Source organism: Cornus florida, unplaced genomic scaffold (genome assembly GCF_030987335.1).
Source record: "Cornus florida cultivar Cherokee Brave unplaced genomic scaffold, ASM3098733v1 CherokeeBrave_3.0.0_Hap2_Chr08, whole genome shotgun sequence".
In the NCBI taxonomy this organism is placed as follows: Eukaryota; Viridiplantae; Streptophyta; class Magnoliopsida; order Cornales; family Cornaceae; genus Cornus; species Cornus florida.
In genome coordinates this window covers 23398868-23462737 of record NW_026775578.1, presented here as the reverse complement: position 1 = coordinate 23462737, position 63870 = coordinate 23398868, and the positions used below count along the sequence as shown (strand labels likewise).

At 35.3% G+C, this 63870-nt stretch overlaps 2 protein-coding genes, 1 long non-coding RNA gene and 1 pseudogene across 3 annotated transcripts; 2 read left to right on the top strand and 2 right to left on the bottom strand.

Annotated features, from left to right (window-relative positions):
* Window positions 1-4865: 4865 nt before the first annotated feature.
* LOC132270824 (probable LRR receptor-like serine/threonine-protein kinase At3g47570) lies at window positions 4866-9552 on the bottom strand (annotated as a pseudogene).
* Window positions 9553-33959: 24407 nt separating this feature from the next.
* Window positions 33960-38101, top strand: LOC132270823 (uncharacterized). Its single transcript, XR_009469583.1, has 2 exons — window positions 33960-34585; window positions 35637-38101. It is a non-coding gene; the product is annotated as an uncharacterized LOC132270823 (long non-coding RNA).
* A 3401-nt stretch (window positions 38102-41502) lies between these two features.
* Window positions 41503-42372, bottom strand: LOC132269880 (F-box protein At5g07610-like). Its single transcript, XM_059771113.1, has one exon. It carries the CDS (start codon window positions 42370-42372, stop codon window positions 41503-41505), a length of 870 nt encoding a protein of 289 aa, XP_059627096.1.
* On the top strand, window positions 42371-57876 carry LOC132269879 (uncharacterized). The gene is made up of 2 exons (XM_059771112.1): window positions 42371-42407; window positions 57023-57876. Exons 1-2 carry the CDS (start codon window positions 42371-42373, stop codon window positions 57874-57876), a joined length of 891 nt encoding a protein of 296 aa, XP_059627095.1.
* Window positions 57877-63870: the final 5994 nt, after the last annotated feature.

The following is a 63870-nucleotide window of genomic DNA, read 5'->3' as shown; positions in this document are numbered from 1 at the left end:
GCGGGAGCACCGATTGTATGCCAAATATGAGAAATGTGAGTTTTGGCTACAAGAGGTGAAGTTTTTGGGGCATGTTGTTTCGGAAGGTGGAGTATCGGTTGATCCATCAAAGATAGAAGCAGTTTTGACTTGGGAGCAACCCAAGAATGTTTTTGAGATTCAGAGTTTCCTTGGCCTAGCGGGTTACTATCAGAGATTTGTGAAGGATTTCTCCCGTTTGGCAGCGCCTAGACCCATTTGACTCGGAAAGGGATTAAGTTTGTGTGGAATGAAGCCTGTGAGTCATCTTTTCAGGAGTTGAAGACAAGGTTGACTACAGCTTCAGTGTTGGTGATACCTGAGCGTGGCTTGGGTTATGTGATTTATTGTGACGTTTCACGTGATGGTTTGGGATGTGTGTTGATGCAGGATGGTAGAGTAGTGGCTTATGGGTCTTGACAGTTGAAGACTCACGAGTTTAACTACCCTACTCATGATTTGGAGTTAGCGGCAGTTGTATTTGCTTTGAAGTGTTGGAGACATTACTTGTATGGTGAGAGATTCGAGGTGTACTCGGATCATAAAAGTCTTAAGTACCTTTTCTCCCAAAAGGATTTGAACAATAGACAGAGAAAATGGGTTGAGTTCTTAGAGGACTACAATTTTGACTTGCAATATCATCCGGGCAAGGCAAATGTGGTAGCAGATGCCTTAAGCCAGAAATCTCGTGGGACTCTGGCCTGTTTGGCTATTCGGAAGTGGAAGATGCTTAAGGGTTTGGCAGAGATGGGATTGTATTATTTTGATGACGATGTTGACAGTGAGCCAAGCATTCTTGTTTAGTCTTGTGGCTCAGCCTACTTTTGTTGTAGGAGTGATTGAGTCACAGAAACAGGACCCGGATTTAGATGCCATTCACGCTTTGATCTCCAATGGTGAAACAGTGAAAGATTGGGCCTTGCATGCAGATGGGGGTCTACGGTTCAGGGGTTTATTGGTGGTTCCCACGGTTTGTCATAAGGACGTTTTACGGGAGTTTCACACTTCCCGCTTTGCAGTTCATCCAGGTGGTACCAAGATGTATCACAATTTGAGATGTCAGTATTGGTGGAACGGGATGAAGAAAGATGTTGCACAGTTTGTGCCTAAGTGCCTTACCTGTCAACAGGTGAAGGCCGAGCATCAGAGACCAGCTGGTTTGTTGCAACCATTGCCTGTAGCGCAGTAGAAATGGGAACATATTGCTATGGATTTTGTGACAAGTCTTCCAAGGTCACGGAGGGGCAATAATGGTCATCATTGACAGATTGACCAAGACGGCTCACTTTTTGCCTATTAAAGCAACAGATGATGTAGAAAAGCTTAGTGTACTTTATGTGAAGGAGATTGTAAGGTTGCATGGAGTTCCAGTAACTATTGTTTCAGATAGGGATGCCAAGTTCACTTCGAAGTTCTGAGAAGGACTTCAAGCAGCGTTTGGTTCAGCGTTGCATCTTAGTACGGCATTCCATCCACAGAAAAACGGCCAGTCGGAGCGATAATACTATCCAGATCTTGGAGGATATGTTTCGGTCATGTGTGCTTGACTTGGCTGGTAGTTGGGAAGATCATCTACCACTTATTAAGTTTGCCTACAACAACAATCATCAAGCGAGTATCCAGATGGCTCCATTTGAGGTGTTGTATGGTAAACCTTGTAGGTCTCATGTTTGTTGGATTGAGGTGGGTGAGACCGCCGCCTTAGGACCCGACATAGTACTAGAGACTACTGAGAAGATTAAGCTGATCAGACAGAGGTTACTTACAGCTCAGAGCCGACAGAAGAGTTATGCGGATAAGCGGAGACGGCCGTTATCCTTTGAGGTGGGAGACCACGTTTTTCTTCGGGTTTCTCCACGAAAAGGATTGATAAGATTTGGGAAAAGTGGCAAGTTGTCGCCACGATTCATAAGACCTTTTGAGATTTTGGACCGTGTAGGAGAGATTGCTTACAGACTTGCTTTGCCACCACAGATGGATAGAGTCCACAATGTCTTCCATGTATCGATGCTACGGAAGTATGAGCCGGATCCATCTCACATTTTGAGTTGGGTTGATGTGGACATTAATGAGGATGTTTCCTATGAAGAGGGACCAGTTGAGATCCTTGACACACAGCAGCAGGTGTTTAGGAACAAGACAATACCAATGGTGAAAGTTCTTTGGAGACACCACGGAGTTGAGGAGGCTACTTGGGAGCTCGAATAGAAGGTTCGCTCCAAGTATCCAGCGTTGTTTTCTTCCTTAAGTATGGGACGAAATTTTTTTAAGTTGGGGAGAATGAAATGTTTATTAATTTTGTAAAAGTATAAAAGTGAAATCTGTTTTTGAGTGGGCCCCACAAAGCAATACACATATTTTATATCAGCATACATTATTTTTTTTGTGGCCATTTCTCTCTTCAGACTCGGACAGAGCTCTCTCTCTCTCTCTCTTCTTTTCTTATTTTCTACCATTTCAATCTTTAATTCCTCTCTCAATTCTTAGTGTTTTGAAGTGTCATTTACGGCAAAATGGAGAGCACAGCGAGCTCTACACGTGTGTACCAGCAATTTCAGATTTGAGCAACCTAGGGAGTCCGAAAATCTTGACCCATTTTGAGGGTTTGAGGTAGAAATTGGGGGTTTTGGCTTAAATTGAGGTAGGGATGTTTAATCCACAATCTCTTAGATTTTGGTGAATTATTTTTCATAATTTGTGTTTAATTTGTATTCTAATTTGTGTTATTTTCATAATTGTTATATGTTGTATATGAGATGTGTATATATACATGTTAGTTGTTATGTGATAAATGACCATTTTAAATTGATGTTAAATTTCATGCCAATATGCTGAATTTTATGATTTTGAAGCATGATGTAAATTCCTAGAATATTCCTATGAGGCATGTATATTGTAAATATTTGACTTGTAAGAAATAAAAATTTCTTTATTGGTATGTCATTGAAATACACAAGACATATATGCATTCATTGGGAAAGAATGGGAAAATTTGATTTGAAAGAAAGGAAATGAATTTTGGGAAAAAAATTTGAAAATGATTTTTGTGAAAAACCCGGCCGCCTAGGAGTTGCCTAGGGACCGCGGCGTTAGTGAGGCCTAGAGGGGACTAGGGGACCGCCCTAGTGTGGTTGAGTTACCTGGGCCCCAAATGACGCCATGGAGTTGCCATGGGTCAGGGACAGTGGCCAATCCTCCTCTCGTGCCGCCATGAAGTTGCCATGGGACGGGTTCACTAACGGTTTAAAATGATAATGGAAATGGTTTTGGAAAAATGGGGAGTGACATTGCATGGCACGGCATCTCAGTGCATGGCATATTTATTTGTGGTATTGGATTAATGATATGGTATCGTAGTTATACTTTTACTCCCGGTATGGTATGATCCCAATTTCCTTATTCCTATTCATTGTGTGGATTCACTGGGTTTCAAGAGGTGTGCCTTAGGCACTACCTGAGCAATTTTGCTCACCCCTATTATTTAACATTTTTCAGGACTCGGAAAAGAAGTGGCAGATGACAATCCCCCGCAAGCTTGAAGAAGATTAAGAGTTGTATTTTTTTTGTCTTTTGTACCTTAGCCCATTTTTTTTGTATTGTCTCAAACTATGTAAAAGAGTATTTATTTTTGCAAATCATGGCCCTAAAACATAACTAAGATACTTGATTTATTTTTGTTGTAAACTGAGACCATGTAAATGCGTAAGTTGAAGGGGATGACGATGGTGGGCTAATTGGGGACGGTTCTTGATGTTGTGGTATTGGAAAATACATTATATTTCTTTTGTATTGTGTGTTGGGGCAGGTTGGATAGGTTTTGAAAGGCCATTGTTTTTTTTCATTTGAACAAGTTGTTGTAGGACCATTTTTAGTGGAGGTCATGCCGAAATTTTTAAATTTTTTTTATTATTTTCGGTATTCAGTTTAGGGTCGTTACAACATAGTTGTTGGCAACTTGTCCTTCCCGAACAACTCTTTCTTTAGACCTTGCTGAGTCAGCAGGGCCTGCATCTTAATGCGCCAAAGACTGAAGCTAACCTTGCCATCAAATTTCTCAATCTCGTATCTGGTTGACATCTCAAAAAACTCCCTAAAAAATTACTTGGTGAATAATACCGTATTTGTGAACAGTACCCGAATAGTATCTATGAACAGTACCATATGTGTAAACAGTATCTATATACAATACACGAACCCAAGCTCTGATACCAGTTTGTTATGAAAAAATGATCAAATAGGAGTTTATAAGAACAAGAGAAAAATAAATGACAAGAAAATAAAAAGGCACACACACAAACGAGACAAGAATTTACGTGGTTCGGCTATGCCTACATCTACGGGGAGAAGACAGAACAATATTTCACTATGAAATAAAGCGATACATGGCAAAGTGGCTCACACCCAAAACCCAATTACACCCACACTCTGTCACCCACTAACTGATATTTCAAACTCACTCAATTGATTTGGGATGCTTCAACACCATGGTGGGCAATGCTATTTATAGCCAAAATGGGACACCAAAATGAGGCTACTTGGTGACCACTCAAAAGACTTGCTAGGCACACATTCTTGGAGGCCAAGAATAAAGCTTGATGAACAAATATACTTGGAGGCCAAGAAGATGATGTCATGGGTGATGCAAGTCTCAAATTGAGCCACATGTTCAACAGAAACAATTTTCGGAGGATTAATTGGTAAGTTGTTTTGGTTAAGTTTAGAAAAATTATTTCACTTTGTAAAAGATTTTTTATTTTGGGACTACCAAACACCGGTAAACATAAAAAATATTTTTTTAAAAATATTTTACGCACAAACAAATGGAGGTGTAATTTTGGTACAGCCAATTTAACTCTTCAATGCAGTCAGTCTATCATGAAGATGGTATCTAAGTATGAGTCAGCAACATCAACTCCAACTTGGGACACCAACAAAAAGATGAGACATTGAACTTTCCTAGTCTCTGCATTCCAGAAGTTATCTATACATTGAACATGTGTTGGCTATTATTTTTATTAATTCAGATACACTAACAAACTTGTAATGGTGTATCAATTCTCGTAGTAGTAGAATGGAAATGAAACAAGGAAGGTTGCACATTGGGGCTTAAAACATATACATGAAACAAAGAAAATGGAAATGATCTTCTTATGTGGTCAGAAGAATTATTTAACTTGCGAATCGAACGCCCTCCCCAGGAAGAATCATCATCGATCTCCTACGTGTATGATAAGTAGAGGATAATTAGCTCCCTGCACTATTAAGTGTCAGTTGGAACAACTGCTCAGTGAGCATACATATATGTACTACGTACATGCATCCATATGGACAACAGAAATATACACAGCGGGTCAGGTTTTAGTTTGATTAATATGAATTTGATTAAAAAATAACATTATAAATTCACTGCTCATGTCTGAATAAACTCAGATCAAGAGGCCAATGTAGCTTAATAAGCATGAAGTACATTAATTTAGCAATTGATAGCATTGAGGTCATATATTGAGATCCAAATATCACTGGATTTTAAACAATTATTTAAATGAAGATGCAAATATGACCAACAGATTCAAACCAAATTCTATGCAGAACATAAAATCTAAATCAATCTCTATGTGACATGCATATGGTCTTCAGCTACCGATCATTTTTTGTTTCATGTCAGCAAAACACACACACACACACACATATACGAGGAAGCTTATGAACCACATGACTTATTATTTATCTAGAAGAGGCTTACCTGGTATGAAGTTCTGGATAGAGAACTGAATCCATTAATTTTTTTTAAATCAATTATAAGACAATGATATTAATACCTGTTGCTTGGGGTGCAGTCATAGTTTTTCGTGCTCTATGTATTCCTGTCCCACGAAAAATATCCCTGACTGAATGTAAGTCAACTGCTACATCAGTAATGTTCATTCTTTCACTGGCCAATTCTGTAGAACAAGCTACCCCGATTTCAAATATTGAAACCAAGCAACCTCGAAATTTTTGGCTTCTTGTGCTTCTTTGATTATTGGTACCGGCTGGGCTTGCAAGCTCATCATTTGCATTTTCCTGGAGGAGTACGGGATCTGCAATCTCTTCGACTTTCTCAGGCAAAGCGGCCTTGACAAAGTCATGAAGGTTTAAACCGTCTCTAAACATGTCATCGGTGGGTCTCTTCCCGGTGAACATTTCCAGGAGGAGGATGCCGAAGCTATATACATCACCCCTTGTTGACACCTCACTTCCCAAACCATATTCTGTAATGCACATGACTATAATTATAAAGGATTTTAATACAAAACAATATAGAAGAAAGAACTCTTTAGTATACATTCTCTTAGTATGGAAAAATTGGGCAAATTAATTGTCAAGGAGATATTGCTTTTGAATTCCATAGAAAGGATTTATCTCATTCAAATGAAAACATGGAATTATGATTCTTACACGTACTAACAAACAACTAATCAAACACAAAACAAATTTCAGTTTAGCAGCCATCATAGGCCAAATGCAAATCCATTAATTCTTAACGAAATCCACAAAAGGACATTTTGAGAAGAATTATTTTAGGGTTTTATCCCCCAACAAGAACCATTATCAGTTTGCTCCATTTGTATTGGCATTTGAAACTACAGCTGAGGGTTTTATTGTTGTTCTTGATAGAGCTATGTTTTCTCTGCTTCATGTATTTAATTTGCAATTAAATCCATTACATATGAAATGCTCCAAAATAAATAAACAACATGGAAATAGAAAGAATAAGTAAAACAATTAAGAATTGTCGAAAAGTATGCGTACCTGGAGCAGTATAACCGACAGATCCCCTTACTCCAATCGAGCTTGTATGATTAGCAGCATCATAGGTGGTTGCAGCAAGGAATTTCGCCAACCCAAAGTCACCAACATGTGCAGTCATTTCATCATCTAAAAGAACATTGCTTGGCTTGAGATCACAATGTACTATTGGTGTTTGGCCTTGATGGTGAAGATAATCCACAGCACAAGCCATATCAATAGCAATATTCAATCTCTGAAGAAAGTTTAAATTCTTGAGCTCATAAATCCTCATGTGCGAAATCTTCACTTGGATTTGGGTGCAACCACTCCTCTAGACTACCTTTTCCCATGAACTCATAAACTAAGGCCTTGAAGTCATTACCTTGATGATCAATACTCGAACATGTGGTTATCACCTTCAGAAGATTCCGATGCCTAATGTTTCTCAGTGCCTCACACTCGGCTAAGAAACTCTTGGAAGCCCCATGGTGCGCAAGGTTAAGTACCTTAACGGCAATAATTGATTCATCGTGATCAAGGATTCCCTTATAAACGGACCCAAAACTACCCATACCAATCAAATTGGCAGCTGAGAACCCATCAGTAGCTTTAAGGAGACTTTGATAGGACACTCGTAAGAGTGAATTTGTTGATGAACCTGAAGAAGGCGTCTTTTTTGTCCTTCTAAAGCAGAAAAAATATAGAACAAAAAACAACGAAAATAGTCCAACAAGCCCGCAAGATATAGTGATTACTAATTTTAAGGAAACATTTGATCTCTTTTTTCTAGACCCTTTGGAGTGGCATATAGGTAGGTTTAGTTCAGGTATACCACCGCAGAGCTTTCTATTTCCTGTCACTGAAATTGCACTTGCATTTTTAAAGATGCCTTTTCTTGGTACCATGCCCTCCAAATCATTGAAAGATAGATCCAAATACTGCAAAACCACAAACCCCTCCAAATATTCCGGAATTTCCCCAGAGAAATTGTTATGAGATAGATCTAAACTGTAAATACCTCGCAAAAATCTCAAAGACGAAGGAATGGTCCCGTTGAAATTGTTTCCATGCAAAAATAAGATTTCCAATGCTACACAACTACCAAGAGAGATAGGAACCTCGCCGGATAACTCATTTCGGGAAACATCCAAGTAACCGAGATTTTTCAAATTTCCAACTTCCGCGGGAACAGAGCCAACCAAGTGGTTTCCGGAAAGGTCTAGACCTATTGATAATAATGAGAGACCAAAAATTTGTGGAGGTATTGTACCACTGAGGTTGTTTTGACCAAGATGCAATTCTATCAATTGTTGGCATTTCCCAAGACCAGCAGGGATGTTGCCACTGAGATTGTTTTCATTTGACCAAACATTGGTTAAAAAAGTTAAATTCTCGAAAGAGAGTGGGATATTTCCGGACAACTTGTTTTTTCCAAAAGCTAGTTGTTGTAGCTTTTGAAGTTTACCAATGTCATGGGGAATGTTGCCTGTAAATTGACTGGCTTCCATATGTAAGACCTCCAGGTTAACAAAATTCAATATACCTGTTGGAATGTCGCCAATTATATGATTGGTATCAAAAGACAATCTAATAAGCTTAGTTGAGAGATTGCCAATGGACTCGGGCAACTTCCCTCCAAAATTGTTGCCGCCCAGAATCAATACCTCCAAGCTGGTGGCATTGGTTAAAGAGGATAGAAAGCTCCAGTCATCGGCTTCCCCACTTCCAAGCTTATTGGAGTAAACTATAAACAGCTGAAGTTTGCGCAGCTTTTTGAGAGTAGGAACTTTTCCTGTGAGCTTGTTTTCACCAGCCACAAGGAATTCTAGATTTGTTGCATTTGAAATTGAAACTGGAATGGAACCGAAGAATTGGTTCATGGCGAAACCAAGGAATTGAAGGTTTGGGAGTGTGATGCCAAAGCTCGACGGAAGGCTCCCTTGAATTTGGTTGTTTGTGACATCAATAGTCAAGAGAGAAGAGTGATTAAAAAGTGAAGGAGGGATCTCACCAGAGAACCGATTCCCACCCATTCCCAAATCAGTAAGGTTTGACAATCTGCATAGAGCATCCGGAATGCTCCCTACTAAATTATTTATGGTTACATAAAATTCCCGAAGGGATGATAAATTCCCTAAAGTAGGAGGGATACCTCCCACTAGATTGTTAATATGAGCATAAATTACTTCAAGTTTAGACATGGAGCCAAGCTCCGCAGGAATTTTACCTACCAGACTGTTGCGAAATACAGAAAACAAAATAAGGGCAGAGCAACCAGAAATATTGGCTGGAATTTCACCTTCAATAGAATTATTGTTCAGCCCCAAGTGCTGTAGTCTTTTCAATCGACCAACTTCTGGAGGGATGACATGATTGAAGCTATTGATCTGGAGATATAGTTTCCTAAGAAAGCTCAAATTTCCTATGTATGGAGAAATAGATCCCACTAGGTTATGGGACTTCAAGTCCAACATGGTTACTCTCTGATGTCGGCGACCGCATGTAACACCATGCCACTTACAGAAGTGAACTGACTTGTTCCATGAGCTGAGCGCCTGGAGGGGATCCTTCGTTATTTTGGCCTTGAATGCGAGTAATGCAAGTGTGTCTGTTTCATTCCCTCCGAGTCTAGAAATAGCCATGGTGACAGGAAAGCCTGAATGCAGCAAGATTATGCAACATAAAATTATAACATAGATGGAAACATTGAGAACTGACCTTGACATGATTAACCCGAAGATCAGAAGCTCCATTTTAGTTAAGAAGTTGTGATTTCTGATATCATTTTACGCAAACCACACATTTATATATGGAGCTTCTGAACTTGGGCTTAATAATGTCAAGGTCAGTTCTCAATATGAATTGTGGTCAATGAAGTCAACTCTGATGGTAGAATTTTTCAAAATACAATGTAGCCAGATACCCAATGACAGATTACAATAATTCATTTTCTTCACTAGCATTGACACAACTACAACCACTATCAATTTTCAAAAATAAAACACTTAATGGCTCCTTCGGTCAAGAAAGCACTCTCTTGAAGTCTATGGTGATGACAAAAGGATGTCTAGATTCAGCTTAACCATTTACAAAATCAGCAAATGTAGAATCACTTGCGACAAATTGACTAATGGAACCATGGAAATTTTGAAGAGGAAAAACTGAAGTTCCCTGCAACAAATGAGAGCAATTGAAATACAGAAAAGGGCTAAACGAGTAATTGAAAAAACAGAAAGGGGTTTAAAAAAAATAAAAATCTACATTTTCCATATTTAATATTCTAGCACTTATTAGTCGGTTCTAACCTAACCCACTAATGCAATGACCAAGGCAGCAGTGGAAGAACTTTGTTGTCTTAACTTTTTTAATGATTTTGTTTCTTTCGGGCAAATGATGGAAAAATTGAGAACTGACCTTGACATGATTAAGCCCAAGTTCAGAAGCTCCATTTTAGTTAAGAAGTTGTGATTTCTGATATCATTTTAAGCAAACCACACATTTATATATATGAAGTGTGGTCAATGAAGTCAACTCTGATGGTATATTTTTTCAAAAGTATACAATGTAGCCAGACACCCAATCACAATTCCAAAGCCTGCTCAAGTTGTTGTATGTCTGGTTATGAGATGGTTTTACAGGAGTGCTGCTAAAAGTCTTCCTTAGGACTCGACTTACATGGCAATATTTGGAACAAAAATTTCTGTTAATTTTTAAAGCCTTGCGAGCATTTAACTCATATAACCCTGTAGATTCTAAAAATTCCTTAATGCTTAATGTAGAAGTAAATAAGGACCTCATGTTAATTGACCATAAATGAAGTGATAAAAATACTAAAATACCCTTCTTACAAATATAAAAAAAAAAAATCAATTAATGTAAAATTACTATTATATCCTTTATTTTTGAGATTTATATACAAACGAGAATGGCATTTTGGGAATAAAAAAAAAATAATTTTGATATTTATTAAATTTAATCAGTCATGTGTTAGACACATGTTATTTTAACGGTAACAACCTAAAAGTCCTTTACAATATTTTTAAATTCTTGAGGATACCCAAAGTAAAAGAGTGCTTATATTTGAAAACTGAACTTGATCTAGTCATGCCAAAGTTCAGAAGCCCCATTTTACTTGAGTTCTTGTGATTTTTTTTTTTTTTTTTTTAATACCAGTTGGCAGTTTAGATAAGACTGCTTTTTTGGTGCATGGTTCAATCAGGCAATGCATACACATTTTATACCAAGTGCGGCCCATGAAGTCAACCAAGACTTGGTAATGTAGGAAAGATTTCTCGGGTACTTGCACGTGGTAATCCACAGACGAACAATCATGAAAACTCCTATTTTTTTTTATAATAGAAAAATAAAAAATTTGTTAGAAAAATTATGACTCTCCATTGATCGGAGTACCATGAAGTATCCTATACTTTCTCGACAGGGGCTTGGAGTAATTGATGGGCTAGAAAGGGGGTTGGCGTAATTGACGGGCTAAGATGGCGATTAAGCAAGAATGGCGATTAAGATGCCAACTGCCAAGAAGAAATGCACGGACATGGAGTAACCCATGAGCTATAAGACGATAAGTCTTGACGAGGTAGGACACAGAGAAATCATTAGGCTTAAATATTGTCCAAGTCTCTCTTAAATTAAGAATCTTGATTATATGTCATGGAAAACGCTAGCTTTCTCATATCATCGTAGATGAAGTCGAATCATCTCCGATACACATTTGGATCTAGTATTTTATTTTATTTTATTTATTTATGATAAAATTAAATCAAGATGCAATATCATACAATGCCATTACATTGAGGATGAATACATAAAATTAAGAATACAACATGGATGAAAAATTATAATTATCGAAAAAAAAAAAAAACAAGAATGAAAAATGTTACATTCTCAATTTAATGAAGTTGCAATATTGAAACTTCATGTAATATGTAACATGTTACATCTTCAAAGTAAATATTACATGGATGTCCCATGTATTTTGTTGCATCATTAATTTTTAATGGCGTTGTACCATCCATCCAATGCAACCGGAGAGAAATTTTATTGTAGATTTCATAATTATTTATTTGTTTTAGTTTGAGCACTCGTATACTTAACTTCTATTTCAAAAAAAAAAAATGAAAAAGAAAATACCACTTGGTCTAAGCTTCTCAGTATATATATATATTTTTTCGTGATATACATCATAAATAAAAATAAAAAATAAAACAAAATAAAAAAATTAATTAATGACTATTTTATATCATCTTACTCTAGGTTGGACTTGGATTCCCTCCTGTTGAGGAAGTCTTGTGGTCTTGTCATGTGCCTCAATACTATAACTCTTGAGGCACAACAACTCATCCTTTTTATAATTTTTTTTAAAAGAAAAAACTTACTATTATTATATTTATTCTCTTTCTCCTCTATCTCTCTTCATATCTCTCTTACTCTATTTTCTTCACCTCCCTCCACCCTCTAACAACGGCCATCGCATCTCTCCTCTCAACCCCCCTCTCCACTAACCACCATATTTATAAATATGTATACCTTGGTAAAATCTAAATTGAATAAGAACTAATATATCCATACAAATATACTCGTGAATCAATATATATATATATAATCACACATTGTTATTTTTTGTTAAAAATCTTTTAATTGTTTTCAATTAGTTTTTATTACGTTGCTTTATTTTGAGAGTTAATTAATATTTCAAAAATAAAATAGATTATTTTAAAAAATAGATAAATATTGCCTCAATTAATTTTAAGTGACGACCAACTAGGCAACCATGCCTCCAAAATTTTAAGGTACAGAATAGCCGTGAATAGCAACGAGGAATCACAAAATAGTTGAAGAATCTAAGAGTATTTTCTAGATATCATCGTCTTTGACTATTATAATAATCACTTATTGACTCACACTTCAAAAAGTGGAGTATAATTTCACTCTTTCTTTTTAATAGTTGTTGCCCATACACACATTTAAATTATGAACCTCTCTTTCAGAAAAGGATGATACTATGGATTGTTTCGTATGCATTTGGTTTTTTTGTGTTTTTATTTTTGTAGTTAGTGTAATAGTGAACAATTAAATTTTTTTTTTTTTGATAAGGTATGTTTTGTTTTATACGGTGTCAAAGCGTTTCGTAAATAATGGTTAAAAATCAAAACATTAATTTGGTATTTTTACATGTTTCATCAGTGGGTCTCTTCCCAGTGAACATTTCCAGGAAGAGGATGCCAAAGCTGTATACATCACCACTTGTTGACACCTCACTTTTCATACCATACTCTGTAATGCACATTACAATAATTGTACAATACAAAAATTATATGGAGGAAAAAAGCTTTTCTTTATACATTCTATTGGTAAAGAAAAATTTGACAAATTGATTTGTCAAAGGAAAATTGGACAAATTAATTGGTCAAGGACATATGCTTTTAACTTCCATAGAAAGGACCAACATGGAATTAGGATGCTTACAAGTACTAGCAAAATCAAACACAAAATAAATTTCATTTGACATAATAATGACTGCAGTTAGCTGCCATCATAGGCCAAAAGCAAATCCATGCTTGATTCTTAGGGTTCCTGGTTAGTATCTGCCAAATCAAGTCTGAATAAAAATTGGATTTAACAGCCAACACATCAGTTCGCTCCAATTTATATTGGCATTTGAAACTACACTTGAGGTTTTTATGGTATTCCTGAAAGATTTTCACCAATATCTCTAATTTTTTTTGTAAACACAAGATAAGAAGCTAAAAAATTCAAAGAAAATATACAAGATAAAGTGTCATTTTTGGGGTAGGAGATATTTATTGACTCATAAAAGGAGATGATTCTTGGCATGGAATTTGCATGCTTGCGCGGCTACAAAGACATTAAAAAAACAAAGTGGAGTAAATACAAGTGACTTCAAAATTTGTGTGTAGCTGGGAAGAGTTCTAATTTATTTATTACATGTATTTTGCATCAAAGTCCGTTTCATATGAAAGTCCTAATAAATTAATAAATAAATAAACAAAAATGGAAATTGAAAGAAAAAGTAAAATAATTAAGAATTGTCCAAAAGCATGTCTACCTGGAGTAGTATAACCAAAAGATCCCCTTAGTTCGGTAGAACTTGTATGATTAGTAGTATAAGGGGTTGCTGCACAGAGGAATTTTGCTAACCTAAAGTCACCAACATGTGCAGTCATTTCATTGTCTAAAAGAACATTACTTGGCTAGAGATCACAGTGTACTGTTGGGGTGTGGCACTGATGATGAAGATAATCTACAGCACAAGCCATATCAATAGCAATATTCACCAACGGGCCAGTGGTCTAGATGTATCAGGCCCCCTACTTTTCAAAGGGAGGTAAGAGGTTCGAATCTTGGTGAAGGTATGTGTGTGTGAGTACCAACTAGGAAAAAAAAATAGCAATATTCAATCTCTGAAGAAAGTTTATGTGAGCACTTGCATTTTTATCATTTTTCTGGTCATTTTGATATTCATGCATTTTTATTTTATTGCCGGAAATTATGATTTAAGTTGCAAATATGTTTAATTTAGTTAAATGTCATTTGTTTATTTCATAAAGAGCATTATGGACTTTTTGTTTTGCAAATGGTATATATGGTATTTGATTTAGGGCAAAGTAGACTTTTAGTAGGCACATGGCATAATTGGCATTTAGAAATAATGGAAGGACTTTTTGGTCATTTTGCTTGGTCTTGCATTTGACTAATTGTGAGTTTGACACATGGGGGTTCACATGGCCACATATTGTGTGTATGTGTGATGACATATAGCATTACAATTGAATGTGATAGACACAAAACACAATTTGCATAATGCCATTTTTCGCCCCTTTTGTTCTTCTTCACAGTAGTCTTCTTTACGTGACAGTTTGAAGCTTTTGTGATGGGAGTTTGAGAAGGGTTTGTGAATGAAAAGTGTAGTTGATGTATTGGGCTTCATTTTGGTAGCAAAGTTGCAATCATTTCTTCACTGCTGGGATTTTAAAATCTGATTTGAAAAGGGAAGGGTTGGTTAAATTTCAAGAGGTGTTCTTCATCTTTTTGCAAAATTGGTAGCTTACTTTGGATTGCTTTAAATTGTTGGTAGCTGGGTTTTCAAGTTGCTAAGAGGTAGGATTGTCTAACCCTCAATTCCTTTGCCTTTAGTGAGTTAATTTCTTTCAAATTTTGAGTTGCAAAGTGTGTACAAATAAAACTGAAATTATGTGCTGCTGAAACTTAATTACATGCTATTGTTTTGCTCAAATTCATGTAAATTCGTAATTTATCTTTTAGAGATGATTTGATATTATGATAATATAGTTAATTAGCTTTCATTGAGAATTGGTTTCATTTAAATTGATTGAGAAATGAATTTATTACGAATTTTTGAAGTTATAGTGTTTTTACTGGGAATTCTGGGTTGGGGACAGATTTTGTCCAAGTTTTTCTCATCAAACCTGATTTAAATGGTAAGGGAATTTGGTGAAGTAAGATTTTAACTTGAAATTATAGTCTTTGAACTTTCAATGGGCTTTGGATTCACTCAATTTGGATGAGAATTGAATTTTTTATGATTTTTCAAAGTTGTAAGCAACAGGCTAGAAATCAGTTTTTTGGGCAGAATTTATTTCGAAATTTTGGGTCAAAACTGTTCCAATTGGGAAGGGATTTTGTTAAACTAAACTGACGCTTTCAAAGTACATTGTTTAAGCTTTCATTAGGCTTTAGAATCACTCAATTTGACATAGAATTGAAATTATTATGAATTTTCAAAGATGGAGGTAACAAGCTGCGTATGAATTGTTAACAACTAGTAGGGGTTGTTTTAACCCTCACACCCTTTGTTTCCTTGTGAATTAAATATTTTAAATTGAACCATTATATGACTTGAATTAGGCTTTCTTTACAAGCATGTTGTGTAATTAAAATCTGAAATTTTGTAACTTAGATAGAAATGATACGTTAGGTGTTTTAAATATGGAATTTGAGCTCTTAAAATGTTGTTGATATTTATGCGCCTAAAAACTGAAATTCTAGTAATCACAATGGTTGTATTGTTATTGTTTAACAAGCTAGAAATTATATATTTAGTTCACTTCAATTATGGGTTATTTTGTTATAAGTTTGGTGTTGTAATAGTGTTCAAAGAACTGAATGATACATTATCCTTGAAACATGCTTCCATGATAAATTTGCTGCCAAAGTGTGTCCATAGAATTTCTATATGTTTTCTATATGTTTTCTATGTCTAATAACTTCTATGTTGTATAGATTAGATGATAACATGCTTGAGTTGATTTTTTGAAGGTTGTGATAGTATGTCATTGTGAAGCTTGCTACCATGATATATTGGTTGCCAAAGTATGTTTATAGAATTGGATTTTGATGTGAGTAATGATGTGGTATTATAATATTGTGAAGCATGTGCATTCATCCATAGCATTGAGCATGAAAGAAAAGGGGAAAGTGTTTTAAAATGAAAGTGAAAGGGATTTTTGGGAGAAGAAATTTTGATAAAATGGTTTTTATGAAAACCCGGACGCCGCGGGGATATCAACGGTCCGTGGAGTTAATGTAACTTAGAGAGAACTAGGGAGATCGCCCTAACATGGTTGAGCTATCTGGACCCCAAATGATATCGCGGGGGTACCAAGGGTCAGAGACAGTAGCCAATCCTTCTCTTGGCGCTGAGGGGTTACCGAAGGGGGTTACGTTAACAGTTTGAAAAGTGACGGTTGGTTTTGGAAAAATGGGGAGCGACATATCCATTGTATGACATATCCATTCATGACTTGGTTTATAAATGTGATATTATGGTTATTTCTCTCCCGGCATGAATGTGGTAATTATGGAGTAATAGAGATGGATATTCTCAGTTTGTGTTTATGATTAGACATGGGTAGTTATCCTTTTGTCTAGGTGCAGTAAATCTTTAATGCTAAATGGTTCCTTAGGTATTAATAGAAGGATAGTCTTTTCACGGTACAGGGGTTTACCTTTAGACTGATGGTTGTGCTAATTAGAAAGGTGATACTTTGTATAGAAGATTGTATTAAGGGGAATGATTTTGACTCTGCTTATATGGCACTTTATATTATTCTGTGTTGATTGTTTTTGTGTGATAGCATGATTATGTGATGATTATTTTCCCCCTGACTAGCATGACTCCCTTTCTGATTCCTATTCTTTGTTTGGATTCACTGGGGTATTAAGGATTGGTGGTTAGGCATTTCCTACTGAGCTGTGGTTGCTCATTCCTATTATATATACATTTTTTTCAGGTTATAGATAAGAGGTCGTGGAGGGATTTCCTCCACAGCCATGGATGGATGTTGGGTTCTAATTGTTTATATATCTTTGTATAAATGGGAAATGTATATTTTGAGACCAACATGTATATTTGTAAATATTTTTCCAAAACAAATAGTGTTAAAATATTGTAATTAAAGGGTTATAGGATTTTAATTATGAAACCTACTTTAATATTTTCAGATAATGTGTGGACAGGGAAATGGATTTTGCGTGTGCGTGTTGGGACAGGGTACTTTATTTAACATGACTTTTGAAATAAGAGATTTTCTTATTATCAGCCTTGAGTATTAAAGTTTTATTTATTTATTTTTATTTTTATTTTTTTGGCATTGTTCCAGGGCTCGGTCAGACATTTCTAAATACAAGCATTTCTTTGCTCTGTTTTATATTCACAACCTGGATTACGGTCTAGGGTCGTGACAGTTTAAGTTCTTGGGCACATCATGTGTGAACTCTTCAGTTCGATTTGGGTGCAACCACTCCTCTAGACTACCTTTTCCCATGAATTCGTAAACTAAGGACTTGAAATCATTACCCTGGTGATCAATACTTGAACATGCAGTTATCACCTTCAAAAGATTCCGATGTCTGATGTTTCTCAATGCCTCACACTCAGCTAAGAAACCCTTGGAAGCCCCATGGTGTGCAAGGTTAAGTACCTTTACAGCAATAATGGATCCATCCTGATCAAGGATTCCCTTATAAACAGACCCAAAACTACCCAAACTAATTAAATTGGCAGCAGAGAACCCATCAGTAGCTTTAAGGAGGCTCTCGACAAAAAAAGGCTAAGGAGACTGTTCTAAAATTCAATTTTGACTTATCTTGATCAATTTTGACTTATTTGTCAAGTTTGTTAACTTTGATTAAAATTTGACTCTGCACACTAACTATTGGAAGCGGATTTAGATTGTCAGACACGCGTCTTGTATTGTGGCGACTATATGGCATTGTCCGACGGGGCTTATCCAACCGTGGAAAATTCAACTATTAAATTTTCGTTATCAGACAAATTATCTAAAAGCATTTGGGTATTTTGAATACCATCCAATCGGACGGTTATATTTTTTAAAAGGGATTATTACCAATACATGGACTTAAGGCCCAAATACTATAATATAATGAGGTCAAAGTCTTGAAACAACAATAAAATGGGAGGACCATACAAACTATTATACAAACATGGAAGGACCACACAACTTATTTCTATAAAATGAACTTATTTTGTATTTAGGACCACACAACAAACTATATTACTATAATGACCCAAAACAATTTACTATTATAACATAAAAACCTTAAAATATGTAATAAATATACGAAAGATCCTTAAACAAAATATTTAATATTTTTCTAAATATTTAATTTTTTAAAACTTCACAGTAAATTAATATGGACTTATAGATTTCTTTATACAAAAGATCTTATATATAAATTAAATTTAACAAAACAGTATAGCTCTGATACCAAAATTAAATCGAAAGCTACCAAGATAAAAGCATGCAATAACATAGAGATAAATTCAACAATTAAATCACAGAAATGACTGTCGAACTTGATAATGCCCGAACACTGATAAGAACGGGCCAACAAGCCAACAGTTCGAGTCAATTCACAGAGGAAATTCCTAAGTTAAAACTACGGCTGCTTGTACTAGTTGGATTCAAGAAAATTCTAGGATCTACACTGTCTGACTAAATAAAATCTATATATTTGATTTTTTTGTCGACCGAAGTTTTTTGCTTGAAAGAACTGAAAATACTAAATAAAGAAAAAAAAAATTGAATAAGAGCAAATTGGATGAATTATTTCATGGGAAATATATACGTGGATACACACTGTTTATACGTGGATACACAATATTTTACAAAAGGAAACACACTGAAAGAAATCACAAAAGAAAACACACTAGGAAGCTATGGCTGAAGGCTAGAATGCTTGATGGAAGCTAAAACTTAATGGATCTAAACTTGATATTGCTAAAACTCAATGATATTCTCTTGAGCTGAAGACTTCCTTTTATAGACTGATCTGAGAGATGGATCAACGCTTGAGATTGCAGATGCTACATAGATGGCTGAGATGTAAGATGCTTTAGAGATAAGGTTCTTTGAAATATTGCGGAACACCCTTATCTTTAAACTGTTGTCCTTTAGAAATTTGTGGCTTCAGAATCTGCTTTCAGTGGATTCTTATCTTCAAAATCTACTTTTTTGATGGAATCTTATCTACAACTGGTCCCTGAAAGTGAAATCTACTGTTGACTTTTTGACTCTGGAGTGCTCACTAGTATCTTTTGGCTAAATCATTATACTTCTAGCATATTAAACAGATTCCTTTCTTCAGTGCTGTCTGGTGAGCTGTTGTTTCCATCTGACAAATTATCTAACTGAGCATGTAGTCCTCTAATGCATTCTTCTTCCTTATCTATTATAGCAGCAACTTCTGGTGAGATTTCAATTTCTGGGGGAGATTTGACAACATATGGGATTCTGGTTTTGATAAAAATCTCCATATTAATATTATGATTTAGAAATCCGAAACCATGGTTATAACTTGGGTTAAGCTATCAGTATGCTTTATAGTACATTAAATGATCAAATGTTGCTTGTAATACCCCTAGTTTTCAAAAGGATATGATTGGAATTTAATTTTTATTTCTTGTGCATTTTTAATGGAATATGTGGCTATGTGCTTATGTGGCTATGAGTTTATTTGAGTCTATTTGCTTAATTGCTTATTTGAAATACGTGATTTAATTGTGTGTTTTATTTTGATTGATAGTGTAAAGTTGCTTGATTAATTATGTGAAATTTCTTGTAAATTATTTGTTGGTTTAAATGATTCATTGTTTTATTTTAATTTTAATTTTTAATTTAAAAAGGAGTTAGATTTGGATAGTAGTAGTGGATCAAATAAATGGGTCACATGGACTACTTGGATGGACCTACATGGGTATGAATTATGACCCATGGGTATTGGAGGTTGTTATTATTATTATTCTAATTAATAATGATACGGAGGATTCAGTTATATATATATATATATTTATTTATTTATTTATTTATTTATTTATAAATGATTACGTATTTATGTAAATACATAATAGTACAGGATAGTATTAGTATTACTATATATAGTATTTTTTTTTTTTTTCTTTATAAGCCAACTTGTTTTACGTATAGGATTAGGGTTAAATATTTTTGCCTATATAATTATATTTAAGTCTGTAAAATAGGAAGCTAGGTTTATATGTGAGTGGTATTATACCTAGAGAAGGAGAAGTAACAGAGAAGAGAGAAGAGAAACCGAAAGACAAAAGAGTGGGTTTTGGCCAAAAAATTGGGCCGGACCAAGGAGGGAGGTTGAGGGCTGTTTGAGGGTTAGAACCAGAACAAAGGAGTCTTTGACGGCAATCACGATCGCCGGAAAAACTAGAAAGAAAAAGTTAAGGTTTCAATTCGAAACGTAGAGGCAAGTTCTATATCTTACTCATTCCCATGGACCTGTGTTCTGTGCATGCCTAGATAATCTCCAGGATTAAATCAGACTTTAAAAGTGAACTTGTATGTGTATTAACTCAAAGTTTTCACTGTATTATATGATGTTAATTGAAATTGACGTATCTCATAAATTGTTTCATTCTATGTACTCTAAATTGTTGTTTATGATACATACTGTGTTTTTAAGTGTTTTTGGAATAAATTCGGGCATAAATTGAACTCCTAAGAACCCTAACAAAAAGTTACAGAGGTGTTTAAACGTTGCCGGAGACAGGGACGAAGGAGTAAAACAATGGAATTCGGTTTAGGGCTCTTAGAGAGGGAGAGAACTGACTCCATGGAAGTAGGAGCCGGCTCCCTTAAGCAAAGAGTCGGCTCCCTCATGAGTAGAGCCGGCTCCATGTGATGGGGAGCCGGCTCCCTTTGTGGTGGAGCTTGCTCTACATTTTTTAAAGCAGGCTATCTTGTTATGATGCGTACAGAGTGTGTTTTTGGCACTGTTTGGGTGTTTTGGAGTTCCAGACTGGATTTGGGTTGATTGTAGGGATTCTAAATAATTCTTCATGACATCTTAAAGTCCCATAATGCATAATTTATATCTGTATGCTAATAATTAGAACAATATGAAATTTTAAATAAGTTTACATGTTGTTATCAGATGAGGAGAATTTAATTGCTTAAATATTATTTTAGCAATTTAATGACTGTGATTATGATCTGATTTTAATTTTGTATTGGATGCATAATATGTTAATGATTAGAACAATATGAAATTTTAAATAAGTTTTCATGTTGTTAACGGATGTGGAGGATTTAATTGCTTAAATGATAATTTAGCAACTTAAATGAATAAAGTCTTATTTTAATCTTGTATTGGATGCATAATATGATCATGTGTATCTCTGATGCTTGTTTATGGAATTAACTGATGTGTTATGTTAATTATTTCATCAATTATTGGACTGGATGGATGTAATGCACCGGTATGGGACGGTGGTATTATAGGGACGGATTAACCAAAGAAGTTAAATCCTACCTATTTTGGAATAAGGGAATGGATCAACTATAAAAGTTAAGTCCTACTTATACTTGTGTCAGGTCAAATAAACGGTTGAATGACATACCTTAGTCTTGGATGGATTTATATATATATATGATTATGGTACTATGATATTAGCTTGAGTTTTAGGATCATGGTTAGGGTGCGTATATTGCCTAGGATGAATAATTGGACACAGTAGACACTTGGTCCCATGGTAGGTCTAGGTATACATGCCCACTTTATGTGTAATTTGCATGTTACCTTCTATTCAGGTTGAGACAGACCTATGGACTTGCGAGCGTCTTATAGTATGTATTTGTATATAATTATGGACTATATAGTTATTGTTAAGTTATCTAGGATGTATCTGCGTATCGGGTCTCTATTTGGACTGTAGTAGAATAGAACTTGTTTGTGGGCCTGACCTACCATCATTGTTCGTGCTGAGTAGGGATTGTCTACTTCATTCTTCCGGATTGTCTATAAAGGAGTTCCCTTTGTGATTTCTGTATCTGGTTGTAAACCGTTGATTGTTCATTTTTGGTTTTCTAGGGGTCTACATATTATGGATTTCCGAGTTGTATTTTAAATTAGAGGATTATTTGTATCAGAGGAATTTATTAATGGAAGTTTATTCTGAGGAATTATTAGACTATTATTTTAGTTTCTTTTCAACAGTTTATTTATTCTTATTAATCATATTTCTATTCTGCGTTTGATTATTTCTGATTTTTTTGATATCCTTGGGCGTTCGGGCGTGGGCCTGGACAACCCGCATCCGAAAATCCGGATGAATCACATTGTTGGTTCTATATGGTTACGAAAATCATAAGAGGTGTGTTATAACTGGTTTTGAACTTGAACTGGTTCTGAATTAATATAGATCCTATGCTGTCCAAGAATTACAGCTTCATCTTTTACCCATTCTAGGGAAGTACTATGGATTTGAAGGAGAATTGGATTTTCTGGCATGTAGTTTTAGATATCAACCCATTCTTTGAATCCATCAGACTTTGCTTCTTTAAGGATTAGTTCTTTTATGTCTTCACGAAAGAGCTCGACTTGTTGTCTAAGGATTTCTCTGTAAGTCAGGGAGAAAATGGGTAATAGGTTGGCAACTTTGTTTGTACCTGCAGAAATTGAACTTTCTGAAGATTTTCATCTTCATTAGTCCTTTGTTCAAAAAAGGTTAGTTCAGCTGTGGGGTTTGTTGTAGCATTTTATTAAATGAGATATAAGAATCCGATGTTCTTGCTGGAGATTATGATATATTTGGTTAGATGTTATTAAATATTCACTTAAAGTATTTAAATTTCTGACGATGGATTTATCGGGTGCATTTCTTTTAAACTAAAGATTATCTAAAATAAGTTTTGGTCTGGAAAAAGATTATATCTAGCGCGGAACTATTAAGCAGGGTTTTGGATAATCAAAAGAGGGTTAGAAGTACTTGGTATAAGGCTATAGATGTTGTTGTTACTCTTCTCCATACCTGCAAAATTTAACAATTAATTAGTAAACGAGATAAAATATCTGCTAAATAATTGTCCTTTCCTTTGACATGTTCAAATATGGGTTTAAAATTTCTTCCAGTAGTACAATCAATAAAGGAAATCCATCTTTTTGTTGACATCCGTTGTTGTTTTCCTTTGTTTGCAAATTTAACTATATTATCACAATCTGTTCTTATAAGAAATTCTTTGTTAAGGAAAATCTGAATTTTTTCAATAGAGTTAATTACTCCTAAAATTTCTAGATCTGTTGATGGTAAAGTAAATTGTACTTTATTAAAGGTTCTGCTTGCATGACAATAAATTTGTTCTTCCTTTCGAGAAGATTCTTTTGTAGGTTTATGAAGAAGTAAACATGCCCATCCTTATGTTGATGCATCTGTCTAAATTATTTTGTAACTATTTTCAAGTGGGAGTTGTAAGGGTTCTAACTGAGTGACTACAGATTTAATTTTCTTAACGAGTTCTATGTCTTGAGTATTAAAATATTTTTGACCATTTTTTCCTAGTTTAGAGTATAATGGTCCAACTAATTGTCCTAATTTTGGGATAAAATTGCGACCATAATTTAATAATCCTAAAAATGCTTGTAATAACTTGGTTTCTTCTAATTTATTAAGAAAATTTAAAATCTTTTGAACAATATGTGATTGTAATTCTACTTTTTCTCCTTTTATGAATAAGCCTAAAAAATCGATTTCTTATTTTTCTAATATCATCTTTTTATTACTTATAATGAGACATTGCGTTATAAAGTCATTTAGTATAGTTTCAAGATATTTTCTATGTTCCTCTTTAGTTTGACTAAAGGCTAGAATATCATCTATGTAAACACAACAGAATTTTGAATGTTTATTGAATATGATATCCATTTTTCGTTGGAACTCTTGTGGCGCATTTTTTAATCCAAAAGGCATAACAAACCATTCATAATATCTTTCAGGACATGTAAATGTAGTCCATTCAATGGATTCGTCAGCCATATGAATTTGCCAAAATCCCGATTTTGCAGTCAAATATAGAAAATCATTTTCTATCTTGTATTCGATTTATTAAAACATCTTTATTAGAGATTTTATAGCTGTCATTATAAGTATTATCGTTTAATCTTTTATAGTTTATAACCATACGAGCTTTTTCTCTTTTTATTTCGACATGATTTCTAACCATAAAAGCTGGACCCCTATGTCTACTATTGATGCGTAAATCCTCACGATTCGGAACGACGACGTTTATCTGCAAAACAAAGGAATGTCACCTCGAATGGCACTGGTGGGGTGCCGGCCGAGGACCCTCCAACGATCAAGTTAGTACTTGTAATCGTTTCACATAATAATTATGTATATTCTATGTATATTCTGTTTAGGGGTTTTTTCTCGTACCTTCTTTAACGACTTGGTGCCCTATTTATGGCTGTCGATTGGAATCCAATTGGTTCCGCCGATGTCGATGGTTGATGTTATCTTCCGCTTGTGCGAGATCATAGGAGATTTGTTGCCAGATTTGTCCGGGATATGAATAATCCTTTTGACTTCCTCCAATTATGATAGGATTATTCTTGCCCTGTCCACGTCAGATTTCATTATCCTTGATAATGAAATCTAATCAATCTTATCAAGGGTAGGGTAGGTTTATATTTTTCCCTATCAGTTGCCCCCCATTCCCAAGCTTGCACGTCTAGCTTTGGGAATGTAATTTTTTTTTTTTTTTTTCAACCCCTGTGAACAGTACCCACGGGGGTATTATTCATGTGAATAGTAAATCAGGATTTTTTTTTATTTTTATTTTTTCTAACCTCTGTGAACAGTACCCGCGGGGTATTATTGCCGCGGGTACTATTCATGTGAATAGTAACTTGTTCCCTTGGATACTATTTTTGGTACCCTTGGGTACTATTTTTAGTACCCTTAGATATTCTGCCCCTGGATACTATTTTTAGTACCCTTGGGTATTCTTCCCTTGGGTACTCTGCCCCTGGGTACTATTTCTAGTATCCTTCGGTACTATTTTTGGTACCCTTGGGTATTCTGCTCCTGGATATTATTTTTAGTACCCTTGGGTATTCTTCCCTTGGTATTATTTCTAGAACCCTTGGGTACTCTGCCCCTGGGTATTATTTCTAGTACCCTTGGGTACTTTACCCCTGGGTACTATTTTTAGTACCCTCGGGTATTCTGCCCCTAGGTACTCTTCCCCTTGGTAAAGGAATAAATTGTACGAGTTTCACTCAGGTCGTTACTCCTTTAATAAAGAAATTAAATTTTACGAGCTTCACCCAGCTCGTCCCCTTTAATAAGGAATTTTTATTGACTATCCCTTTATAGTACAGGGATATTAATTACAGGATTTATTCAGCCTGGGTCCTTGTAGTACAGGATATTTATTTACTATCCCTTATAGTACAGGGATATTTGATTACGGGATTCATTCAGCCCGGGTCCTTGTAGTACATGACACTTATTTACTATCCCTTATAGTACAGGGATATTTGATTACGGGATTCATTCAGCCCCGGTCCTTATGGTACATGATACTTATATACTATCCCTTATAGTAAGGGGATATTGATTACGGGATTCATTCAGCTCGGGTCCTTATAGTACAGGACACTTATTTACTATCTCTTATAGTATGGGGATATTTGATTACGGGAATCATTCAACCCGTCCCTTTAGCAAGGGAATAAACTTTACGAACTTTACTCAGCTTGTCCCTTTAGTAAGAGAATTAATTACCACATAAGTATAACATGTGAGGGGGAGGATCGTTTTTTGACCTGACCTTTGTAGGTTAAGTTCTAATCTCTAATGACTATACTTTTGTCAGTTAGGCCCTAGTCTTGGTCTCTGATGACCAAACTTGGGGTAACCGGGCACTGATCTTGGATGACTGAGCCTTTTTAGACTTTAGGCAATTAATTCTTAGTCTTGGTTGACTAGGCCTTGGTTTTGGATAACCAAGCCTTGATTTATAATAACCAAGGGTTGTACCCTTCCCGTCGTGTAGAGACTAGAAACCCAACTAGCTCGATGTACCAAGGTATGATCAATCTTCTAAACCTTGTCATCATATGTAGATCGGCGATTGATATCGTATGATCCACTATTCTGCCCCCGATGTTCGGATCTTGGGTGATGACCCATTCTATAGACATTTATGCAACGGACGGGGTGTCTGGTGCTGTAACAATTTACAGTTGTCTAAAAATATTGGATTGGGTTAGAAGTAATTACTAAAAATTAACCTGCAATGGATTATCAATCCAAAATTCTGCATAATCTGAAGTCGATAGGCCATTCCTGCAAGGGAAGAGAGGTGACGACTATCGTCTGGTAGGTGGAGGCTTAGTGTCCAGTGACTGGCTTGATGCCTGGTGGATAGAGGTGCGGTACCCAACGGTTGACAGATGACGGTCTGGTGGTCAGTACCTCGTTAGGTCCAATGATCGCCCTTAACTTAGGAACCTGCTTGGGAATACAGACCTCATTGGACATGGGATCTTGAGGGACATTGGACCTCCTTGGACCTGAAGGTCTCGATACATTCTTGGGTGTAGAAGGCTACCCTGATTGTATGAACAGACGGAGTAATGAAACTCCGTTGCTAGAGATATCCTCAATAGTAGAAGCTTTACTAGTAGATAGAGACACCCTTGTTGGTGGTGATCTTCTTGATGGGTGGAGACTTACCCATTTATGTAGGTACAGAAGGGCCAGACCTTAGTTTTCAACGATCTGGCCTTGGTAATTGGCTGCTACCCGATATGAGATGGAGTCTGGTCTTAGACGACCAAACCTCAGTAGTGAAGGGAACAAGCATTGCTAGATGGAAAACACCATATTGGACTGCCTGGGTCGACGTGCCAAATTTTGAAGGGTGGCATCACGTAACCCACTGTTTTGCCCCCAATATGATAGACGAGTAATCAAGATGTAGATTCCCGTCCTTACATAAGAACATGGAAACCCGTTGTCAACTGATGACTTTAGGAAGGTTTCCATGATCAGAAACTTTCGTCTTGCCATCCAAGCCAAGTCGCGTCGGGATTATTATTTCTTCAAAGAACTAATCGTTCCCACAGACGGCACCAGCTGTTGATGCGTAAATCCTCACGATTTGGAACGACGGCGTTTATCTGTAAAACAAAGGGATGTCACCTGGAATGGCACCGATGGGGTGCCGGCCGAGGACCCTCCGACGATCAAGTTAGTACTTGTAATCGTATCACATAATAATTATGTATATTCTATGTATATTCTGTTTAGGGGTTTTTTCTCGTACCTTCTTTAACGGCTTGGTGCCCTATTTATGGCTGTCGATCGGAATCCAATTGGTTCCACCGATGTCGATGGTTGATGTTATCTTCCGCTTGTGCGAGATCATAGGAGATTTGTTGCCAGATTTGTCGGGGATATGAATAATCCTTTTGACCTCCTCCAATTATGATAGGATTATTCTTACCCTGTCCACGTTAGATTTCATTATCCTTGATAATGAAATCTAATCAATCTTATCGAGGATAGGGTAGGTTTATATTTTTCCCTATCATCTACTATTACTTTTTCGTATTACCTTTAGCAATAGTTGTTCTTTTATTTGTTTTTAGAACTCTTCCTAATTATCTAGGGTAGGAGGATTATCTTGAGTTTTTATAGTTATGAAAGGATTTATTATATTCAATTTTGCTTCGATTTTATTTTTATACCAGTGCTTCTGGGGATCATTTCCTAAACTTTCAGTGGTTTCAGCTAATCTTAAAAGATTATCTATGTTTAGTTTAGGATTTTTAAATATAGCTTTGTTATTAAGGAAAATATTTGGTTCATCTAGATGACTGAGAAACATTAATACTTCAGAAATATTTTCTAAAAATTCGGTTACATCAAATAAGTTTTCCATAGTTTCCTGTATTATAGGTAAAGTATTGACATACGTAATAACTCATTTTTCTTTCTGAGGAATATAAGGAGGGTTGGATGGAATAAAAGGTTCCTTTTTTAAAGAACTGTAAACCCGTAGAGGTATACATGAATCTTCTACTGAGTGAATTTATAAAATTTAATCCTAAAATAAAATCATAAGTACTAGGAATATTATTAACTACATGGGTTTGTTGTAAAATAAATTTTTCATTATTAATTAATATAAGAATATTTTGAACACAATGAGTTAGTGGGAGTTTTTTATTATTATACTGACTCATATTAACATTATAGTTTAATTTTATTAATGATTCCTCTGGTACTAAATGTTTTTGAATTATGCTTTTAAATGCTCCAGTATCTAACATAGCTGAGGTTTGAACTAATTTTTCTTTAAATTCTAACGTTACCGAGAATTGGATTAGACTAGATGGTTTATATATTGAATTTATAGATTCTACTAGAGTATCTTCTTACTTATCTTTATATTTATATAACAGTCATGACATAATAAAGTTTTACAGTGATCTCTACGGTAATGACCTTCTTTAATAGATGTATTACATTATTTACAATTGTAAGATGAAAGATGAAAATTAACTAAAGTATATTGAGATGATGGATTGCTTATAGTGTAAACAAAATCTTCCATTGAATGAAATCCTTGCTCAAAGTCTTCATCATTATTGAAGTCGCTATCTATGCTTTCGATACTATATATACTTTCATTATCATCTTCAGAATCATAAATACTTTCTAGTTCATATAATTCTTCTATATGTTCCTTAATATCTTCAAGTATATTGATCTTTTCCTGTCTCATTTTGATAGGATTATGTTTGTATCTATAAGGGCAATTTGGTCTTATATGACCTGGATTTCTACAAATAAAACATCTGTAATTTCTTTCTTTTGTGAGTAATATATTTACTTTATTATCTTTTTTATTATTATCTTTATTTATTTTTTGTTTTTTATACCAAGGGCGCTTTCTGAATTGTCTGGGGTTATTTTTGAAATAAGGTTTTTTATTACGATAACTCTTGTAAGTTTTGCTTTTGCATAAATTATAATTCTTTAGTTTATTACACTTATAATTATAATTTTTCTGAGGTATACAACCATACTGTGGTGAAAAGTTTATTTGTCTACACGTATAATAAAATTATTTTTTAATTTGTTTAGATTCTTTACGTTGTCTACATTCTGCTTTTAGCATATTATAGACATGATTTACTTTATCTCTTATGGTTAACCTATCTCTTCTAGGATTTTCTAACCATTTTTCCCATTTCTTAGTTCCTATACTTCCTGGTAATTTCTGAAGATACCTATCGATAAATGTTTTTTCACCTGTTTTACCTGTGGCTGCGAAATACTCAAAAGACTTATTAGTATAATCCCTTATGTACCTAAAATCACAAATCTGTAGTAATTCTAGATTACGTAAAGCTTCATTTTGCTTTATTTGGATTTCGTCTAATAATCTATCTTCTCCAATTAACACCTTTTTTTATTAAACTGGTAAAACCTTGAATTGTAAAATTATCATGTAGGAGGGCATAATCATTAGGATAGGTCACTTTGTAGGATTGCCACCAATCATAGATTGTTCTCCTTAATAAAGTTTCACAATAAGTTAGGGCTTGTATTTTATTATCAAAATTGGTTAGAATAGATTGCCTAACACAGTCCTGTTCCCAATTTTTGATTACTTTTGCTCAATCTTGGGGATCGTGTTATGATATATCTACTATTGTTCCTGCTTATTGTGCTGGTATATTATCATAACGTCTACGATTTTGTGTCCATATGTACATGTCTGGTATATTTCTATTTTATACATAGGTTTCTTATGTGGGATTTAACCGTTGTCCAGTGGTAAAGTCATCGTTTATGCTATTAGTACTACCTATGGCATTATGCATTCCTTGGTCGACTAACCCTGTGGGTTGGCTTTGAGAAGTTGATGTGTCTATTATTTCTTTTCCGTCTCTATGTTCTACTACGTTTAATTCTTCTTTTATGGTATTTAATTCATTCCTTGTATAAAAGGATTCAAATCCTATAGTTACTATATTTCTTTTAATGTCTTCATTATTTCCCTGTCCTAAGTAAATGCTTTTTAGCAGTTGATACTTAGGTTCTGGATATTTTTCGTTCAGATCATCTATTTCTAAATTATCGAAATCATACATGATTTTACCTAGAATTTCATCTTCTAATCTATCATAGAGAACATTAATTTTTTCGGGAGATTCTATCTCTATTAGAGTAGTTTTAAAATCTTCTTTGTTATTATTATCTATTAAATTATCTTGTCGTTTATAATTACTGAAACGTATACTGGCTTCTCCAGTATGTTTTACATATATTTTATTATTTTCGGGAATCTTTTGGATTGTTTTATTAAGATTTGGTAATTCTCATTCTGTTTCTTCGTAGGTTTCACTACTTACTTTTCTAGGTTCAATCATTTGAACATATTTACTACTAAATGGCTTAACTATTTCATCAAATTATGCCTTTAAACTTTAAGTTATATTGATTAACTGTTTTCCCATAAATAAAGTATTAATTAATAGGTTTTCATATTGACCTGCCATTTTATATACTTTTGTAGATATTACCATCTTAATATGTTTACTAAATTCTGTAGTAGTCATTGTGTAATTAGGAATACATCCTACAATAGCTAAGTTAACTGCTAAATTTACTTCTGCGCTGGCTATTTGTGCTTGTTGATAGTTAGTCCATCTATCATCATAAATATAACAAGTGTTTTGGTTCCTACCTCTGATCTATTTAATCATGTTATGCCTATCATTATAACACCTAAATGCATAAGATCTAATTTAGTTTTTTCTAATTCATGATAAGCTTTTGGTGTTATGAGATCTAATACTACTTGATTATTAATTACACTTATTCTTATTTGGCTAAGATGATTATATATTTTACTCTGGAAATCTAACAGATTATTGAAATAAAGATTAACTTTATTGGTTACTTTCTTCATTCGTTTTTTTATATAATTTTGAGCATCTTGTTCATTATCATGTAAATCTTCTACACGCATTATTTCTTTGGCTTTTCTAAGAATAATGGCCATTCTTTATATGGTTGTGATAGATTCTTTCGCTTGGTGTTTTTAGTGGAGAAAGGATTAGTTGATAATTTTATCTGATAGCTTAACTATTTCTTTAGAATATTCTCTAGGAATACTTTCTTGTAATACCTTTAATTTTTCTTCAAGTTTATTAACCTTTTCAGATAATTGGAGTAATAACTGGATTAAAAGGTTGTTTTGTCTAGTATATATATTGTTTGATTTTACGTTTATCGTAAAACTTGTAAATCCTGTAGGTTCTTTATCTATTTTATAGAGCTTAGCTAGTGCTTGTAGGTAATCAGGATTACTAGTGCTCATAAATTATTGTAATAACTTTTGGATATCTTCTTTTAATGATTTTAAATAGTCTATAATTATTTTTTGATTTTCAGTAATATCTTTTATATCACTATTCATATCTTTAATGGTGAAAATTATTATTTTATTATCTAAATTTCCAGACTAGACTTTTGTTCAACTGTTGTTTTAATATAATCAAGGTTTTCTCCGAATCGTTTTATCGAGGTGTCTAGGTTATTAAAATCTAGTTTGTTCATAAATCTAACTAAAATCTTTGCCATCTAACTTCTAGAATATTTTGTACAAGAATAATTCTAGATCTAAGTTCTTCTATTCTTCGTTGAAGGCTATGTATGGTATTTCCGAGTTCTAGTGAAGTGTATCAGTTTTTAAGTGCTATTTGAAAATATTCTAGAATTCCTAAAAGTTCTTATTTGGTTAAATTGTGCATAAAATAAACTTTAGGGGTGAAAATATAATTTTAGCTTATAAAAGGGTTCAAATTGAAGGTCTTTACTTTTGGTTCATGATATAATAAATATGCAAACTACGTCAATGATCTAGTAATATACTTTTGCTACTACCACTTATATGTAAAAGTCCCTTTTTAAAATGACCATTTTACAGCTATAGTAGAAACTGTGGGTCCTAAACTCAAACTAGACCTGTGGATAGGTATAATGGGTGGCCGCTTACCCATTTACCCAAAAGCTCAAGCTGTTGGGTAGTTCTACATACCCACCCATTTATACCCAATCACTTTCCCATCGGATCCGGGACAAATGACCCTTATTACAATAGGTCATATCTAAGGGTGGGAATTTTGAGAAGAATGGAGTCAAATTCCTTATTTGACAACCCGATTTTTCTATATATTTGCAAAATTACCATTTTGCCATTATGCTCGGTTTTGCTCCCAGTGCGGATTATTCGATGCCTACAGTAAATTTCTAGTTTAATTTAGATAGATTATGGAAATCATTAATTGATCTGTGTATAAAAAATGCAATGAAAATTTGAGTTTATAAAATAAAAAAAAAAATTAATGAAAACGAGAATAAGTTGGATAATACAATTACAAAAAGGGTAAATTACTCCCCTCTAATTAGCTAAAAGTTCAAATAACTCCCCTCAATTTTTAGATATATCATTTACCTCCCCTAAAATGGATGTATGTTAATGTCAATTAATATACCGTTATCCTTTCTCTCTTTTCACCTCTCTTTTACAGCTTGATGTCACGCTCCACTATTCTGATTGAGGAGGGTATCATTGGCACCGTCAGCCGATTGATACTTCGTGTACATGGGTTTTCAATTTTGGCACCATTTTGGGGGATTTCTTTATGAGATGCAGTGTATACTATCAATTTACTGGTGTGCGTACTATAGATTTAGGGCTTGGGTTCAAACTGTCGATTCAACGCTTATTCTTGTTCATTGTAATAATACTGTGAATAAAGCAATTTGGTACAAGAGTGTTCGTGGGTTCCTTATAAATTAAAACATGACATAGATGAATTGGGAGCCTTGTTTGTTAATCTCCATGGTATACAACAATGAGTAAATCAAGTGTTTTGGTTTTTAATTTAATTTTTTAAAAAGGTTAAATAGGTCTTTTTGACAAAGTCAAAGGCAACTTGGACATTTTGGGTTCTCAGCGTGCTGACAGTAATAGCATTAACTAACTTTGACTTGGACAGACATTATTTTAGAGTAGATAAATGATATTCTTAAAATCGAGGGGAGAAAGGAGGTGAGCATAATTTACCCTTACAAAAAATAAAAACCAAAATTTTAGTTAGTTATAAAATTATGTATATAAAAAAGAAAGAGAACCAAAATTTTGAAATTTGAATTTTGGTTCCCTCTCTTGAGCAAAAGTGCCATCGAGAGTTAAAATGATGGTGACAACAATGTTATCAGGGAAATTGGTTCAATATAATTAATTGCATTGAATGATATCTGTATGCTTGTATACCTTTGCTCGACTTGTACTAGTTATTATTATAGTGCCATGGATGGGCCCCAGAAAAAAAAAAAAATTATAGCAGATCATTTCAGCCTCCCCAATAGCCTCCGTCTCTATCTCGTTCTCATCTCTGAACTTAACCCCTCTCTTTCCCTCTCTAAAACTGCAAACTACAAAATCTACAAGAATCAAAAGTTCAAAACCCATATATTTCAGTCTATGTATCTGTCTGCAAGAATCAAAAGTTCAAAACCTATCACCTATATCAAAACCCATATCGGCCTATTAGATTGTTTAAAAAATCAAAACCCATGTCTTTCAGTTTCCATCGCCCGCTGTTCGGGTTCGCCGTTCGTTAGCTTCAGCCGCTGACTCTCAACTCTCAAGCTTGCCCCTCTCTCTCTCTCCAACTGTTAACTGGTATGTATGGGTGTTTTAAAATTTTTTTTCTAAATCAACTAATCAAGGTCTGTAATTCTTGTTTTGCAAACTAAATTCTATTTGGTGAAAATTTTTATGATATTTTTTATATAATATATATTTTTTTACAATATGAAGTAACAAAATTTGCATTGCATTTTGAGGTAATCACCGTAACCTATATTTTATTTCAGCAAAACAAATATATAATTTTTATTTCTATAACTTCTGTTTGTTTTTTTTCTTTTTTTCTTCAGCAAAACAAATTTATAATTCTTATTTCTATAACTTCTATATCTGTTTTTTTTTTTTTTTTTGGTCAATTATGTCTACAAAAAAATTTGAATCTGGGCATGAAAAAAGAAAAAAAAAAATCTGAATTGGATTAGAAATAGAGATTGAATCTGAACCCATCTGTGTACTGTAATTATATTAATTCTATTTATTTATTTATTCATTATTTGTTTTTAAAAATTCAGCCCTACATGAGCGTATCTAAGTTTCTAACCCTAGGTTTCCTAACATAGGGTCTGTGCTGTCTCTCGGCTCTCTCTTCCTCAGTTCCTCCAGACGAACCCATCTGAAATCTTGCATATCTCCATGATACCATCACTCATCATCAGTCCATAGTCCATCGTTCCCTACAATAAATCGAAAAAACGACGACCTCTTCGTCGGGATCGACCTCTTTTCCGGTGCGTTTACAATATTTTTCCATGGATCTTTCTTATTCTTCTCTTCTTTTCTCTGGATCTTTCTTATTCTTCTCTTGTTAGATTGATTTAGACCTAGTAATGTGTAGATTGATATTTGAAATCTTGATGTTGATGCTTTTTTTTTTGGTGCTTGATTATCTATAGAAATATGTTAGTGGTCTAACATTCGTTTCCTGGTTGACAAATGCTTTAAGAGTCAGTTTCCTTTCTCACTTTCACGTGATATCTTGTTCTCTTAATGGCATAGCTATAGCGTACCTTTAATGAACTGAAGCTGAGGCAAATTCTCTTAGCAAAACCAGGATAAGGGCGTATCCTCTGTTTTGTCCAACAGAATCCCACACCATACTGGTTTGTGCTAGTTCCTTAGGGTCATTAAAACTCTGTGCATTATTCGTCATATGTATCAATCAGTACATAAAAAAACAATTCTCTAAATACTTTGTCTCCTAGTCAATGAGTTATAGTATTGTCTTGATGTCAGTTAATATATCATTTTGTTTGACTGTCTCAGGGCTAGATCAATCAATACGCATTTGATTATTGTAACCAAAATAATGCATATGTACTAGTAGAAAATTTGAAAATGATCAATTAAGGTATAAGCTCTTTGACCTAACACATTACTCTTGCTGTTCTTCTATACTTGAAATGTTTGTTTACCATTCTTTTTCTCCTGTATCTGAAATAAACAAAACATTTAAGTAGATTAATGATATTCTAATAGTCCAAATTAGTTTTTTTTTTTTTTTTTTTTTGGTATTTTATTTTATTTAGTGGGTTTTGGATTTCTTAAATCCGATCACTTATAGTTGTGTCGAATTTTGTCACCTTTGCTGAATTGTATAGTCTCGTTCTTAGGGATAACAATTTGTTTCGCTTTACCTTTTCTTTCTTCTTCTCTAGTTTTTAATCACGGAGGCTACCTTGTATCTGATTATCACTAGAATTTTGTAGATCTACATTTTAATATTCATTTTCACACCTTTTTGAAATTAATGCTTGCTCTATATTTTTTCATCTCTACTAGGATTTGGGCGTAATTTTTTTGGATGGAGGGAAGAGACTGCACCGAAGAAGGAGGGAAGTCTGAATCTGCATTTTATCTTGATGAGCGTGTCATCCCTAGTTTTCTTTCAAGGCTTCCAACCCGAGCACGGCTGATTTGCCGTCAAGTTTGCAAAGGAGTCTTACCTATATTCTTCCAGTTACCCATTTCAAAGGTGTAGAGCTCCGCTATTGAGTTCTTAGATGTACTTAGTTGCGCAATCTTTTTTTATCCTAGAATCTTGAATGAAAGCTGATCAGGGCTATAACCGAAACCATATGCGGATTTCGGAACTCTGGGACCGCAAAAAATTCGCCTACAAGAGGGTTCAACACCCAACTCCGGGATGTTGTAAGGTATTCAAAACATACTAGAGTTGATGAACCAATTAAATTGAGTTTTGAATACAATTTACCGAAGAGATGCATGCTTTTCGTGGGTTCGGCAAATGGATTAATATGTTTTTAGACTATAAAATTGATAAACTTTACATATGTAACCCTCTCGAAAGCTAATTTTTTGCGGTCCCAGTTCATTTCACAATCGAAATCCGCATATGGTTTCGGTTATAGACGTGATCAGCTTTCATTCAACATTTTAAGGATAAAAAAAGATTGCGCAACTAAGTCTAGTCCATCTACGAACGGAGCTCTACACTTTTGGAATGGTTACTGTAAGAATATAGATAAGGTTCTCTTTCCACCAGACAGAACAGTAACTGTGGTGCTAGTGTGCATGGCAATCTACACTGGATAATTGAAGATGCTAGAATCAGTGATGTTATATGACCCTTCCATAAAGAATATGGAGTGAACAGCTCATGGACTCAAGATTACAAAATCCATTGACCCATCCTTTCCCGTAAGCTGCGGCCTTTAGATCTTCAACCAATCACAATGTGGAGGGATGAAATTTTGTTTTCTCATATCTTCCAATTCGACAACTAATGTTTTTGTTGAGGTCAACACAACCGGTATGCATTCAGGTTTTCAAAGATTTCCAATTCGACAACTAATGTTTTTGTTGAGGTCAACACAACCAGTATGCATTCAGGTTTTCAAAGATTTGAATACGTTTTGTCATTTCTCTCACTCAAGGAGCTCCTAGGAGATGAATCTCAAAAAGTTGGGATCTTTTCTGTGAGGAAGAAGGTGATTCAAGTTTTATTAATCGAGTGCATATATGCCACTTTCATGATTCCATCGGTAGTGGGAACCTAAACTTCTTTTCTTGCAGAAAAGAAGACTTCAAGATCTTTTTTATGATTGGAAAGGAAAGAGATTGAAATACAGTAGCAGGAATTGAAAGGATAATTAAAACGCGTAGTTTGTGTGTTGAACAAAGTTTACAATGCACATAAGTTACAAGTATGCCCTATTTATAAAACTATTGGATGACAATTCTAGCAGTAGGTATCATCAACCGCTGTGAGCTTCCATGTGGAACGGTTGGAATTCTCGCCAAGTGTCTTATGTCTTCCTTGATCTTCTCATTGTGTTTAAGACCATGTTTCCCTCTGTTAAGGGGGTGGAGCTACTGAAGGACTAATCTGGGATGTAGCCCAAAGTCTCAAAAAAAAAAAAAAAAAAAAAATTATTACTACTGTACGTATGCAATATTGCTCTTCCTTTTAGTCCAGTCAATATGTAATACTATTCTTCCTCTTAACCTAGTTCACTTTGCAATTCTGTATCTGTTTTGCAACTTTTACAAAGTGGTGTTAAGAGCTTGAATCATGCAACATGTTCTTTGCCCTTCCCTGATATGCAGCTAGAAGTTCCCATGTTTTTAATGGGCATCTCTCTTTCTTAGGCAATCCTTCATCATTTGTTGGTTTTAGGCAAGCCTTCCATTAATCTCCTAAAGGATAATATGTTGATCCTGATTTATTTTATCTCTGGACAACATTATTCTTTTTTATTTTTGATTGACTAGTCAAAATTATGACATATTTGCAATGAGAATGGTGTTGGGCCTCACATGAACAATTAAAGGTCGTAGAAAACAAATTCGTTCACATGTCATGAACAATTAAAAGCTGTAAAAAGTAGATTCCTTCACGTCATAAACAACTAAAAGTTATTTTATTTTCTGTATAAATTCTGATGATCTGTAAACAATAGGACATTTGAAGTTTCTTTGTTTTCTCTCTCTCTTTGTATTCTTCTCTCTTTAGCTTTCATTATTATTTGCATGAGAGTTGAAAAGTACTCTCAAAAGTGGAGAAGACAATGGACAACCTTGTTTAACCCCTCCCAGTTTAGAATAAACAAGCAGGAACTCCATTGACAAATTGTGCATCAATTTCAATAGAAAATTCAAGGAGACGGAATCACAGGCCGCCTTCAAATATGCTTTCAAAGGGCTTTCAAATAGCGGTACAAGGCTCTACTTCTCAAAAGAAAGTCAGTTCGAACCTTAATGGAGGCAGTGTGTGTGACTCCCAACTAGGAAAAAAAAAATGAAATTCTTAAAAAATTGTCTAAATGCTTTGAAGCCAATAATGGACACGGACACAGACACACACATATCTTTTTAGGTAGCCAGTCTTTCCCTCTTATAAAATTTCACCTTGCTGCCAACATATTATACAAGTGACTGAGACCCCCATCTTTGATTGATTTGTAGTCGAAATGAACCTTTAGTTTACCAAATGATATTTTCTCTCCATTAGAAGGGCAGTAGGAAAATGCTTGGTTGAAGTATGCACAAATTTGTTAGATGCTGTCAATGCACATCCTAGAATTTGTCATATGATTTTACATGAAATGGCTTTTGAATCACATGTTAGGAATAGGTTTTGTATACTATACTTGTTAAGTTGAGATCTCTCATACAGGTATGCCATCACGTTAGGATGATAGACAGCAAAATGGCCACTATAAAAACATGTGTTATCAAAGTCACAACCAAGAAGGACCAAAAACGACATTTAGTAATACAACAAACTCCATAAATCAATCAATTTCATGAATACTAACGTGGGAAATAAAACAAAAATCATTTAAAACAGTTACAACCCAAGTGATCAATGAGTACCATTAAACAAGATAGTACTAAATGAACCGATGACAAAACAACCATAAAATGAAATTTGTGGACATAAACTGTTCCGTTTGGTGAGGAACCACCAGAATTCTATGCTACAACAAATAAGAAGCCAAGCATGCCCTCATTTGATCTTTAAACATGCACTTGTTCTCTCTCGCTAGGTACTGGTTCTGAAACATAGTGAATAGTGACCTTTAAAATGCAACAGGACGTTCTCTACCCGCAACTGTGTGAAATTAATTAAAGTTCAATAAAATTACAATTATTGTTATGCAAACCATTTCAAAAACTAAGAAAAGGGCAAGACACAATAAACTGGGAAGTAGATTTCAAGATTGAGGTTAAAAGTTATAAAACACTCAAAACACAACCTATCAGTCAAACAGGAAAGAGTGTCTCAATGTATGGATAGAGACTCACAACCACTCTTATTAAAAAAAAAAGCCTTTTAGGAGATCACGAGCCAGAACGATATTACCTTGAATTTTCTCGCCCTTTATGAAAGCCATTTATTTGTTCACCACCGACCAAATGACTCGAAACACCAAAACTTAATAGCCTGAGTAATACAGTATATCATCCTAAATAATTTATTCATTGCTTGATTAGTTTGGACTCTGATTGATTGATTTCTAACCTTTGGATTGTCTTTCGGACGTTGTTGACGCGGTCCGTTCTTTGTGAGTCGGCATTACATGACTTGTGTGGGTCGAGCCCATTTGCAGTCATGGGACGATCCTGAACCGTTGGATTGAGTGTTGGATTGCAATATGTGGGTCCCACCCCGTTGTGGCATGATCCGCACAAATCACATTTTCATTATTGCATTAATTATCATTTTGATTTAAGAGATTCTTGCACATTATGAAGAAAACTTTGTTCAGTTTATTATTATTAGAAGAAATATGAAAAAATTCATTGATTTGATAACACCTCTGAAAAAAAATTCTGATCAAAATTTTCTTCTTTTAACTTTAAGGTTCAGATTTAATAACTTCAATATTAAAATGATCAAAATCCCATTTTGTTTGGAATCAATTATTTTAGAATTTGGAAAAGGAATAGAAATTGGAATTAACTTTAAATTCCATTCATATGTTTGGAACAAATTAAATTTAAAATGGGATTTAAAATGAGATTTGAAATAAAAATAATATTATACCATTTATGCTCTGTTTACATGATAAATGAAATATTTATTTTATTGTAAAATGCTCCAAAGTTACATCAAATACACAAATATTGGGAAGGACTACATGATAGAACTCCATCACCAACATACTTAAAAAAGAGTACTAAAAGGTAAAATTAGGTTGGAGAACACTCATATGAGAGAGTAGAGTAAAAATTTAATAGGGTAGGGTTAAATAAGAAGAAGAGTGTTGGACATTAAAATATGTGAAGTAGATATTATACAAGGTTAATTAAGGTAATATCTTATTTATCTTTCAAATCCCTTCAAATCCTGACTTTTTAGACGGGATTTAAAACATATCAAAAACATATTTTAAATCTCATAACAAAATCCCATTCACAATCCCATAGATTCCAAACACAGTAAATCCTATTTCCAAACACAATATAAATCCCAATCCTCCATTTGACTTGGCTTGTTAAGATTTATGTCTCAGCCATAGTATATAACCAATTGTATATGTCTTCTTCCATAGTAGTAAATATATGTTATGTTGTGAGCTAGGGATGACTTATTCTCCGAAGTTATGGGAAGAGAAGATAGACATGGTACTATGAATCGGAAGCCCAACTCCATTCAGATTACGAGGAATGGCTAGAAAGGAATACGATGAAGAGGTCCACTTGTTAAAAGCACATATGCAGATGGTGATGAAGAAGATGCTTGCACAATTAATTGCTGCTAATAAGTAATACTCGTAACTCAGATCAACAAGCTCCAACTCAATGATATATCTCTTGACTCTTGGAGTCTCAACAGGTATATATATATATAGACACACACACACACACACATATAGAAAGTGTGCAGTGAGGGATATTTTTAGGTAGCCAGTAAAGCCCTCTTAGAAAATTTCTTGTAGTCCTTATTCCCTCTTGGAAAATTTCACCTTTTTTGTGGGTTAAATTTCAAATTTTATATATGCCGCCAACATTTTACAAGTGATTGAGTCTTGAGAGACCCCATCTTCTCTTATTTCTCTCCATTTGAAGGGCAGTAGGAAGCTTTTTTCTCAGTGATGTATGCTGAAATATGTATGGTTGCTGGATTCTCTGTTTTTCTCTTCATTTTGTCAGCTACTTCTTTAGTTGTATTTGGTTTATTAGTTATTATTACATCATAATAATAATAATAATCATAATAAAATTAATAACATTTTTTCTCCTTTTTTTGTTTGCAGTTCGTGACTTGGACGCATAAATCAACTGACCGATTTGTTGTTGGAATAGTTAGATTTTTAAACCACACATCTAGTAAGATTCCACTGTTGGATGTTGTATTGAAATGAAATTTTTTACTTTGGTAGGTGACTTGTGATAATATCCTTCTTCAAGTTGCAGTGCTGCAAGTGATCAACTAATACCATTAAACAAGATAGTGCCTAAATTAACCGATGACAAAACAACCATAAAATGAAATTTGTGCTATGCAATAGTTGGTGAATAGTGACCTTTAAAATGCAATAGGATGCTCTCTAACCATGTGGGAAACTAATTAAAGATCAATAAAAAGTTGCCTCTCCTAATTTCAATAGTTATTTCTCATCACAATCACAATTACAATTATTGTATGAGAACCATTTCAAAACACTAAAATAAAACCCTAAAATAAAACCCATGTCTCAATGTATGGATGGAGAATGTATGGATGGAGAATACAGTGTTTATACGACAAAAGCTGAGCCTCAGAAGAACCAGGACAGTGTGCTACATCAAGAAGCTTCTTAAAGGTATTATCCTTTATGTTGTAAGTGATAATCATGTTGGTGCCTACAAATAGCATCAAATACACACCTCCATCTTCTTCAAGAACTAAACCAAGCACGGTCACGAAATCTACCATCAAGTTAAAGTCAACCCGATACTTGAACGACCAATTGGAGTAATCGCTTTCCATCTCAGAGACGTCAATAGTAAATATGGTGTGCTGCTGAGTAAGATGTAAATGACCCCCAGACTCCCCAAAATGCCGTAATAAACTATCAGCAGTCTGTGATATTGGTAGAGATGGCATTGGGCACAATCTCTCCTGATCAACATCAAAGTATATGCAAGTCCAATGGATGGAAACATCACAATAGACTCCATGATCGAAGTCATTTGATACTGCTGATCTTGCCGGGAGAGTATCACCACCAAAGGGTCTCCACGCTTTGGTTTCTGACGAATAAATATGAATTTGATACAAGTAATTATCCTTCTTATACTTGTGTCTCCGAAGCAAAACAACTTTGTAGTGAAGTGATTTGGAAGGATCAAAAGCCAAATATAGAGGGTCGGCAGGATAACTAGTGCGGGAAAAGGGCCAGGGAAGAGACCGGAATTGCTTTGTGGTAGGATTGTAGACTTGGTAAGATAGGGGCCAATGGCCTGGATGTCTTTCCAACATCATCTGTGTCTTTGAGAGGAATGTATTTGATTTGAACTCGGGATTTACAGGTAAAGAACAGGCCGGAAATTTTGGGATGATCATGGGATTGTTGGCGCTTTTGCCAGAGGATAGAGAAGGTACGATCGGAGATTAGAGAGAACCACGTTTTCGAGACAGACTTGAATCGAATGAGGGATTTCGGCGGCAGAAGCTGAAGAATCTCCATCACCAGGTCGTGGTTACTGCCGATGGTTTCAAGAGCGGCGGAGGAGATTTGGGCCATTAATCAACTTCTCCTTCTTCTTCTCTTCTTCTCTCTCTCTCACTTCTGTTGAATCCACTTCAGACTTGTTCCTTTCTATGAATTGTTATAATTAAACACTTAACAAAACAATCGGATCAGAACACACAAGGGAAACGGCGAGACAGATTGAAAGTTGTGGTCTTCGCACAAGTCTGTGGAGACAAATTGACAATACGGAGAGGACGCCGGCGAAGCTGATCGGAATAGACAATACAGCCACCGGCAGATCTGACCAGAGCGCGGTGTAGGTGGTGACTGACAATTTGCTAAAGAAAACCCTAGGAATTGAGATTAGATATGTATATATAATATACATTCAGACTTCTTTTGGGCTAAAGCACAAATGAATAATAGCCAAATACTGTATTTGGGTTGGGCTGGTCAACCTTTTTTTTTTTTTTTTTTTTTTAATGGGTTAGCCCCTCTCTCTCTATATTATCTCTCCACATTAATACCATATTGTCAATATATATTTTTATATATAAGTGGACAAAAAATATAAAATTCAAAAATAGTAAAACAATGAGAATATTTGGGTACCAACAACTAGTATCAAAGGATAAAAATTAATAGACAGAATAAATCAGCAAGAAATAAGTCTGAAAATTATTTTTCATAAAAATATGGGTTCTATTTACTTTTATATATATATAATTCCTCTGTATAAATTAATTTTGATTGTTATTAATAAATTTATTGAAATAGTCTACTCGGCAAAAATAAAAGTGTAGCTCAACAGGTGTATAGAGTGAAGCTTCATTGCAAATATAATCAAAGTGATTTTTAATCTTAAGCATAACATCCAAGTAAACCAAATCCTTTACACTTTAACCAGATTATTTTAGTAAAATATTATTTTAAAATCAGCGTACTCTAAACCAAATTTGTTACTAGTAAAACTCCAATAAAAATCTACAAATTAATTGGTTTGAAATTATAGCATTTTTATTGTAGTTTCAACAATATAGCCTATTGCATCTTTCAGGTGCAGGTCTTAGCTTCTTCCGATTGCCCATTTCTCCATCTCTTCTTTGCAACAATCATGAACAATCACGAATCAATAGCCTGTTGGGGAGTAAGAAAATTGTTAATTTTTATTTTTAGGAAAGTATATTGTTAAATTTTTTTTAAATGTCTACTTTTGTCATTTCATTTTAATAGTATCAAATGGTAATAAAAAAAATAACTAAATTTCCTAAAATAATTAAAAGAAAGTTAATTAAATAATGTCCGTTGGATTAGATTCTACTATTATGATTAAAAGTGAGTATGCTACTCCCTGATTAACAAGAGCAATTGAACACCACTATATACACATATAACATATAATATATAAGTGCACAAAAAATTTGAAATTCAAGAATAGTAGAACAAGGAGAATAATTGAGTAGTTGATCAAAGGATAAAAATTAATAGGCCGGAAAATTGGCATAAAAATAGGTATTTCGTAAAAATATTGCAACGACCCGAACCTGTGGGTCCGAACAGTTAACCGGGTCCTTACCCGAACCCGAGGATACCTAAGTCATTTCCGTCATTTCCAATGTCAAAATATCATTTATGTGTCATGGTTATACTCCACTACGGCTCAAGGTAAATTTCTAAGGCTTAGAATGGATAGACAGGAAAGAAAAGCATGGAACTACCAAACTGCATCACTTCAATCGACCGAAGTGAAGCCGAAGCAAAACCCCTTAACCGGTCGGCCGAAATAGCCAACCGGTCGACCGGTAGTGAACCCAAAACCTCCATAAGGTTACTGGAAGAATCGGTCAATCGAAGTGCCCATTTCAGTCGACCGAAACGACTCGGAGTGCCCAGAATCAGCCACTGGATTTGCTGTGATTTATGAAAATGAAAGTGGATAACGTGGAAGTTGTGTAACCCACCCAAAACCTGTTCTAACACATTGAAAATGACATACTACATTCCATCCAGTTGAAACACAAGCTTTGCATACCCAATAATACATGATCCCAATATAATTAACAAGCATTGCAACAATATTGCATCAAGTTTACAACATTAGCCATTATGGAATTGTAAATACAACCATTTCTTTTTCATGTCCTGAAAAATGTTAAATATAAAGGGATGAGCAAATTGCTCAGTAGGTGGTGCCTAAAACACACCTCTTGTGACCCCGTGAATCCAAACAATGAATAGAATAATAGGGAACGGGATCATGCTATGCCAGGAGAAATACAACATCAATCTCAAATCCACATGAACAATATGGAGCTATGAAATGCAATGTCGTACATTGTCGCTCCCCATTTTCAAAACCATTCATCACTTTTCAAATTGTTAATATAACCCGTCCGTTGGTGACTCCTCAGCGACACGAGAGAAGGATTGGCTATTGTCCCAGACCCTTAGTACATCCGCAGAGTCATTTGGGGCCCAGATAGCTCAACCACACTAGGGTATTTTCCCCTAGTTCCCTCTAGGTTACATTAACACCATGGCCCTTTGGTGACTCCGCGGCGACCGAGTTTTTCACAAAACCACTTTAATCAAAACTTTCTCCCAAAAATTCACCTTTTCATTTCAAAACAAATTGTTCCCATTTTCTTCCCAATGTTTATGCGAAAATGCATCATATCAATTCATGTTATGCCAATACTTATCATTCTACACCTACTTCAAGCTTAAACACTTAGCAAGCTTTACAAAATAATCCAAAAAAATACAACATGCTTCCATTCAACATTAATTTAACCAAATAAGCATATAAGGCATGAATTTTTCATCATACAAGCATGCTAGTCCATGTAATAGCAACTAAAGCATATAATCACATCCTACATTTACAACAAAATAATCATTTTAGAGGAAATCAATACAATATAACATGCAAGACAACAACTTAAAATATGAACTCGTTCTAAGGTCGTGCTCTAAGCACCTCACCAAATGCAACAAGAAGATCAAAAATGATTGCGCACCAAATAGCTCAATCCACGAGCTAGAAGCCCACGCCATTAGTTCGACAAGAACCGGCACCCAAACAACCCTGGAGCAACCAAGCTCCTCGCCTACTTAAGTTAAAACTTACACAACCCTCTATGTTGTGACAAGTACCCTACCGTACTAGCATCCAACCCATGCTCGACTGCATACATGCATAAAAGTACATAAACAAAACTTTCTCCCAAAAATTCCCCTTTTCATTTCAAAACAAATTGTTCAATTTTCTTCCCAATGTTTATGCAAAAATGCATCATGTCAATTCATGCCATGCCAATACTTATCATTCTACAACTACTTCAAGCTTAAACATTTAGCAAGCTTTACAAAATAATCCAAAGAAATACAACATGCTTCCATTCAACATTAATTTAACCAAATAAGCATATAAGGCATGAATTTTTCATCATACAAGCATGCTAGTCCATGTAATAGCAACTAAGGCACATAATCACATCCTCCATTTACAACAAAATAATCATTTTAGAGGAAATCAATACAATATAGCATGCAAGACAACAACTTAAAGAAAATAATTCACAAAGGAGCAAGAAAATTGTGAGTTTAAACACCCCTACCTCTCAGATGCAAAAACCCCAATTTAAGCCCTCAAATTCGAAATCCCTAGGATGCATAAATGCTGAAATTGCTTACACCCACTTGTAGATCTCGCCGCACTCTCCGTTTTGCCGCAAATGGCACCCAAAAATTCTCACTGGTTGAAAAGGAATTGTAGTTTGAAATTTGAGAAGAAAAACAAAAATAAAAAGAGAAGGAAATGAGAGAAAGCCGGGAGAAGAGAGAGATAATAAGGCCAAAGTGTGGCCTATTTGCCACAAATCAAAAGATTTTATGGTGGTAGGTCCCACCACCAAAGATTTTTTTTTTTTTTTTTTAAGTAACACACACATACATATGCACACAACCACAATAAAACCATATAAAACACATCAAGTAAAAATAAATGATATGCAATTGGATCCAATAAAAAATCACGTACGCAACAATTCCAGTGGCAAGTCCCACACGGGACCGTCCTGCCAAAAAAATGAAAAATTACAAAAATGACTAACATTGCATTTTAAAGAGTCTTAAACTCCATGAAACACCCCCAACCAACTCTCGGATACAACCGGCACACTCCACGGTGTCCAGTACGCAAAACAAGAAAAGACGAAATGCCCTTGCAAAAGCAGAAAAGTTCTAGAACATAGAAAATGATAAAAATCGAAAATATTACAATCTACCCTCCTTAAAAGATTTCGTCCACGAAATCTACCCTCCTTAAAGAAGGAGGCCAACAGTACACACCTTCTCGAGAAACACTCTACAAAACCAAAAGACCATGAACTCACCGACATTATTGCCTTTGACACCGGACTTCACCAGATAATCACACACCACTGCCACTAAAACGTAATGGTCACCACCCTATGAAAGCACCCATTTCTCACAACTTTGCAACACAAAACCAACTGATTCGCCCTACACAATACTCAACTCAAAATGGACATCGGTCCATTCAACACTACCATGAAAGGATCCAAAGAATGAAAGAAGAATAGTCACCCGACCAACGAACATGACTACGTCAAAGCCCAACTCATCCTCTAAAGAACCCCGTTCATCTCACAGTCAAGCTCAACTCTGATTCACACATCTCTATCAGACCAACACTGGCCACTTAACACATAGCTACACTACCATATATCGGTACAAGCAACCACCAACCGCATCATTCGACAATCATTACACTTAACAACTTCAAGATAACTGAATAATGAATCTCCCAACAACTACATAATCATAAGTCACCAAAACAATAAAACAAATTATCCTACACCCAGGTCATAAACCCTCAAAACAAGATCATCAATAATCAATGATCATTCCGCAAACCCTTTATCAAACACTTAGTATTACCTAATATACCCCACCACCGGAGACAAATCATCTGAGTCCACACTGCCATACCGACACAACGCGTAAAACCGTACTTTTACTGTCACTAATAAGTGGAAACAACCATTGACCCTTGACCCGACATCGTGCTGAAGAGGGACTGATTCAAGAGAAATGGTTGGCCAGGCCATACTCATCCTTAATCCGGTCTTAGCACAGACGTCGTTCCTGTCCTCAGGTCTAAACCTCAAACACAGTCTCATACAGTCCACAAAACGACCAAGAGATCTACTCATTATACATCCATCATTCCACATAACCTTAACGACTACACAGTCACACACCAGCTCTAAGAATCTCAATAACTCTTCAATTATGCAACTCGTAACAAGTTAAAAACAACACAGCACCAAACGTCACAATTATCAACCATCACTAAAAATCTCTAATTTCCTCATAACATCCACACCAAGTAAATAACTCATAACATCACTCGATTCAATTCTTACCTTGTCAAAACACACAATAAGACCATCTCATGCTTAAAACTTCAAGACACTGTTCGAATCAAACGCCTATAGAAACATCCGAGTACACGACTCACTTCACATCATCTAATCATCCTCAAGCCGCCGCTCAATACATAACCCCTAGCCATCACTGCTACCACTAAACGCCAAAAACACAATTCTTATTTGGCAACTCGTGCCTCACATCCCACTGATCAAGACCACTCCCAAAACAAACGCTATAAAAAACCAACGACTTTATCTCCCTCCGTGGGAGTGAGTCGACCAAACTAAACAAACCTTTACTGATGAACTCTAACATCATAACAAACCACACACAGGTCTGTCCATCCACAAGGGCACACAACTCGTAAACAGAAGACAAGACTCATGACAAACGACGTCCTTGCCAGGACTAGAACAAACAGAAAGGGTAACGAACCCCACTTTCACAAGAGACCAACAACTCGCACTGAAACACTCCCGACACCCTGTCACATGCTATTCACCAATCGTCCAGCCGTGGACACCCAATCTCACCTGAGATAAAGTGAACTCCCTACACACAAGGAGATGAACCAACTGGAAACACATACGGAACTACGACCTCGATTCTAGGTAACCTCGCCACTAACAGACCGTCATACATTATCCATACAGAAATCTCGCATACGATTCTCTGCAACACCCATGATAAGTCAAACGAACCAGATCCATACCACCCATTCGTATAGTACTAAGATAAAAATCACAACGCAACTATCGGAAAAGAGCATTAATGCTCACAACATACCAACACTAAAGACGATTACAACCCATCGGACACCGCGTTACGCTCTACCTAAATACAGTCACTTCCAAATGATAACCTCAATGCCATGAAACGATACTTTACCATCCATTCCACCTTTAACTTTTTAAGGCGGCACTCCCTCAAACACTGTGCACATAAGACTGTGACCTCAGTCATAATAGTTCACTGACTCCTCAAAAGAAAAAGGTGCCTATCCGACAACACCGCTCTCACTGGTTCTAAAAACTAAGCCGTCCATAATCGCCTCAACTGACGCACAATCCCATCACGTACATGACAGCATACAATAACACTCACAATTCTAATCCATCCTCAGATCATACCTGAAACCATTATACTCATCAGTGTTAAACATCACACCATAACTCCTACATACATATACTAATTAGATATACATACATATATGTGTGTGTGTGTGTGTGTGTGTGTGTGTGTGTGTATCAAAATTTGCATATGTATTATGTTGCGTTGGAACTTGGAACTTATACACATAGGATAATTATTATAACTCCGTGTCAAAAAAAAAATTATATCTCCACCCATATGTTGTGTGGGATAGGAATAGGATCTCTAGGGCGGGTGATTGTATCAATTTAGTGGATGAATAAACCTTATTATCAACCCACTTCCCAACCTAGACACGAGCAGGCCTGATGCATTTGTCTAAGCCACTTCGTTTCTTTTGTGTCCATTTTTTTTGTTCAAGGAGTTACTTTAAATTATTAGTTTCTCAAAAACAGACTATGAGCAATATGTTTTGATGCCATATCCATGTTACTGATCTAACTTTTCAACAGGGCAATAATTTAAAAAATGGATGGAGATTGATCTGCGTTCTGGGTATCATCAGCTAAGGGTTAGGGAGCAGGATATTCCTAAGACAGCATTTCTCACGAGATATGGTTCTTATGAGTTTCGTGTTATGCCGTTTGGGACAACTAATACACCTGCAGTGTTCATGAACTTGATGAATAGAGTCTTCCGGGCTTATCTGGATCAGTTTGTTATTGTCTTTATTGATGACATCTTGATCTATTCTCGGTCGGAGGACGATCATGCTAGACATCTTCGCATAGTCTTGCAGATGCTTCGTGAGCACCAGTTATATGCCAAGTTCGAGAAGTGTGAATTTTGGCAGCGGGAGGTGAAATTTCTGGGTCACGTGGTGTCAGAAAAGGGGATAGCAGTGGATCCGGCCAAGGTTTCAGCTGTGGTTGAGTGGGGACAGCCTACATCACCTACTGAGATTCGGAGTTTTCTCGGTCTGGCAGGATATTACAGGAGATTCATCCAGGGGTTCTCCAAGATAGCAGGACCATTCACTCATCTGACAAAGAAGGGTGTACAGTTCGTGTGGGATGAATACTGTCAGCGAGCTTTTGATGAGCTGAAAAGGAAGCTGACTTCTACACCGGTTTTGGCTACTCCGCAGAGCGGGATAGAGTATCTTGTTTACACGGATGCTTCGTTGCAGGGTCTTGGATGTGTATTGATGCAGGAGGAGCGACCGATTTCTTATGGATCTCGAAAACTTAAGCCTCATGAGCTTAATTATCCAACACATGATTTGGAGTTGGCAGCAGTGGTCTTTGCCTTGCGTATTTGGAGGCATTATCTGTTAGGTGAGTCTTTTAGATTATTCAGTGATCACAAGAGTCTGCAGTACTTGTTCACTCAGCGGGAGCTGAATATGAGACAGCGCAGATGGTTGGAGTTTGTAAAAGACTATCATTTTTCTATATAGTACCATCCAGGGAAAGCGAATGTGGTGGCGGATGCACTCAGTCGCCGACCTGTTGGTAGTCTTTCTGCTCTACTCACTACTGAGTGGAATGCTTTGAAGAGTGTGGATGAGTTATCGGATGCTTTTATGGCTTGCATGGTGGTTACACCTTCCATCATTCGTAAGGTTTTACAAGCACAACTCACCGATCAGCAGTGTGTCGACAAGGTCGCAGAGATAGCTTCCGGAGAGGTTCCATTCTACTATGTTGAGGCTGATGGAGGTTTAAGGTACAAGGGACGGTTAGTGGTACCTTCTGCTGATAATTTGAGGAAGGATGTGATGACTGAGACTCACCACTCTAAGTTCTCTGTTCATCCAGGAGGCGATAAGATGTATCAGGATATGAAGCGGCAGTTTTGGTGGGTAGGTATGAAGAGGGACATTGCTCTTTTTATTTCTCAGTGTAGTACTTGTCAGATGGTTAAGATTGATCATCAGAGGCCGCCAGGAGCTTTACAGTCACTACCAATTTCGGAGTGGAAATGGGAGAGCATATCTATGGATTTTGTGGAAGGGTTGCCAAATTCTTTCAAGGGGCATAATTCCATATGGTTCATTGTGGATAGGTTGACCAAGTCAGCTCATTTCTTGCCTATTTGCACTGATTACACTTCAGAGCAGTTGGCGAGGCTTTACATTTTAGAGATTGTGAAGCTACATGGCATTCCATTGTCTATTATATCGGACAGGGATTCGAGCTTTGTATCTGGATTTTGGAAGAGCTTTCAGCAGGCTTTAGGTGCGGAGTTACACCTTAGTACTGCTTATCATCCTCAGACTGACGGACAGACTAAAAGGGTGAATCAGATTATAGAAGATATGCTTCGGTCGTGTGTCCTGAATTTCAAGGGCCCCTGGGAGGAATATTTGTCACTTGTGGAGTTTGCTTATGACAATAATTTCCAAAAAACTATTGGGATGGCACCTTTTGAGGCGTTATACGGTCGACCGTGTCGATCACCTATTTGTTGGATGGAGGTTGGAGAGAATCGATTCTTAGGTCCTGAGTTCATCAAGGATACCTCTGAGAAGATTGCTCTTATTCGAGATCGCATGTGTACTGCCCAAAGTAGGCAAAAGAGCTATGCTGATCGTCGCACTCGTGCTTTGGAGTTTCAGGTTGGGGATCAGGTTCTTCTCAAAGTATCTCCTACGAAGGGTGTTATGCGCTTTGGGAAGAAAGGGAAGTTGTCTCCGCGGTTTGTCGGTCCATTCATGATTACGGATCGAGTTGGAGCTGTTGTTTATCGGTTGGCACTGCCGGATAATTTGGACCGCGTACACAACGTATTCCATGTGTCCATGTTGCGGAAATTTCTGCGAGATAAGGATCGGTTTCAGCATATCGATGTTGGGGAGGTTGAGTTGCAGCCGGATGCAACTTATTTGGAGCCACCATGTCGTATTGTCGATCGTCGGGATCAAATCCTTCGCAATAAGGTTATCCCTTTGGTTTGTGTGCAGTGGAGTCATCACAATAAGGCTGAGTCCACTTGGGAATGGGAGGATGTTATTCGCTCGCAGTTTCCTGAAATATTAGAAGAAAGTAAGAGCGAATTCCGAGGACGGAATTCCTTTTGTTAGGGGGGAAGAATGTAATACCCCTAATTTTAAAAACGATAGTCTCGGCATTTTTAATATTTATTGTATTGCATTTTTATTTATTTTATTGTCTTTATCGCATTTTTATTTATTTTATTATTTTTTTCATTTGTTTAATTGGTTATTTGAAATTTGAATTAAATTGGTTTTATGTGATTATTTGGTTTAATTATTGTTTACCTATGTGTCATGTGTTTTAAATTGAATTAAGTTGTCTTTTATTATTTAATTGGCATTTTATTGTTTAAGTGTTTTAAATTATTTAATTGGGTTTTTAATTGGAATTAATTAGTTAAGTGGATTTAATTATTTAATTGTTTTTTTTATTTAATTCTGTTTTAAGTTACAGTTAACTTTGGAGTTGGAATTTCACGTATAGGTAAGCCGTAACAGAGATAGTTTCATGGGCCGACTAGGTTTAGAATTAGGGCTCTGTCTCTGATTAAACATGGATTAGGGTTTATGTTTTTTACGCCTATATATATACGGTTATAATCTGTATCAAGGGTTGGAAAAAACCCTATTCACGTACCAAAGATACAGAGAGAGAAACAGAGAGCAGTTGTGGGAAAACAGAGTGAGGCTTAAGAGGAATTGTACAGAGAGGACCAAGGAGGTTAAGTAAGGATTAGAGACAGAGTTATAGGAAGCTTGGCGGCGTTCAGAATTGCCGGAAAACTTAGAGACGACACAGGGATTTCAAAATTGAAATCACAGGCAAGTTCTTATCTTCCTCCTTCTCTTTGGCTCGTGTTCTATGCACCTAGATAGTCTTTAGGGATTAACTAATTAGTAATTGAAACTTATGTGTTTAATGTATGCTTGTTGATGATTTGTTTGCATTGATTTCAAATCTGTTTACAGTTCGTGTATTGTTGCTCCCAGTTCTGTTCATTAAAGCATATTAAAATCTGTTGAGATTTTAGTTAAGATTCTTGCTTTTATCTTCTGTAAACAAACCCTGGGGATGTTAATGGGATGATATAAGACTCCTAAGATCAGTTTGTGAAGAGAAACAGAGAGGTTGGAATAGAATTATAGTTTCAGTTTTGTTCCTAACGCGGGTTAGTTCGGTAGCAAATTTAATCTTTGTAATTGATTTTAATTGTTGTTATCAAGCCATTGGGATGCTACTGGGTATTAATATGACACCTAAGTTTGGTTTTAAAAACTAATAGAGTGATAGGAATAGGCCGGAGAAGGAGCACAAAAGCTGAAACGACGCACCGGGGACTGAAGGCTCTCAAAGGAGGTGAGAGCCGGCTCCATAGAAGTGGGAGCCGGCTCCCACAACAAAGTAGAGCCGGCTCTAAGGAGTCCTAGAGCAGGCTCTAGGCTGGAAAAGAGCCTGCTTCAAAATTTGGAGCAGGCTCCCTTGTTATTTTTGATTTATTTTAAGTTTTTTTTTTTTAATTTTCTACGTACTATGTTCACTGTTGGAGCATGGAGACTATTTCAGTGAATTTGGAACTTTACAGAGGGATTAAGGAATGAATTTTGAGTGTTATTAAGACCCTAAATTGATTAAAGTTTAATTCTAAATTGTCGGGACAAACAGTGTAAAAATTAAGGCACTTCTTATGTTGTTAACAAATGGAAGTTGAATTAATTGTTGAATTAAATTTCAGCAATTTGATGGAATATAATGCGTTTATAAAATTTGTTTTAGAATGCATTCAAGTGCATGATAAGGTCATTTACTTATTAATTTTCATCTATGCATGCTTAGGAGGCTAGTTGCTGAATTATTAAATCGTTTCCTGCAACTATATGGTTAATGCTTGGATTTAAATTGCCGAAATATTAAACAATCTTCTGAAATTGTTTTAGCAATTTATTGGATAATAATAGGATTATTTAACCTATTCACATGCATGATGGAGTCTCTGACATATTAAATTTGGTTTATGCATGCTCTAGATGTTAGTTGTTGATTTGTTAAATCGTCTTCTGCAATTATATGGTTAAATGCTTGGATTTAAATTGCTGAAGCTTTAAATATTTTTTCTGCAATTGTTTGGATGGTGGTTTTTGGGTCTGTAAATTATTAAACTGTTATATATGTTGTAATTTACCTGGATATGGAGGATTGTATGTACCGGTATGGGACGGTGACATACTAGGGACGGTTTAGTTCAAAACGCATAAACCTAACCTAATGGATTAATGGAATGGATTGAAAGTTATCGAATCCTAATTGTGACTAAGTCAGACCAGCTGTAACCAAGTTGGATGACTTCCTGGATTAACGGATGGTAGTTAAGTCATATCCACTGAATAAGTTGAGTGACTAACTAGTTGGTTTATTGTAGGTCAGTTTAATAAATAGTTGAACTGCTTACTCTGGATTTGGACGGACTTTATATATATGTTTATGGTACCACGAGTTGAGCTTGAGTCTCAGACTCGTTGGTTAGGGTGCGTATATGCAGTGGATGCGTAGCTGGTTATAATAGGTTGAGGTGTACCCTGTTAGGTCTAGGTACTCATGCCCACCTTTGGGTGCGTATTCGCATGTTGCCTTCTATTCAGGTTGAGACCCCTATTATAGACTAGTGAATGTCCCTTAGTGTGGATATATTTATACGTATGGACTAGATAGATATTGTGAGGTGTCTACGGTGTATCTGCGTATTGGGTCACTGTATGGATTGCAGTTAGATTAGAACTTGCTCGTGGGTCTGACCCACTCCTTTATTATTCTTTTCAGGTACAGGACGGTACCAGCCTTAGAGCTTGATCGTGCTTGTCGAGGACAGTCTCACTTTCATCGGATTACGTAGGACTTTCCCCGATGTTTCTAGTATTATCTATTTTTCAGTTTCAGTCTCAGTTGAATTTTTAGTTAGGGGTCCATCAGTGGATTCCCAAGTTGTAACTTTGAAGTTTTGGAGGATTGGAGTTTTAAATTTTCAGTTACACATGGAGGATTTTATTATTATTATTTCTTTCAGTTTTATTCTATCTTTATTGGTTTTTGTCATCTGTGTTCGTTTTAAAATACTTTAATTGTTTGATATTCCCTCGGGTTTGGGCCTGGGTCTGATAAACCCGTGTCTCAGATCCGAGGGGTATCACAGTGCATATAATGCATATGATCCATAAATGATGCAACACTTAAAATAGTACATCAAATAAAATCCACATAATCCATATAGTTGATAGAAACAGAATTTAAATGGTTCATCAACCAAAATCCAGAATAACATCCCTGTAATTGATAGAACAGTATTTAATGGTTCATCAATTAAAGTCCAGAATAATATCCATGTAATTGATATAATAGTATTTAATGGTTCATCAATTAACATCCAAAACATTAATCCATGTAATTGACATAACAAAGTTTAATAGTTCAGCAACTAGAACCCAAAACATTAATCCATGTAATTTGATAGAACAAAGTTTAATAATTCAGCAATTAGAATCCAGAGTAAGCATAGACCAAGTCTAATAAGTTAATGACCCTTTTGAGCATCCAAAACAAGTTTATAATCATGCTATAGTCCTTCAAATTGCCAAAACAAAATTAAGCAATTACATCCCTTCTATCTGTTAACAGCATGCAAAGGTGTTTACTTTCCTACTATTCAATCCATTAGCATAAAGGTATAAATTATGCCATATGAGGTTTTAATATTACATGATTCTAGTATTTAGAACCCCCCAGTAAAGTCCCAAAACAATTCGGAAAGAACAAATCGTCCAAACCGTGCCCAAAAAAATTCTAGAATGTGGTAACATAAGAGAGTCTGCTCTCAAAACTTAAGAACAGGCTCTGTCCAAGCATGGAGCCGACTCTATGCACCTTGGAGCCGGCTCTAGAGGAGTGGGAGCCAGCTCTCTAACCCCTAGAGCCAGCTCTGCACTTGAGGGAGCCGGCTCCCTCTTCCATGGAGCCGGCTCTCTCCCTCTCTGAGAGCCCTGAACCGTTTTCCTTCGTTTGCTCGTCTCCTGCCGCTTCCAACCCTTCTGTTCCTCATTAATATTGAACTTAAGAGTCTAAAATACATCCAGTATCATCCCAGTCATTTATTTAAAACAGTTTGATTTAAAAAGAACAATAAAAATAACTACCGATTCAACATGCTTTAAGATCAAACAATGAAATTCAAGTTCGGTGATTACTATTCCAGATCAAATTAAACACATACAGATGATTAATTTAACATATACTAAGCATGCAAGATCCATTTAATATCTGATTAAAATCGTAGAGATCATCTAGGCATGCACAGAACACATGTCAAGGGGAGAGAGACAGAATAAAACTTGCCTGTGAGATTTTGAATCAAAACTTCGTCGCCGTCTTCTTAAGTTTTCCGACGACGTCCGTTCACTGTCAACCTTCTACTGCTCAACCTTCCCTCCTCCTAGGTCCGTCATTTAATCCATGGCTGAAACCCTAACTGATAACTCTCTGTTTTTCTCACAATTCCCTCTTTGTTTCTCTCTATATCTCTGTACGTGAATAGGGTTCTACAACCCCTTTGCAGACTTATAACAGTATATATATAGAAAAATACAAAACCTAAGTCTACTTATACTTAGAGACGAAAAATCTAATTAACTCCTAGTCGGCCAATACGTGAGTCATAAAAGATTAAAATCCTAATTTCACATTAAAATTAATAATACTAATTTAATCCAATTAACTCATTTAAATAAACTAATAAACCATTTAAACAATTAAAACTAATTGAATCCGTTTTTAAAAAAATAAAAATATAATTAAATAAACAATTAAACAAACAATTCAATTAAATAAAATAATTAATCAATTAATTAAAATAAACAGGCAAATAAACAAATAAAAATGCAATAAAATAATTATTAAAATTACGACACTATCCTTTTAAAATTAGGGGTATTACATTGTGGGTCTGAAGATGATGAAGTTGCATCTACATACCAAGATTTTGATCCTCAAAGAGACTTGAAAATTGTAGAACTTGCAGTGGGCCAGAAAATTACAACATTTGCTGAATTCAGAATGGCTTTAAGACTTTATGCAGTGACAAAGAAATTTGACGTGAAGTTCAAAAAAATTGAGAAAAAACTACTCACTGCCATATGTAGCCAAAGTTTTGGGTGGAGAATACGTGTATCTCAAACTCAAAGTGAGAGTTGTTTGAGCATAAAAACATTTATTAAGGACCACAACTGTACTGCAGTTCAAACAAATCATCTTGCAACATCAACTTACATTGCAAACAGGTATACGAAGGCAATTAAAGAGAATCCAAATTGGGAATTTAGTTCAAGGAGACAAACTGTAACAAGGGAACTCGTAATTGATATCTCCATGCAGAAGATTTATAGGTCAAAAGGAAGAGCAAAAGAGATGGTTGAGGGGAACCATGGAGAACAATATTTAAATCTTAGAAAGTATTGCCAATTGATTCAAGAAACCAACCCAGGTTTAGTTGCTAAGATTAGTAATTACCTTAGTGAGATCGAACCCAGAAGATTCAAAAGACTGTTTTTATCTTATGAGGCCATATATAGAAATATTAGGGAATGGTGTAGGCCATTCATTGGTGTTAATGGAACTTTTTTGAAAGAGTTTTATGGTGGACATTTGCTTAGTGCAATTGGGATTGATGGGAACAATAAGATGTTCCCTTTGGCTATTGCTATTGTTGAGGTTGAGAATAGGGACTCATGGTCATGGTTCATGGAAGAATTGATGGGGATTGTTGGTCCCCACGTGGTTTGACATTTATATCTGATCGACAAAAGGTAAAAAAATTTAATTATTATTTTAACTGAAAAAGTAAATTATATATCTAATTGCTAATTAACTTGTTTTATTTATTTTAGGGTTTACTTCAAACCTTTGAGGATGTATTGCAAAAAGCTGACCACAGATTTTATGTTCAACATATGTATGAAAACTTCAAGCAAAAATTTAGGGGATTGCAATTGAAGACTGAGTTATGGAATGTTGCTAAAGCTTATAATGAGCTTGACTTTAAGAAACATATGTAAAACATAAAGGATATAAATAGTGATGCCTATGATTGGCTTGTGAAGGTGGCATTCCATCTTTGGGCAAGGGCACATTTCCCAACCATTTCAAAGTATGATTTAGTAATTAACAATATGTGTGAATCTTGGAATTCTGTCATTCTAAAGGCATGGGAGAAGCCTGTGATAACCATGTTGGAGTGGATTCGAAAACATTTAATGAGGAGATTTTATAAGAAAAGAGATGGTATGTCATTATACAATGGATTCGTGTGTCCTGAGATACAACAGGTGTTGGATAAATATAAGAATGCATCACTGGAGTGTACTGTTGATTATAATGGGGGGTGTAGGTATGAGGTTGAATTTAAGGGTAATAATGAGGATGTGAACATGAATTTGGAAACATGCAGTTGTAAGGAGTGGGATGTGATTGGTATTCCTTGCCAGCATGCTGTTGCTACCATACTTTTTAGAAGGGAACAACCTAAGATGCATGTTGCTGGTTATTATCTTAGTCTGTCATACCTTAAGACATATGGCCCTATTATATATCCTATACCCCTAAAGATGATGATCAAATATACCACTGATGTTATCCTTCCACCCCTAAACCCTAAACCTCCTGGAAGGCCTAAGAAGGCTAGAAAGAAAGCAAGTGATGAAGTTATAAGACCAACCAAACTGAGAAAATCATATGTGGACTTAAAATGCACTAAGTGCTTACAACCTAGACATAATGCAAAGGACATGTAAGGCAATTGAACCTGTTGTTAAAGAAAGCATCCAAGAGGTAAAGGAGGTAGACCTCCTTTGATTAAACCTACTTTTCTTGGTGTGGGGTATGTTGAGCTCAGTCAGGTGAGACAAAGTGTTAAGATATTTACTTCAGTTTATCGAACTATTTTTTTTTTACTTCAGTTTACCTAACAATTTTAACTTGCATGGTAGGTTAACAGATAAAAAGCTGCAACTTTAGTCAGGTCAAGAGGAAGATCAGCAGTTGCATCAGGTGGTGCGAGTAACAAAGGAATAGGCAGAGGAAGAAGAGGTCCAAACACTCAAGCTTCAAACATTCCATCTGTGAACTCTCAAACTTTAGTTGGAGGTTCAGTTATGGTAAGTGTTACGGGGCTTGCTGAGCTCAGTGTAGTGAGACCCTTTATTAAGTTATTTACTTTAGTTTACCTTTTTTTGTTTCTTTGTATATTTACTTCGTTTACCTAACATTTTTAACTTTATATGGTAGGTGAGTAACAAGGAAAGAGTTGCAACTTTAGTTAGATCAAAAGGAAGGTCTGAAGCTTCAATCAAATCAAGAGAAAGATCTGCAGTAGCAGTTGCATCAAGTGGTGTGGGGCATACACAACTCAGTTTGGTGTGTTGTTCATTTTGTTTAAATTAATATTCAATAGCTTCAGCTGCATTAATAATAATGCTGATTTCTTGCATCATATGGTAGGTGAGTAATAGAGGAAGAGGAGGTTCAAACACTCCAGCTTCAGTTGGAAGTTCAAAGATTGCATCTTTAGTTGGAGTTGGAGGTGCAAACACTTAAGCTTCAACTGGAACACTTAGGAGAGGTTCAGTTGCTAATTCATTAGCAGTAAGAACTGGTTTGGCTGGAAGAATAGTTGAAACAAGAGGTCCTACTAGTATTGGAACAAGAGGTGGTCTACTCGAGGTACTTCCATAAACATAAAAGAAGTGATTTTGATTTATAATGTCCTACAACCAAATTTATATTTTTCATATTTCATGTGTAGGTGAGAGTTACTTCAACATAACCCACTCATGGTAGTGGCTTTGAGATACCTCCATCAACACAAAACACTCAAGCATCATCTTTAAGGTATATGAGTGTCATCAGTAGACACGGTGATAAAATACATGTGTTATTAAATAATATAGGCGTTGCATTGTTTGAGGCTTATTTAACTTTATTTTTTCATTTGGCAGGAAGTGATTATATTGAGGCTTCATTTAGCAGTTAGTGAACATGTGCTTTTGGTCATCGATTATGTTGCTGGAGATGTGTTTTGGTGGTTTTGGTCGTGTGTATTTTGGGAGTATGTGTTTTTGCTAGTGGTTTTGCTCGTGTGTGCCTTGAACATGTATTTTTGTTGGTAAAACAGTTGCTGATGTGTCAAGAATGTTGTGGATATAGATAAAAAATTATTTTGGCAAGACTGTTGGTGGTGTCTTCGTGGTGACTCTAGTACCTACCATGGAGGAACAAATCTTGGCAGGACTACTGGTGGTCTCTTCATTGCTATTAGGTCGTGGTTATTACCGATGATTTCCGCAACGGCGGAGGAGATTTGGGCCGACGACCGTCTCCTTTTTGCATTGCGGCACCTTTTTATCCTAGAAGCTATTAATCAACTTCTCTTCTATTCTCTCATTTTCTCTCTCTCTCTACCTTTTCAGACTTGTTCCTTTCTTTGAATTGTTCCAATTAAAGACTTATATAGGCAAAATAACAAATCCTAATGCAACTCTGTAAAGCAAAAAAAAAGTGAAATCCTAATAAAACAAGGACAACCTAAAAATAAAATAAAATAAATTATATATAACTCGAAACACAATAAATAATTATTATTTCAATATCTAAGATAAGATTTAGTTGATGACGCAAACATGAAATTTACTATGAATTTAGTTAAGAGAGAAAAAAAATATAGTAATAATTTCTACTTATGTTTGGATAGATAGGAAAGAAGAGAAGAGAAGAGGAGGAAAAAAGAAGAAGAAGAAGAAGAAGATAGCCATTATAGTTTGGATAAGTTAAAAGAAAAAAAAAGAGAGGATAATAATCAAATTACTATCCTACCCTTTTATATAACTAGGACTTGAATGTAATAACAAATCTATATATTTATTTGTGGAGGTAAGTTTTGGCATTATAAAAATACCACTAAATCACTATGTTAAATAGGGTAATAACCAAATTACTATCCTACCCTTTTATATAAAAGGGACTTGAATGGAATAACAAATTTATATATTTATTTGTGGAGGATAGTTTTGGTATTATTAAAAAACCACTATGTTTTCTCTCCTTATCTTCTCAATTTTGGAGAGATAACAAATGAGGGATAGGGATGGCTCCATATCCTCACTTTTCACCCAAACACAATTGACCCCTATCTTTTCTTTTCTTTTCTCTCCCTACCCCTCCAACTTATCCCATCCAAACATACTCGCATCTGTGGAGAAAAGATTGCCAGCGAAGCTAATCGGAATAAATAATCAAAAAGTATAAAAACCGCACTGAAATCCTAATAAAACTCTGTAAAACGAAAAGAAAAACTAAAATCCTAATAAAACACTGACAACCTAAATGTGGAATTTAGTCGGATACCACATTTTAAATGTTATTTAAAAAATAGTAAAGTACAAACACCCCAACTTTACTTTCTCTCCCAATAACCCTCCTGAACTTTTTTTTTTATTTTTTATTTTATTTACAGAAAATCCCTAAACTATCTCCTTTTTTCATATGTATGAAGTGTAATGTTCCTGCAAAATAATCCCCATGCACAACGAATCCAGTTGCGAGTCCCGCCTGGGGCCTCTCGGCCCGAGAAACGAAAAAATGCCGCAAGGGCAACTAATGCATTTCCAAAAGTCCTGAACTTAAAGAAATGCCTTACTCAACTCTCGGAACACACCCGACATACCTTTCAGTGTCTGACACACAAAACGAGACAAAATGAAAATAATCTTAAAAATTTGAAAAAATCCCAAAAATTAGAAAATTGGAAACATTACAACTAAGTCCCATAAACATCCAAAAACAAATCTACATCAATTTAACATGTAAAAATCCAGTTAAAGTAGATCTAAGCATCAATTTTCCAACTAATACATCAAGAACAAAATATGAACATATAGTCATAAAACCTATTTTCTAGATCAATTTAAATACGGATTCTAATTTTATTAATTCTTTAAACATCTCTAAAGTTATACTAGAGCCATACAGATCACAAATCTAAAGAAAAAGTGTAGAACAAAGGACTTGCCTTAAGCTTTTGGATCAAAAGTTACTTCCTCTTCCTTGTTCTTCTTTTATTTTTCTTTCTCTCTCTCTCCTTCTTGCGCCTCTCTCTCTCTCTCTTTCTCTTTTTCTCCTTCTAGATCTAGAATTATATACATATATGTATAAATATACCTTATAGATAATCTAGGCCTAACCTACATCGGACAATTTAACATAACTAATGAATATAATATAACATTATTTTTAATACAACAATATAATATATATATATATACACACACACACACACTTATATCTATGAGTCACTATCCAACCCATTTAGGATCTCTTCCAAATAGTCCAAGACCCATCTAGTTGGCCCAAAGACTACACGCCCAACCTATCTCCTTTTAAAATAAAATAAAAATAAAACAGCCCATTTAACTAAACAATTAAACACATAGACACATCACACATGAAATTAATTTTAAAAAATGCACATACAGATTAAACAAATCAATTAATTTAAATTAACACAATTAAACAAAACAATTAATTAAATAAACACCCAATTAAATATAAACAAATAATCAAATAGCCACATAATTAAATAAAAATGCAATTAAAATAATTTAAATAACTCTCTAGAAATTAGAGGTATTACATATTGTTGAGCTAGGGTGTGTGTGTAGAGAGTGAGAAAGCAGTGTTTCAACTTTTACAAGGGTGTGTGCAGAGCGTGAGACAACTGAGTGTGTATCTTGTAACACAACTAGTAAGCTTACATTGGCCAAGGCCAAAAACCAAGGTTTTTAATCACTAGTTGAGATAAATTTTCCTTATAAATTCTTGTGTCTCTAAGATTGGAATTGTGGTTCAATACAGTGCATTTTGTATGAACCAATTCACCTCCTCCCCATCTTGGTTCATTAAAAAAGAAACCAGTCCTTACCAAATATTCTAAAGCAAATAAAATAAAATAAAAATACGTAAAAGAAAATAAAATACATATTACGCAGTATTTCTTTATTTTATACAGTTTCTTACATTTATTGAATAACACTCCAAAGAACACCAAAATTAAAGGAAAACTACACTTGATCGGATTGGATCAGATTAGGCGTCAATTCTAATCCGATCCACTCCCAACGGATTAAATAAATCTTAATTCGCCACAAATCCGTCATCCCACGGATCAGATCCGTGTAATAATAGATTAGATCCGTGGATTGGGTTTTATTTAAATTATTCATTATTATTTTTATGATTAATATTATTTTTTATTTTTTTATCTTTTAACCATAACCCATTAGATAAAATTTTAATTTATTAACATTAATTCATATATTTAAATAATATTAAACTAATATATTCTTTGAAATATATATATATATATATATATATATATATATATATATATTTCACAGATCGGGTCGAATTTTTAACAGCTCAATCCGTGATCCGATCCGTGAGCTACTGATTCAATTTTTTTGAATCTGCTATCGATCCGTGAGTGTAGAAATCTAATCCAATCCGCACGGATCGGACCGGATCGAAATATTTGATTTACGGATCGTTTGCCCACCCATACTTAGTAGAGTTAGGAGTACAAAAAAACAAAGTGGTCTATTTTAAAAGTTTATTTTTCACTTTGATTGAATTAAGCAAAATAATTGCATATACATCAAGAATCATTGTTCAGGTTCAAAATGCCCTCGGAACTCTTATTCCAAAGTACCAAATTATCCTCTATAAGCC

Bases quoted from the DNA above. Each gene is read 5' to 3' on its own strand.
- LOC132269879 (XM_059771112.1), top strand. From the start codon at position 42,371: ATGGGATTGTTGGCGCTTTTGCCAGAGGATAGAGAAG. The intron at 42,408-57,022 runs GTACGATCGGAG...TTTTAAAATTAG, and splicing joins TTTGCCAGAGGATAGAGAAG to GGGTATTACATTGTGGGTCT.
- LOC132269880 (XM_059771113.1), bottom strand. From the start codon at position 42,372: ATGATCATCCCAAAATTTCCGGCCTGTTCTTTACCTGTAAATCCCGAG.